Source organism: Glycine max, chromosome 6 (genome assembly GCF_000004515.6).
Source record: "Glycine max cultivar Williams 82 chromosome 6, Glycine_max_v4.0, whole genome shotgun sequence".
NCBI lineage: Eukaryota > Viridiplantae > Streptophyta > Magnoliopsida > Fabales > Fabaceae > Glycine > Glycine max.
This window is the reverse complement of record NC_038242.2, coordinates 16,455,836-16,527,924: the sequence shown is the minus strand read 5'-3', so window position 1 is coordinate 16,527,924 and position 72,089 is coordinate 16,455,836. Positions and strand designations below refer to the sequence as shown.

Here is a 72,089-nt window from a genome sequence, read left to right as displayed (position 1 = left end):
CTTCAATACTATTGCTGCAGCAAGTCCTCTTGGATCGTATATACTTTCTGTCAGAGTTGTTGGATATATTTACGACAAGCAAGCCGATAAAGAAGATAATTTGTGCTTTGGCATCGACTGTTTCATGCCCTCATTTTTTATCCTGGCAGGTGTAGCTCTTCTTGCATTTTTGGTTGGTTTGGCATTGTTCTTCCGGACCCGAAGGTTCTATAAGCAAGTTGTGCTTAGAAGATTAAAACATTATGCAAGATGATGAAGATTGTATTTGCCTGCATTTCAACTCTAGGTAAAGGCTGAGGAATAAATATAATTATATTAATGCAGTTTTCTAGAGGTTGTCTATGAAGATGATTTGAATTGTGTATTTTACATGTTATAAGAGAAATGTACACAGAATTAAAAAAAAAAAAGCTATGCAGTCCACTCAGTTATAATCACCATTATGTTTGATTATGAACATAGATTCCAACTTTTCAGAAGGCATTTCATTTTATTTTATTTTCCTTTCCAAATGATTGATGAAAGACCTTTGACTTATTTTATTTTATTTTCCTTATTTTATTTTATGGAAAGTGTTGGGCTGAGTTCTATTATATTTTCAATATTAATACCGGTACCTATCAAGTTGGTATCAAAGCTCCTGATCCCAGGGAGACTTTGGATGGCATTGACATGCCTCGAGGGAAGCTCGGAAGCTGTTGAATGGAGGATGGATAGAATTCCTGACCTGATCAAGGTGCAAAGATCAAAGCGATTGTGACATGTTAAACAGTACTTTGACATCAATCAGATATCATGGGTGGAGAAGGTGACTAAGAGTGCCTAAGACAGTGGTTTGTTTGGAAGGAAAGGGCATTGAATTGGTTCCGGTGGTTAGAACTGTGGACAAGGGTCATGATTTGGCCAGCGTTAAACCATGGGTTGTTGGGGATGTTTCAGATTTACTTTTCAGAAAATCCATGAGGTGTTAAACTGTTAATGGAGTTGTGATTGAAATTGGAATTCTGATACTCAGATTAGGATTGAAATTGGATGCTGGATTGATCATACAGGTAATTTGGTAGGTCCTTAAAGATCAAGATAGTGTATTAAGAGAAGAAAAAGAGATGAGAGAGAAGAGAATCAAAGAGAAAAATCTATTATTCTGCTCTGCCAAGGGAGAAAACCCTTCTACAATTGTGAAAACAGTTTATTTCAATCACAGAAAAGTGACCCCCTTATTCTAATGGTATTTACAAGTTACAAGTCCCTCTCCTCTGAACTCCAGAACTGTCAAACAGACCTTTCTAACTCTAACTAGTAAATACCCACTTTACTAACTAGACTTCTCAATAATCAATCACCCCATTACAATTCATTGGTTCCTTTGCCTCCTAGTATAGACCTTTAATATCAGAACCTATTGGTTCCTAACAGTATTCAATGTGGGCCCACATACAACAGGAACATTGAAAACGCGGAGAATGTCACTGCAAGACTGCAACTGTTAGTTGAATCTTCATTGCCAGCATTTGTTATGTATGATTGAAAAATGATGCTTTAGACCTAGCTAACTCAATAAACTCAGCAAAGTCCCCCGCAATATCCGCCATCGCTCGTAAATGTTTTTTTTTTATTGAGAGTGGTACGTTATTACAAAAATTGACTTTTCAGCACCAAAATAGATAAGGAATAGGCCCTGACGTAGTCCCATACTTGAATTGCTTTTGCCTTTAATTGGTCATTTTTCAGCCTTTGTCCTCCCTCCTTATCTTTGAAAGTTTATTTTGGGATAAAAATTCTTGTGTGTTTTGTCAAGAAGTACCATCCATTTGGAGAAAATGTGATTCAGCTTTCAATTTTTTCTTAACGGAATATTATGTTTTTTTTTATATAAACGATTATTAATGTTAGTGTACCAATCTGATTGCATATTTCATGAACAAATTGGACTAATCCTTTTTAGAAAATGTGATACAACTTTGTGAACTTTTCATAATGGAATGTTATTTTTTTTTTTATATTAATGGTAGTGTACCAATGTGAGTGCCTATTTCATGAAACAAATTAAACTAGCCTAAGGTTTTGCTGTAAAAAAAAGGTCTCGAAGATCATAAAAGGTAAAATAGAAAATTTCAACAAAAAAAAAGTTATCTTTAACAAAGTCAAAAATAAATTACAACATAACAAGCACATGAGTTAGTTTGTAAGTTGTAACTGAAAATGTTGTAGTGCTGTGTTAGTTATAGTGGTTAATTTGAAACTTTGAATCTAGAATAAGATATTAGCTTTATGCATACAATAACGGGCTAATAGGAAGAAAAATTAATATATAGAATTTATTTTTATTTTATACATTGTGTATTCATTGAGCTATATAGTACTTTTTATTTAATTAAAGTATTTACTGAATATATGCACTTTCACTAGCTCAGTTTCGTTGAAGCAAATGCTGCTGTGAATCGTACTGCATGTGAACTATCTATAATATATATATGATACCACACATTTAACAACATTTTTTTTATATTTATTAGCGAATACAATAAACAACATTGATTAATGTACATGTACACCAATTAATAAGAAAACCTGTATACAACAAGAATCTTGCAGAGTTTCATAATCTATAGACACCAATTAAAAAGAAGACCTATAAGTACACTTTCAATTCATTGAAGCAAACAGAATCTTATTAATTAACCATCTCAACATTGACATGTTGTTGGTTTGCGGGCGAGCTAGGGTTTAAGTTGTAGTACTAGTTTATCCCACGACCATTTCGGTTCCCCATTGTCTGTTTGGTGAGCTGTACCATGTTCTGCATGCGAAACAAACACAAGTGAAGATAATGAGAAAAGAAGATGGCACCGCAACAATATGACCTCCCGAATTTTCTACTGGAGTTTTCTTTTCTTTTTCTGCATTCTTCGAACCCCATGAAGATTCAAACACTTAAATCCAAAGAAAAAAATCAACAGAAAATAATTAATTTAGTGCCGAATATTGGAAATCAAGAAGTTGTATGCATACATGTGTTGATAGTATATCCAGTATGGCTGAACATGTTTTTGTTTTTCTAAAAACGAAATCTTATTGGCTACTTTATTGAATCAATTTTCTATATATCCAAAATCAGTTTCTATTTAATTTATCAAACCAATTTGTGATGGTGGATCTGACATCGATCCCGGTAGAATAAGCTCTTGGAGGGAGGAGAGAGACTTTAAATGTGATTAAACCCTTAATTTTAATTTATGATTTGTCTCATAATTGGTTCAAAGAACAGAACTTGTAGTGATATTTTGAGATATCATTGGAGAACTTAAAATCCTAATTACAATTGTATCAAACTAAAAAAAATCTAAACTGATTCTAATTAAAGCTTTTAAGTGCAGAAATAATTTTAAACTGGACTTGCGCCTTAGCTCTTTTGCTCCATTTCCCTGTCAGTTCACTTTATTTTTAGATATTTATCTAACGTCAAATAATAACGTATATGAACGGAATGTTTTGATTTGGTCTCAAGAGCCTAATCTTTTCTATACTACACCTTTCACTACATCAGAAAGTGGTGATTTGTGGTGACTAAAAATATCTATAATTCTTTGTCATGAAATAATGTGTCTTCAATGATTGTGACTTGTAACTCTTCATCAAAGGATATATTTTGAATGATCATATCCTTGATGAAGAGACATAAAGAATAATTGCATTCTTACATTAAAGGATTTTTGACTTTTTTTTTATGAATATGTCTTGAACATAAAATGACAAGACACTTTTATAAACATTATATTTAGAAGAAAAAAAAGAGTATATTCAGCGAAAGTGTAAATAAAATTTACATAATTATTTAATTATATAATATATTATATATGATAAATTTATTGATTTTTTAAAAAATTATTTTAAATTAATTCAAACAAAAATTTATAATTAGATGATAATATAAATTATTTTACATTATCAATGCATAGATATTAAAATCTTATATTTATCAATTAAAATTAATAAAAAAATGTGAAAAATGTGAAAAATCATTTCCAATAATTAAAGTTACTTCAGGAGTATTCAAAGACATTCAAAGTAGATTGCAAGAGGATCCCATAAGACATAAGAGAACTTGATGACAAATGGCTTCAAGAGGTAACTAAACATCAAGAACCTTGTCTCATTATTTTGGTGTTATAATTAATTAATAGTTTATGCAATATGATCCTATTTGATTATTCATGATGAGAGAACTAAATAATTTTGATCTACGAAAAGTCTTAACAGAGATGGCTAAATTTGCAAAACCATTATTAGTCGAATTCTAGGATTAGATCATTGTAAGATATTTGGTTCTAATTTTTTAATTTTTAATTAATTTAAAGAATAAATTGAATTAATTTGTTTTAGTGCACACCTTGATGTTTTCCAGAGGCCTATTGCACGTTGAAGGAGATTATATTGAAATGAAATAAAACACGCCGCTTTATCGTATGTCATGAAGAGATTAGATTCCAAATTAATAAGTACCTGGAGGATAATACAAAATACTTACGTATTAAGTTTTTATCTCTCACACATATATAAACAATTAAACATTACACTTGTGTATATGAAATAAGCAATTAGACATAATGTGAGGGAGTACGCTCAAATCAACTAGCGTGCAGTGTTGAAAGGCGATGAACGATGTTAGTATGAGATGTCACAAGAAACCTATACAGAATTAGGGTTAGGGTTTTACAGAATCAGTTAGACAACGGAATGGGTCTGTCCTATCACCAGTTCAATAGAAGAGTTAGACGTAGGAGAATCCATCACATGTGTATTTGTCTATGCCCAATTCACCTAATCAGTGTGCAATTAGAGAAGGTGGCCAAGATCCTTGGAGATTAGTCATGTTGTTGGAGGCTAAATCGGTTGGAATCAAAATGATGATCACCGCCTCCCACCCATGCAGGTTTAGGGCAAGAGTAAATATCTTAAATCAGACCAATCGAGAGGAAACCTAACCTATCATTAATTAACCCCCAACTTTTCTCCTCATGGAAAAATACTCATTTTACAACACCGATTCTACGACGATTCTGTGGAACTGTCTTAGAAGATGAGACGGTGACAATTTTATAATTAGTCAAACTTAAATTTTTTTTACTATGCACATCCTAAAACTGTTATGATTAAAAATCGCTTAGAATGTGTCCTGGTAGCAATCCTGTAATTATGGATAATGAAACTTAGAACGAGTTTTAGTAAGAAGCCGACTTTAATTCCCATATTAAAATAAGCCCTAAACCCCAATCCACTGTCCACTAGCTTGCTACAGCTCCCTCTAGCTCTGACTCAGCTACACCTTCCTCGCTACCCTCTATCCCTCGCACGCCCTAAAACTCCCTTACTATCCATACTCTCGACCCTCTCTTGCGCTTTAAACCTCTCTCAAAATTCCCCGGCCACCGTCAACCACAATGCCCTCCCTCATGTAGTGACTCACTCTACTCCGATGTGCGTCACTCATTGAGACCTTTCTCGAAGTTGTGTCGAAGCTCTCTCCATGTGCCCTCATCCACTGAGGTCCCCATCATTGTTCTTCGAATTTATATTATTATTTGTATGCATATATAGATAGATTGAATGTGTTATTCCATGTTTGTTTTTGTTGCATAAGACAGTAATCATTGATAATAACAATGTTTGTCACCAATTAAACTACAAAATTGTTGTTACTGGTTTGTACAAAGTTTGACCCCAACTTTTATACCTTAGGCATTTTTAATCATTAGATTGTGTCATTGTCTCCCATATTTCCTTGTTTATTTTCTAATTCGTTCGCCTTATAAATAAATAATTTGTTGTCGATAAAGGGTGCAGGGTGTAGGGTGTAGGGTCATAAGTGAACAATATATTCACTGACTTGATAACAATACATAACCATGTAACACGTTTAAAAGAGGAGGCACATCTGTTACGTGTTCACTGTGTTAATCTCCCTTGCTTGTATTTGTTCTGGTTTGCTTAAATACATTTTAGGTGTATATTGGTACACCTAAAACTTTGTGTTGTCATTTTTTAATTATATCAATGGAAATGAATTTTGTTGGTCATTCTTGTTGATTTGTTTTAATGGTATTAAAAGATAGGCAAATGGTAACCAGCAATGGTCAAGGGAGTAAAAGGGGGAAATGTTTTTACTGGGATGGGAAAGAATGCACTCGCCAGTAAGTACATGGTGTTCTCTACTATTGCCCAAGTATTTATTTTTTATTCTCTGTTTGATGGTTTGGAAAGAAAAATAATTTGTTGAAGGGTTAAATCAGCCTTGTTACTAAATATCTAAGTGTAAACAGAAGAGAGTGGATGCAAAACACATTTGCACATGACTTTCCATGGGTATAGTAAGTTGCAATGAATTTATAACTAGATAGTTCCTAAATTTCAATTGCTACTCTTGTTTACCCATATTATTTGATTATTTCAAACACAAAATATCCAAACATTAAACTTTTGTGTAAAGGATTACTAGAATAATTGATTGTAGTTAAGACATGCATGAGGTTATATATTTTTTGAATCATCCTTCAATTAGACAACATCTTCAAATAAAGCTAGAATAGAATAAATGATTCCTAAATATAGGAATGAGATGTTTTAGACTGGACAGTTCCTCTTAAATGATAATGATGGGTCATTTTCAGTTACTAACCAATATGTTCAATCCTCTGTTTTTATGTGTCTGTTTTTTCCTTTCCAACCTAACCAAAATTGCTGTTTTTATGTGTCTGTTTTTTTTTTTATTTTTTTTTATATATATATACCTACTACATATCATTCCTTTACCATGTTGAATCAATCATGTTGTCGTGCATATTTGTTAGTTCAAATATTCTGACTTGATGCAAACTGTGGATGTACTTAGAATTGTATGTAAGGGGATTGTTACAATCATGTAAAATAGCTTGCATTAGAAATATAAAATGAGCAAACTGTGAACGCTACTTGGAATTGTACGACAGGGGTTGTTAAGATTATGTAAAATAGATTATAAATATAAAATGAGTTTGAAGTAACAAACGTCTAAAATGAGTTTGAAGTAACAAACGTCCCAGTTATATAGTTTGAAAGTGGCAAATATGTCACTCACCCCATGAGCATTCCTATTTTGTTAACTACTTATTTTATGCTGCTGCTTGCTGCTGAGTTAAAAAAATCTTTGTTGCTAACACCCTATCAGAATCTAGCTGAGTCCCTCGATTCTTTGTCTTGAAAATAATATAATATATATAATGCTATTTTAGTTGAAACGTAAGGAGAGAAGAATAAAGAAAAATTATATATAGATATTAATGAATGTTTGTGATGTTAACATGTTTACACATTATTATACAAAAATATTGTATCCATCTATTTAATTTGTCTCATATAGTATTATTTGTATATTCTGTATAGTTGTATATTTTATTTATAAAAAATATGAGAAATACTTAATATACTATGATCTTTTTTCACATTTCATGTATGCAAATATTTTTTACTAAATTATTATTTTTGTTGACACCTTCCAATTAAATTTCTGGTTCTACCACTCAATGCATGCCCCCAAAGAACTTCAATATATAGGTGTTAATTTGGTGGTCTTGGTTGAAAGAATTAACTATTAAATGTAGTGGGAAAATCCATCACATGTGGATTTGTATATGAGCATATGATCTCCAAAATCACTATCAAATTAGAGAAAGTGGAAGATACTTGGAGATTAACTAGGTTGGTGGGATGATGGCCAGATAGGTTGGGATAAAAATGAAGAGATAACCCACTATGACAGATTTTGAGGTTTAGGGCATGGGTGAATATCTTACACCAGAAAAACAACATATATAGGTCTGACCTCTTATCCAGCAAAAAGAAACCTAACACTAGTTAAACCCAACTTGTTTCCTCATGGATAACAATATTTATTGTCTTAAAAAAATGCTGAGATTCTTTTTGTGATTTACATTCAATGACTAAAAAAAAGAAGAAGATCAGCAAAAAAAAAATCATCATTATATATGTTAAGAAAGTTCAATAAATAAGAAAGTTCAATAAAAAAAAGAAGAACATCAGCAGGAACAGAGCCACCTTCACATCCGGTCTCCCATCCGACCAACTTGATGAAGAGTAGTGTGGCCTGAGGAGCCGAGTCACCGGTGATACAAGATACATTTCCAATAACGTTGATGACAATGGATTTCATTGCATAGGAACCTGTACTAGCCAACACCACACACAATCTGTTAAATCTTTTCCATTCTTAGAAGAAAAAAGCGCATCATGTATCAATAATATACTGATGGGATGAATTAGAAAACTTTTCAAATTGATTCTAAACTTTCCTAACATACATTAACTTATCTTTAATTTCCCATTCTACCAAAAAAAAAACTTGGGAATTACTATTTATAAGAGAGGATAATTCTTTGGAACAAATTGATGATTAACTCAATGAGTAATAATTAATATTTAGTTCATAAAGAACTAAAAAAAAAGAAGAACATATATGTGTTAGTAACATTTTCTGAACTAGTTTCTCTTATTTTTGGATAATATTGTTAAGATAAATGGTATCTGTATTAATGCATAATATATTTTAAAGATAAATAAGAAGAGAAAACATAAATAAAGGGAGGGAAATAGATAAAAGATACTGTTTTTGTAAAAATTGATATAAAAAATGGCATATAATATAAATAACTCTATTTCTAATGTACAACATGATCCAAAGTTTAGGATGTCCTCTCCTGCCGTCTATGTAACACTGGCATAAGTATAAGTTCGGTATCCAATCTAATATTAGATGTTATAAGACATAACTTAATAATTATTGTTCTTCCATGGCGTATAATTATCATGCCAGTTTTTGAGTACGATTACCATACGTCATAGTATATATACCTTAGATTTTGTTGTGCTGATACTTGACATATCCTGACCTTTTAATTCTTCGTTTCTTGCTTTCTGTTCAAGATTTGTCCATTTTTTATAGGGATTTCTTGGTCTGAGCAATATTAATTCAAGTGTACCAAATAATATTCAATAACAAGCCTATCTCATATCTTATGGTTTTCATAATCCTAAAGAATATCCTTGGTCTGCAATCATTGGTGCACATCTCATCTTTATATTTGTTGAGATTATTTTGTTGTTAGCCTCACTTCTTTGCATTGCATTTAAAGCACATGAAAAGAGCTCTGGTAGAAGTTCATAAAGTTTTTCTAGACGAGGGGTCACAACTAATTGTGTGGAGATTGTATGTGGGACCATGAACGGAATGCCCAAAAGGAGGAATTATCCACCATCATATCTGAAGGATTACTTGTGAGCAATTAGCAAAAAGGATATGTTGGTTAATTTGAAAATCGAGATGATACTAGATAAATCTGAAGTCGTGTATAACACTTTCAGATTGAATCAAATTTTGGGGTTCAACCAAAATTGTTCAATCGGATAAAATCAGAAGATTATAATTCAAGAGTTTTGTTTTGGTCTTGTATGTTTTGTCACCCGTAATGCTTTATGAACCAGAATGATTGTTTATGATCAAAGAACAGGTGGTTTTTGGCGATTGATGAACAGGTGGTTTTTGGCGGTTGATGGAAGTTTTATCTTTTTTAAAAACTGCCTTTTCCTGAAAGTCACTTCCATGTAATTTTCAAAATTTGCCTAAACCGAACATCTCGTTATTACATTAAAACAAGCGTGCACTCTTATTTTAACATAATAAAGAGATCAATTACACTAAAATGTCCAACAAACCTCCCCCATTTTAGTGTAATTACCGATCAAATCACCAAAGTCATAACATACCACAAACTACTGCATAGATGAAATATCGTGACGATTGAATTTCATCTTAACAAATTACACGTTTCAAATATTCGAATATCAAGGTGTCACTAAGGATTGAACCCTTTCTATTCATAATGAATACATGAAGATAATCTGCACAATAGTTTATAACATTACTTTTGCTCGACACTAGTTTACTAGCCTGTGTCCCTATCCTTCATAAGCATATCAAAGCCAAGTCCCAGCTTCTTGAAGCGGCTAAACTTCATGCTTATATAGGTAGTCCTTTTCTTTCTTGCATCTGCAAATGCAATTTTTCAAAAGAACCATTGAGAAGTTATACTTCAACCTCCTTAACTTACAGAACCGAACACATACCTTTTGGGATACTTTCGATGATGTGTTCCAATCTCCACATGTTAAGCTTTCCACATTGAATTCAGCACCTAATGTCATATTAGATGGGAATTGGGTATCTTAACATAAGAGATTTCAGATGGACTTTAATCCTAATCCCATAGCCGACCTTTTCACGAGATCTCTACTTAACCCTTTGGTTAAATGATCGGCCAAATTATGCTGAGTTCTCACAAACTCCACTGATATCACACCATGCATGATTAACTCCTGAACCATGTTGTGTCTAACACCCAAAGTGTCTAGACTTCCCATTATACACTTGACTATATGCCTTAGCCAAAGTAGCCTGACTATCGCACCTGATAGACATGGGAGGTATAGGTTTGGGCCACAATGGAATCTCATAGATCAGATTTCTTAGCCACTCAACTTCTTTACCAGCTGCTACTAAAGCTACAAATTCATATTCCATTGTTGAATTTGTAATGCAGGTCTGTTTCTTGGATGCCCAAGAGATAGCACCTCCTCCAAGGAGGAATACCCAACCACTTGTGGATGAATAATCTTCCATATTGGTTATCCAACTTGCATCAGAGTAACCTTCAATAACCGAAGGAAATCCAGTATATGTCAAACCATAATCAATGGTTCCCTTTAAGTACTTGAATACTCTATTCATAGCTTGCCAATGATGAGAACTAGGATTACTTGTAAACCTACTAAGTTTAGCAACAGCATAAGCTATATCAGGCCTAGTACTAATCATTGCATACATGAGTGATCCTATCGCCCTTGAGTATTCAAGTTGAGACACTGCTACACCTTTATTAGGTAATAGCTTCAGGCTAGGATCAATGGGAGTACTTATCGGAGAACAATCTTTAAAATTAAATTTCACCAATATATTCTCAATATAATGTGATTGAGAGATGGAAATGCCATTGTTTCCTCGTTTGATCTTTATTCCTAAGATCACATCCGCCTCCCCCATATCTTTCATATCAAACTTAGAAGACAAAAATGCCTTAGTTTCATCAACTTGATCTTGGTCGGTACCAAAGATCAACATGTCATCTACATACAGACAAATGATAACTTCTTTGTCATGAGTATCAAACTTGCTGTATAGGCATTTATCTGCTTGGTTTAGAACAAAACCACTAGACAACACAACCTCATCAATTTTTTGATGCCATTGTTTAGGCGCTTGTTTCAAGCCATAAAGAGATTTCATCAGTTTACATACCTTATTTTCATTTCCTGGCATAACAAACCCTTCAGGTTGTTTCATGTATATCTCTTCATCCAATTCATCATTTAAGAATGCAGTTTTCACATCCATTTGGTGAATCACCAGATTGTGGATAGCAGCAAGTGCTAACAACATTCTAATAGTGGATATCCTAGCAACAGGAGCATATGTATCGAAAAAATCAATACCCTCCTTTTGCCTAAAGCCTTGGATAACCAATCTGGCTTTGTACTTGTCAACAGTACCATCCACTTTCATCTTTCTCCTAAAGATCATCTTACATCCTAATGGCTTACATCCAGGAGGTAAGTCAACCAATTTCCAGGTATTATTTTGCATGATGGAATCCATCTCACTTTGGATTGCTTCTTTCCAGAATACAACATCCCTTGAAGCCATTGCTTCACTAAAAGTCTTTGGGTCTTCCTCAACATTAAGGCAATATTGATATTGAAATTCAATATCATTCCTTGACCCTTCAACCAAATAGAGTTGAAAGTCATCACCAAATGACTTAGCTTTTCTTACTCTCGTACTCTTTTTAGTTTCAGTACTAGTTGAAGGTATATCCTCAATATTAACTGAGACTTTCGACATGGAATTCATGTCCTTTGGCCTAGGTATAGATGTAAACCTTTGTTCATCAAAGATAGCATCCCGTGACTCTATAACCGAGTTCACAGCAACAGAATCATTAGATCCTAGCACATAGAATCTATATGCTTTAGAATGTTCAGCATATCCAATAAATATGCAATCTATACCTCTTTCACCTATGATTTTCCTTTTAGGTTCTGTAAGCCTGACTACAGCTCTACATCCCCAAATTTTGAGATAACTCAAATTTGGTGTCTTTTTGTGCCAAAGTTCATATGGGGTAACCTTATTCCTTTTGTTAGGAATTTGGTTCAACAAGTAACAGGCTGTCAACATAGCCTCACCCCAAAATCCTTCACTTAAACCCGAATAGGATAACATGGAATTCACCATTTCTTTCAAGGTTCTATTCTTCCTTTCGACTATACCATTATGTTGTCGTGTATAGGGAGCTGTAATTTGATGTATTATTCCAGTAGATTGAAAATAAACCGGATCATAATACTCACCTCCCCTATCCGTACGAAGAGTTTTGATTAGCCCATTTTGAGAAGGCATTTCATTTTATTTTATTTTCCTTTCCAAATGATTGATGAAAGACCTTTGACTTATTTTATTTTATTTTCCTTATTTTATTTTATGGAAAGTGTTGGGCTGAGTTCTATTATATTTTCAATATTAATACTGGTACCTATCAAGTTGGTATCAAAGCTCCTGATCCCAGGGAGCCTTTGGATGGTATTGACATGCCTCGAGGGAAGCTCGGAAGCTGTTGAATGGAGGATGGATGGAATTCCTGACCTGATCAAGGTGCAAAGATCAAAGCGATTGTGACATGTTAAACAGTACTTTGACATCAATCAGGGTGGAGAAGGTGACTAAGAGTGCCTAAGACAGTGGTTTGTTTGGAAGGAAAGGGCATTGAATTGGTTCCAGTGGTTAGAACTGTGGACAAGGGTCATGATTTGGCCAGTGTTAAACCATGGGCTGTTGGGATGTTTCAGATTTACTTTTCAGAAAATCCATGAGGTGTTAAACTGTTAATGGAGTTGTGATTGAAATTGGAATTCTGATACTCAGATTAGGATTGAAATTGGATGCTGGATTGATCATACAGGTAATTTGGTAGGTCCTTAAAGATCAAGATAGTGTATTAAGAGAAGAAAAAGAGATGAGAGAGAAGAGAATCAAAGAGAAAAATCTATTATTCTGCTCTGCCAAGGGAGAAAACCCTTCTACAATTGTGAAAACAGTTTATTTCAATCACAGAAAAGTGACCCCCTTATTCTAATGGTATTTACAAGTTACAAGTCCCTCTCCTCTGAACTCCAGAACTGTCAAACAGACCTTTCTAACTCTAACTAGTAAATACCCACTTTACTAACTAGACTTCTCAATAATCAATCACCCCATTACAATTCATTGGTTCCTTTGCCTCCTAGTATAGACCTTTAATATCAGAACCTATTGGTTCCTAACAGTATTCAATGTGGGCCCACATACAACAGGAACATTGAAAACGCGGATAATGTCACTGCAAGACTGCAACTGTTAGTTGAATCTTCATTGCCAGCATTTGTTATGTATGATTGAAAAATGATGCTTTAGACCTAGCTAACTCAATAAACTCAGCAAAGTCCCCCGCAATATCCGCCATCGCTCGTAAATGTTTTTTTTTTATTGAGAGTGGTACGTTATTACAAAAATTGACTTTTCAGCACCAAAATAGATAAGGAATAGGCCCTGACGTAGTCCCATACTTGAATTGCTTTTGCCTTTAATTGGTCATTTTTCAGCCTTTGTCCTCCCTCCTTATCTTTGAAAGTTTATTTTGGGATAAAAATTCTTGTGTGTTTTGTCAAGAAGTACCGTCCATTTTGAGAAAATGTGATTCAGCTTTCAATTTTTTATAACGGAATATTATGTTTTTTTATATAAAAGATTATTAATGTTAGTGTACCAATCTGATTGCATATTTCATGAACAAATTGGACTACTTCTTTTCAGAAAATGTGATACAACTTGTAAACTTTTCATAATGGAACGTTATTTTTTTTATATATTAATGGCAGTGTACCAATGTGAGTGCCTATTTCATAAAACAAATTAAACTAGCCTAAGGTTTTGCTATAAAAAAAGGTCTCGAAGATCATAAAAGGTAAAATAGAAAATTTCAACAAAAAAAAAAGTTATCTTTAACATTGAGTTATAGTGGTTAATTTGAAACATTGAATTTATATTATTTATTTTTATTTTATACATTGTGTATTCATGGAGCTATATATAGTACTTCTTAAAAACTAACATGTATACATTCTGTTTGATCTAAAATATTTTTAATTAATTAGATCCAAATTTATTTGAATTTAAAATGAAATCAATTAAATGATAATATAAGAACATTGACATTCCTATGGAGATTAATTTCCTTTTACTTCAAAGGCCTGGATGGCATGTAATTAAAAAATGTTTACTAAATAAATATTTAATTAAAGTATTTACTGAATATATGCACTTTTACTCTCTCAGTTTCGTTGAAGTAAATGCTACTGTGAATCGTACTGCATGTGAACTATCTATAATATATATGATACCACACATTTAACAACATTTTTTGATATTTATTAGCGAATACAATAAACAACATTGATTAATGTACATGTACACCAATTAATAAGAAAACCTGTATACAACAAGAATCCTGCAGAGTTTCATAATCTATAGACACCAATTAAAAAGAAAACCTACAAGTACACTTTCAATTCATTGAAGAAAACAGAATCTTATTAATTAACCATTTCAACATTGACATGTTGTTGGTTTGCGGGCGAGCTAGGGTTTAAGTTGTAGTACTAGTTTGTCCCCCGACCATTTCGGTTCCCCATTTTCTGTTTGGTGAGCTGTACCATGTTCTGCATGCGAAACAAACACAAGTGAAGATAATGAGAAAAGATGATGGCACCGCAACAATAGGCATCACAATCTTTATGAATAGTTGGAGGACGTAGAGTGAGCCGTCCACATGACCTCCCGTATTTTCTACTGTAGATTTCTTTTCTTTTTCTGCATTTTTCGAACTGCATGAAGATTCGAACACTTAAATCCAAAAAAAGAAATCAACAGCAAATAATTAATTTAGTGTCGAATATTGGAAATCAAGAAGCTGTATTCATACATGTGTAGATAGTATATCCAGTATGGCTGAACATGTTTTTGTTTTTCTAAAAACGAAATCTTATTGGCTACTTTATTGAATCAATATTAAGTTCCAGAAAAAATTATATTATTAATTGAAAACTGAATTAATATATTATAGGATCGGGTATATACACACAGAGGTGTCTCCCCCTCACTCTGAACATCTAACAATTTTTCTAACAAATTGTAATAGAAAAATTAAAAGTTAAAATACAAGTGTGTGTTGATACTCTCCCTCAAGTTGAAAGATATATATCTAAAGTACCTAATTTGGATATGAGGAACTGAAACAGTGATTTGTGCAATATTATTGTCATAGGATCAACTAATGGTCTTGAGACTTAACTTGGACAAGGTTGATGAAGCCAGTCAGGACATGTTCCCTGATAAAATGAAAGTCTATATCAATGTGTTTCGAACATTCATTGCATGTGTGATTGCTTGCAAGTTGTATAGTAGATTTACTATCACAGAAAACAACACTTGACTATAAAGGAATATCAAAAGATTGCAGCAGTTGCTTAATCCATAAAAGCTCAGAAGTCAACATTCCTAAGGCTATGTATTCTATATACCTCTGCTGATGAACGAGCCACCATGGGCTGTTTCTTGGACTTCCATGCAATGAATGATGAATCGAGAAATACACAAAAACCGATGGTGACGATGGGTGACTTGGCAACTACCCTAGTCGGTGTCCACATATGTAGAAACCCGCATGGATGATGATGAGGGAAATATAATGCCTTGGCAAGGTGAGGACTTCAGGTACTGCAACAAATGATAAATTGCATGTAGATGAGGAGTTCTAGGCTTGGACATGAACTGGCTCAGGCGATTAGTGACAAACGAGATGTCTGGGTGCGAGATTGTGAGGTACATTAACCTCCCAATTAGCCTACGATATTGAGAGGCATCTTCCAATGGATCACCATCAATTTCATTTGGCTATGAATTAGGATCCATATGCATAGATTAAGGCTTTGATACTGCAAAGTCGGTGTCAATCTGGAGTTGCAAAGTATATTTACTTTGGCAAAGATGGATGCCACGAGGAGACTTGTCAATTTCCAAGCCTAGAAAATACTTGAGATCACCAATCACTTTGATTTTGAAGTGTTTGACAAGCATTTGTTGGGTTTCTGCAATCAACTTCTGATCTGGCCCAACAATGATAATGTCGTTAACGTACACCAACAATGTAACTAGAGTTGCTCCACTCCCTCTGGTGAACAAAGAGTGATATGCAGGGCATTGCTAAAATCCTTGATCAAGGATGGTGCTGGAGAACTTATGAAACCATTGTCTAGAAGCTTGACACAGACCATACGAAGATTTTGTGAGTTTACAAACCATGTTGTCATTCTTGACAAGATAACCAAGAGGCATGTCCATGTATACTCCCTCAATCAAATCACTATTGAGAAACACATTATTTAAATCAAGCTGAAACATGTTCCAATTTCTGTGAGGTGCAATGGAAAGAAACACTCTCATTGCCGTATGCTTGGCAACAAGTGAGAAAGTGTCCAAAAAATCGATCTCTGCTTGTTGTTTGTTGTGTGTACCCTTTTGCAACAAGACGAGCCTTGTATCTATCAAGGGAGCCATCTGCTCTATACTTGACCTTATAAATCCATCTGCAACTGATGGGTCTTTTATCGGGTGGTAGAGGTTGAACAACCCAAGTGTTGTTCATTTGAAGGGCCTGAATCTCCTCATTCATGGCTTGACGCCATTTAGGAAATCTAATTGCTTGATGATAGAACTGAGACTCATAAATTTCTGAGACTTTAAACACATAGTCTATGTAAGTTGGAGAAAGGTTGTCATACATGAGGTGATTCTAGATGGGGTAAGTAACATTAGAGACATAGTCGTGAAGATAAGTAGGTGGTCTAGTGACTTTGGTTGACCTTCTCACCTGTGCATTGGGTTAAACATTAGGTTGGGCAAAGTATGGTTCTATCTCAAGTTGTGGTTCAAGTTCAGGTGGTGGTTAAGAAGTGAGGTTTGGATCAGGTAGCATGTTAGGCAAAGGTCTGGGTACAACAAGGTTTGGAAACAGATCAGATGTTGTATATGTGCTTGTGGCAAAAGGAAAGCTATTTTCCTGGAAAGTCACATCCCTAGATATAAGGAATTTATTATTGTCTAAATCATAGAGCTTGCATCCTTTGTAACCAAACGGATACCCAAGGAACACACATTTAGTGGCCCGAGGAGTGAACTTATGTCTTTGAGCAGGGACAGAGGCTTCATAGCACAAGCACCCAAACACCTTCATCAAATCATAGACTGGTACTTTACCATATAGCAACTCATATGGTGACTAGTTCTGCAGATTTGAGCTTGGTGTTCTGTTGATGATGTAAGCTATCATGGATACACACTTTCCCCAAAAATAAATTGGCAACTGAGCTTAAAACGTTAAAGCACATGCTACATTCAATAGGTGTTGATGGCGCCTCTCTACTACCGAATTTTGTTGGGGATAGTGTGGGCAAGAAAACTGGTGAACTACTCCTGCATTATGCAAAAAATCAATCAAAGCTAATTCTTTAGCATTATGAGACCGCATAGCCTTAATGCTTTTGGAAAATTACGTCTACTTGAAGAAAGATTGTAATTTATGTGGTGCCTTAGAATTGTTTCTCATTAGATGAACCCAATTGTACTGTGACTTATCATCCATGATGGTTAAGAAATATTTCTTGCCATCATGAGTATCATGAGGAAATGGTCCCTAAATGTCACAATGGATCAAGTCAAAAGGCGACTTAGAAAAATTATTATAAGAATCAAAAGACAAACGTTTAAATTTTGACGAAGGACAAATTGAGCAACAATTAGATGAAAAATATTTTGGAATATGAAATGAAATTTTATTGCTCAGAATTTTTAGAACATTGTCTGATAAATGTCCCATTCGAGCATGCCAAACATTGACATCTATAACATTATTACATTGACTCAAAACAATAGTGTGCATGGAACTACATGCATATTCACTGTGGTTGGAAGTGGTAGAGACCTTGATGGAGGTTACCCTTGCCAATCACTTTGTTTAGTTGCTTGTCATGAAGCAAGAAACAATTACCAGAAAACATACACACAAGTTAGTGCTTGAGCATATAAAAGAACTGATGGAAATTATATTGACATGGAATTGAAGGATGTACAAAATATTGGACAGTTCTATCAAAGGAGTAAAAGTGAATGAACCAATTGCTTTCACATTTATTTTGTAATTATTTGGAAGTGTGACAATTCTATTTGACAACAAAGTATATTGATCAAACAGTTTAAGATCATGGCATATATGAGATGTACCTCCTGAATCTATAATCCAAGAACTAGATTTAATGTCATAAGACAGGCCAAGAGTTGAATAGATCATACCAAGATTTGACTGATCCGACTGTGATGTCTCTGAATTCATTGGCCGAGCCATCTGACTCTGTATGAAATTCAACAATTGTTGGCATTGGGCGATGTTGGAAAGAGTTTGAAGACTCTCCTTGATTGTTATTGACAAGATTAACCATGCTCTTGTGTTGCTTGTGACTTGGAGGATATCCAATAATCTTGAAGCACTTGTCCTTGGGTTGTCCAAGGGACTGCAACATGCACAGAGTGGACGACTGTTGGCCTTCTTGTTGCCAGATTTCGAATTTTGAGAGCCTTGAACAACACATGCAAATTGCGACTCTATGGGAGTTTTCACATTACCTACCTCTCGCTGCTTTTCTTCTTGAATCACCAAAAAGAAAGCACATTGAATGTAGGGAAATGGATCCATGGTGAGAATCTGACCATGAATCTGACTGTAACTTTCATTGAGGCCGAGCAGAATTGTCAACACATACTCAAAATGAAAGTGATCTAAGAGTGGTTGAACACCACCACAATGACAGTGATATATAGGCTTGCACTAATTGAGTTCTTCGTAGATCGATTTCATCTTTATGTAATATTTCAAAATAGAGAGGGAACCTTGCAAGCAATTTTACAAATCACGTTTCGGTTGAAGGATGTGAGCTCCATTGTTTTGATGGAAGCGATCCTTAAGATCCTTCCATATTGTTGTTGCAATTAAGGAATAGGTGACACTCGCAACAACTTCTTTTGAAATGGAATTCATGAGCCATGATGCAACAATGTTGTTGTTATGGAGCCACACATGATGCAAAGGATCTTTAGGGTCAGGTGGATGAATTGTTCCATCAACAAATCTGAGTTTGTTTCTTCCAACAAGAGCCATGAGCATTGCTCGTTTCCATGAGTTCCAATTCTCCAAGCTGAGATACGAGAATAAGACCAGAACTATAAGCATTATTGATGATGTAAGGATCATATGGATCATCCATGGCAGAAAGCTCGAATGGTTGAAGAACTTCAGAGATGAAAGATGAAGAGAGGAGAAGAGAGGAAGAAGGTTGCAGAATTGACACTTCTGATGCCATATTAAGTTCTGGAGAAAATTATATTATTCATTGAAAATTGAATTGATACATTATAGGATCGGGTATATATGCACAGAGGTGTCTCCCCTTCATTCTCAAAGATCTACGAATTTTTCTAACAAACTGTAACAAAAAAAATTGAAAGTTAAAATACATGTATGCGTTGATAATCAATTTTCTATATATCCAAAATCAGTTTCTATTTAATTTATCAAACCAATTTGTGATGGTGGATTTGACTTCGATCCTGGTAGAATAAGCTCTTGGAGGGAGGAGAGAGACTTTAAATGTGATTAAACCCTGAATTTGTGATTTGTCTCATAATTGGTTCAAAGGACCGAACCTTGTAGTGATACTTTGAGATATCATTGAAGAACTTAAAATCGTAATTACAATTGTATCAAACTAAAAAAAAATCTAAACTGATTCTAATTAAAGCTCTTTAAATGCATAAATAAGTTTAAACTGGACTTACGCCTTAGCTTTTTTGCTCCATTTCCCTGTCAGTTCACTTTATTTGTAGATATTTAGCTAACGTCAATTAATAACGTATATGAATAGAATGTTTTGATTTGGTCTCAAGAGCCTAATGTTTTCTATAATACACCTTTCACTACAAAGTAATTTGTGGTGACTAAAAATATCTATAATTCTTCATCATGAAATAACGTGTCTTCAATGGTTGTGACTTGTGACTCTTCATCAAAGGATATGTGTTGAATGATCATACTCTCACTCAAGAGACATAAAGAATAATTGCATTCCTACATCAAAGGATTTTGGACTTTTTCTATGAATATGTCTTGAACATACAAATGATACGACACTTCTGTAAACATTATATTTAGAGAAAAAAAAATACTATATACACCGAAAGTGTAAAAAAAGTTACATAATTATTTAATCATATAATGTATAAGTATGAAAGATTTATTGATTTTTTGAATAATTATCTTAAAGTAATTTAAATAAAAATTTATAATTGGATAATAATATAAATTATTTTACATTATTATCAGTGCATAGACATTAAACTCTTACATTTATCCATTAAAGTTAATAAAAAATGTGGAAAATCATTTCCAATAATTAAAGTTACTTCAGGAGTATTCAAAGACATTCAAAGTAGATTGGAAGAGGATCTCGTAAGACATAAGAGAACTTGATGACAAATGGCTTCAAGAGGTAAGTAAACATCGAGAACCTTGTCTCATTATTTTGGTGTTATAATTAATAGTTTATGCAATATCATCCTATTTGATTATTCATGATCATAGAACTAAATAATTTTGCTCTACGAAAAGTCTTAATAGAGATGGCTAAATTAGGAAAACCATAATTAGTCGAATTCTAGGATTAGATCATTGTAAGATATTTGGTTCTAATTTTTTTTAATTTTTAATTAATTTAATGAATCAATTGAATTAATTTGTTTAAGTGCGCACCTTGATGTTTTCTCGAGGCCTATTACACATTCAAGGATATTATATTGAATTGTATGTCATGAAGAGATTAGATTCCAAATTAATTAAGTAATTGGAGGATAATATGTACAAAATACTTACGTATTATGTTTTTATCTCTCACACACATATAAACAATTAAACATTACAAGATGCTAACATACACAAACACTTGTGTACATGAAATAAGCAATTAGACACAGAGAAGGTCTAATAATGTGAGGGAGTACGTTCAAATCAACTAGCGTGCAGTGTTGAAAGGCGATGAACGATGTGAAAGTGTGAGATGTCACAAGAAACCTCTACAGAATTAGGTTTTACAGAATCAGTTAGACAAAAGAATGGGTTTGCCCTATCACTTCAATAGAAGAGTTAGACGTAGAAGAATCCATCACATGTGGATTTGTCTATGGATAATTCACCTAATCAGTATGCAATTAGAGAAGGTGGCCAAGATCCTTGGAGATTAGTAATGTTGTTGGTGGCTAAATCTGTTGGAATCGAAATGATGATCACCGCCTTCTAGGAAGGTTTTGGTTGTTTAGGGCAAGAATGAATATCTTAAATAAGAAAAACGAGAAGTAGATATTAGTTGGTCATCAACTTGAAGAAACTTAACCTAACATTAATTAAACCCCTGACTTTTTTTCCTTAGAGAAAAATATTTGTTTTATGACACCGATTCTAAGACGGTTCTGCGGAATAGTCTTAGAAGATGAGACAGTGACAATTTTGTAATTAGTCAAACCTAAAATGTTTTTTACGATGCACATTCTAAGACAATTATTAAAAACCGCCTTAGAATGTGTCTTGGTGGCAATCCTGTAATTATGGATAATGAAAATTAGGACGGGTTTTAGTAAGAAATCGTCTTTAATTCCCAAATTAAGATAAGCCCTAAACCCTGACCCTCACTGTAGCTCCCTCTAGCTCAGACTCTGCTGCATCTCAAAGTACTACACCTCCCTCGTTATCCTCGATCCCTCTCACACCCTAAAACTCCCTCATTATCCGTACTCTCTAACCTCCCTAATGCTCTAAACCTTTTTCAAAGTTCCCATCATCAACCACACTGCCCTCCCTCGCGCAGTGACTCACTCTGCTCTGACGTCCGTCATTCATTGAGACCTTTCTCGAAGTTGTGTCGAAGTTCTCTCCAAGTGTCACTCCATGAAGCCCTCCATCACGCCTTCACCTACCAAGGTCCCCACCATTGTTCCTTTGAATTTATATTCTTATTTGTATGCATATATAGATAGATTGAGTATGCTATTCCATGTTTGTTTTTTTTAGACGAGCTAGTAATCATCAATAATAACAAAGCCATGATAGGGAAATAATGACAACGCCTATTGTTCGAGCCCTATGCACTTTGAACTTTATCGAAAAGTGTATCGAGTCATTAAAGTAATAATAAAATGGTAAGAAACCGAGTATCGAATTCAAGGAACTTGTTTCATTCAGCAAGTAAACATTGGTATAAAGCCATGTAAATAGAAATAAGCAAAGGATGTATATACTGTAAATCTAAATTAACTACAGATTACGCTATCAAAACTAGAGAGAAAACAGATGATTAAAACACCAAGTCCTTCTACTGAATGCTTGATGTAATTAATATTTTTCCTCTATTTAATGTTATTTCTGTGTTTTATGTCGAGGACTAAAATACCAAACATCGATGTCTCACGTGAATGGACTAATTCTAATTAAACCTCATTCTCGGATCCCTCGTCAAACTTAGCTTAACCGAACATCATTAAAATCATAGTATATTAAAAACTAAAACATTGCACTCTATGTCTAGCAATGCAATTATCTAGCCCTACTCTATCCGGTTCTAAGGATTAATACATTTTCCAATGCTGAAAATCCAAACTTTACACACAAATGGGTGATTAGACCAAAAGAATGTAATAATTTCTAGAAACCTAGAAATTACTCCTAAACCTAAGATCCTCTTGAAAACTGAGATTTTTAGCTTCCTTGCTCTGTTTTTCGCCTTTGTTCTGCTCTCTACGCCCTGAATTATCCTAATATCCAAAACTACTTGATTTTTCCAACTTCAACCTTAAAAAGGGTTTTCTGTCCTTGAAGATTCGCTCAACGCCATTTTCGCACTTAGCACGAGTTAGTGAAAATCCGCTAAGCGAGCTAGGCACGCTTAGTGCGAGAAGAGACAAACTACTCACTGGGCGAGCTGATGACGCGCTGATGCTTCTCAGATTCTCCCAACTCGCTAAGCGGGTTGAGTGTCTCGCTTAGCGCATGATTCTCGATAAGTGCACAAGCCTCGCTTAGCGAGACACCAACAACTAGCCTTCACAATTCTTCTTCCTTTTCACCTGAAACTGAAGTTGAAACACATTAAATTCACAATGTTGGGCATGTCTATTGAGCAAAGTTAAACTACACCTAAAAATATGTACAAACCTACAAAAAGAACCATAAATTGGGGGGAAACAATATATTTTATAAAAAATTTCTATACAAAAGTTAGTCGTAAATGACGACTAACAAACTTCCCCAAATTTACAGTTCTGCTTGTCCTTAGGCAAAGAAAGAACTATTCGTTTGTCCTCAAGTGAAAAAATCACAGTGGTTATTCAAAAGAGTGTTTGTTTCCAATCATTCAATCACATGACACAGTCGCATACAATGCTTCAACCAGCAACTTTTCATAAGATATATGCAGAATTTCAAAGATATGAACATGAAAATTAGGCACACAATTGAAATGAGCTAGCAAGCAAGACATATATCAAGGAAGGATCAACAAACCAAATCCTCACGATCACTGTTTCACTCAAGCACAAATGTTTAGGCTATTCCTCAATCAACAACCAACACAAGTCTCATTCTTTGCATTTTATCTCATGCCATACAGTCACAAACACACAAATTGAATCCGAAGGGCTTTCTAGGCTTGTAATGAGGTTGAACTGCAAACAATCCATGGTTTTTCGAGGATGCAAAAACTTAAGTTCTAGGAGAGCATTCATCCTTAGATCAACTCTTTTCCTTTTTATTCCAGCTTCAATTAGTTGCCTTATCTCATTTAAGGCACTTTAGCTTCAAATAACAATCCACACAGCCTTTATTCTTGAAATTTCTTCTTTTTTTTTAATTTTTTTAATTTTTATATATTTTTATTTTAGCAGCTTTTGTTTGCTGTTTTTTGATAATTTTCTATGTGGCTGTTATTTGTCTTACCAATCTTGTCTTCACCCAATAAACTCCCCCAAATTTGGGGCAAATTTGCTTTGAACCACAATGCTATCCTATAACCCAAGACAAGGTAGATGGAGATATAATTTCACAGGCTCAAGGTTCAGCTCAATCAATCAATACAAGCTCAACATAGGTGCAAGGGATTCATCATTCATGAACAAGTTAAGCTTTCTGGCTAAGTGGCTATTTTCAATCAAACATGGCCTTCATCATCTTCAAAATTCACGCATCCATTCAGTAATAAGATATTCATGCAAAAATAAGTACCCAATGCTATTCGTTCTCTCACAATTAAAGATCACACAACTCACTGAGTTGTGGCTAATGATTACCTTCACAATTTACCTGTCAAACCAACTAACATTTTCAACCATGCTTCTAGATCATGTTCTTTCTCTTCTATTTACTGCATATTCATTCAAAGCATATGTTCTACGCATCACAATTCACTCAATTCATGCAATCGATCAATTCAACTCTACACAAACACAAAATTTTTAATCCAAATCAAACCACTACAATAAATCAATCAAAGTTACAAACTGTTCGACAAGCTTAAAAAATTGCAAACTAAATAAACTGAAACATAAACTGTATCAAGAGCAGGAAAATAAAATAAAAATCCTGTCATGGCTCCTGAGCTGCTGCAGTAGGCTCATCCAGAGGTGAGGAGGGAGCATCTTAGGCTGGATGGGGTGTGTCCTGTACTGTTGTGGGCCAACGGTCCTAGGTACTTTGTGCCGCGGCCATATCTGATGCATAATCAGTATCTGCAGCGCCATCCTTCTCCTCAGAGACCTCTAAAATAGGCGTGGTGACTGGAGATGCTTGCAGAGTCGTCTCTGGCGTGGCCTCACGAGCTACCTCTAGCTATAACTGAGGCTTCTGGGTTGCAGAGGCCTCACCTCCCCCCCCAAAGGAGAAGGCTGGACTCTTGGCCAGGCCACCTGAGCAGTGAACTCCTCAATACTGATGATGGGCTGATGCTGAGTCAAGTTCTGAATACTCTGCATCACTAGGTATAAACCATGGTGGAGGCTTTGCAGCATCGGCACTACCAAGTCTGAGCTTTAAGTGGAGGTGCTGGTAGGTGCTGGAGTAGATGGTGAAGGAAGAACTGAAGTAGAGGGAGCTACAAAAGTAAAGGTAGGGTCAGCTGGAGTAGAAGAGGAAGGAGCAGCTGAATCATGTCCCCTGGCCTTAGACTTGCGGGTCCCTGGAAATGTGATCGAAGGATCATCCAGGTTCTAGCAATTCTTCTTAATATATGCCAAATTCATGGCAGGGCTAAGGGACTCGAATGTCAGCAAATCTGGAACAACTCCTTGGGCGATGCATAGGGCAGTGATAAGCGTCGGAAATCCAAGCTTGGAGGAGTTGGACTGGGCCATCTGCAAGATCTGTCCAGAGATGAATGAGCCCACGTACATGTCCATCTTCATAACGAGCCCATAAACTAACCTCGCCCTGTCCATATTAAAATCGGACGTATGAGAAGTAGGGGCGAGGTTAGAATAGGATAAAACACTCCAAGTTTGTGCTAGAGTGGTCAGATCCTTCCTCAGGAGCTTCCAGGGCGCTCCATCAGCGTTAAGGATAAAGTTGCCCCCTGAAATACAGAGCTTGGAGACAAGCTCCTAAGGATCTGGGCGTCTGCCGTAGAACCTGGTATAGGCTGTGTATCTTTCCCCTGACTCCAAAACCACGGGGGTCTCTAAGAAGATGTTTAGTGAATCTCCATCAAACTTAATTAGCTTTCCTCGAACTCGAACCTGCCTCGGAGATTTGTCCTCCGGATCATACAAATTTGCATAAAACTCCTTGAGCAGGGCTACATCTATGTGCCCATCCATCTGCCTGGTCAAGGCTTTATGCCAACATCGCATCTCTAACTCCCGCCTGAACTCATCATATTCTGTGATGTAGAGAGTAACGTTCCTCTCCGGAAGGATGTTCCGGGAGTAAACATTCTGTGAATACCTCTCCTAGGTAGCCTCAGAGATGAATATGGTGGTGTCATAAGGCTCCTGGGGTTGGGATGTTGTGGCTTTCCTCTTCCTTGAGGCCATCTGCATCAAAAAGAACCACAGGAAACAAATTAGACAAGTTTTTATTTCAACATAAAACAAAAAAATAAAACTGAAAAATAGACTAGGCACTTAGCGAGATTGACTTGCTTAATGCGCCTTATGAAAATTAACACTTATGCTTAGCGCACAGAGGCGCGCAACACAACAACACAAAAACGAGACTCTGGCTAAGCGAGACACCCTCACTTAGCTTAACACTACATAGTGGCTAAGCGAGCATGGCTCGCTAAGCCTTATTCTCTAACAAAGATGTAATTGCGCTTAGCACGACACTCTAAATAGGCTTAGCGCCAGTAGGCGCTCAGCCCAAACATACCACTAGAACATAATTGGCTTAGCGAGCAGACTCGCTAAGCCCAATTCCAAAATAAACAAAACAGAGAAGAAATTGCGCTTAGCAAGCAGGGTTGGCTTAGCGCATAAATAAAAACAGACAAACATAAAAATGCTTGGGCTTAGCGAGATGACTCACTTAGCCCAGGTTTATTCAACCTACAAAGGCTAGGTGGCTTAGCGAGATGACTCCCTTAGCCACCAACAGAAGACAAACAACCTCTTAACTAAGACTCAAGCAACATAACTTGCTAAGCACGACAGGCTAGCTAAGCAAGTTCATACGAATACTTAAAATAAAAACTAGAAATTTAAACTCTCGCTAAGCCCAAAGTACAGTGGCTTAGCGAGTTCATGCCAACATTCATATATTCAACAAAAATGATGAACACGCTTAGGGGGACAGGGCCAGCTTAGCGAGTCTATTTGGAAACCCGAAAATTCAACAAAAATTGATGAACTCGCTTAGCGCACAGGTACGCTTAGCGAACACATCGAATTTTCCAGAAAACTGGGTGTTTTTCAGCCCCCAACCATAGGCCCCTATTAGGCCTCAAAACCTAATCAAAACATAGCAAAATAACATACATTGTATGTGAAATAAAACCCTTAACATCATGCTTACTAACAACTAACATAACAACAACAAACTCAATCACAAAATCAAAGCTTTTAAAAACAGTGAAGAAGTCATCTACCCTAAGGTTCAGAAAATGAAAAAATAACAAGACTAAGTAGAGGATACTTACTTGGATTGCTGACTATAGTGAGGTAAAGGAAGCAAAGAAGCAGAGGCTTAGTGTGGGCACAGTGCAGATACAAAATGGTAGTGAGTGAGAAGAATGAGTAGTATGAAGGCACAAAACGTAACTGCCTAAGGCAGTTAGGCCTTATTTTTGGCAGTTTCGACTGTCACGCTTAGTGTATGTGACTCGCTAAGCGAGCACTCAATGATGTTTGAGTTTTCAGATTTCAAACTCACGCGTTTAGCGACCAGACTCGCTCAGCCCAATACAAAAATTAGAAAATCCAGAGAAGGATTTGGGCTTAGCGCGAAGGGTCGTGCTGAGCGAGTTCTGCAGCTCTGATTGATCTGTAACTCTCACTTAGCTAGCCATAGGCCGACTTAGCGAATAAAATGCTTCTTGGTGCAGTAGTGGCGCTTGCTTAGCGAGACTATTTCGCTTAGCACAATTCCAAACCCAAGAAGGATTTGGGCTTAGCGGAGTAACCCGCTGGGCCCAATTCTCATGAATGGTCCAACAGAGAGGAATTTGCGCTTAGCGCACAGAAGCGCTTAGCGAGATGACTCGCTTAGCCCAATTCAAAAAATGAAATTCCATAGAAGTTTTTGGGCTTAGCGCATAAGGCTCCCTTAGCAAGGCCCTTTCAACCAATGAACAGGGGTTGATGCGCTTAGCGCGAGTAATGGCTCACTCAGCGCATGAAGGATCATTCGCTTAGCGCACAGCGGGTTGAGCTAGTGGATGACAAAAAAAGAATTCTTCTAAGTATTTTTCATCCAAAGCTTCCAGAGAAGCTTAATCAACACCAATTTTCAATGCAAAACATGCTGATGAATGACTCATACAATCACAAATAAGTATTCCTAACCATATGCAATGCTGAATGAAAATTAAAAAGAGCTGGGTTGCCTCCCAGTAAGTGCTCATTTAACGTTATTAGCTTGACGCATCTTACTTCATGGATTTGGATCAAATTTGGTTCCGACCTTCAGAACCTCCTCCTTAAATTCCTTTACCTTTAAGCAGACATCCTGGTCTAGCAAATGCTTTTCTTCATCAAAAAGATCAAAACTAATCTTATGATCAACTATCCCCATTTCCAGCTTCTTCTTTCCCATGTCTACTACGCAGCTTGCAGTTAACATGAAGGGACGTCCCAAAATCAAATGGATTTCGGAGTCCTCTTCTATGTCCATCACAACAAAGTCAACTGGGAAAGTGAAATGCTTTACTCGAACCAAAACATCTTCAATAACTCCATAAGGTCTGGTAACAGAACGAACTGCTAATTGAAGTGTCATCTTCGTTGGTATTATCTCCAACTCCCCAATTCTCCAGCACATGGAGAGTGGCATCAGGTCTATACTAGCTCCCAAATACATGAAAGCCTTATCAACAGACACAACATCAATAGAGCATGGTATTGTGACACTTCCTGGATCTTTGTGCTTCGGTAGAAGGATCCTTTGAATCACTGCACTACAATTTCCCTCTACAAAAATGGTGTCACTATGAATATACTTGCTCTTTTTGGTTAAAAAATCTTTCAAGAACTTTGAGTAGAGTGGCATCTGCTGCAGGACCTCTCCAAAGGGTATTGTAATCTCTAATTTCTTGAAGATATCAAGGAAGCGAGATAGGTGTCGCTCCTTGTCTTTCTTTGAGGGTGCCAAAGGATATGACACCTCTTTCCCTGTAGATGAACTAACCTCTTTCTTCTTCTCACGAGCCAACTCACTCTTGGTCTTCTTTCCTTCTTCTTTTCTTTCATTTTTTACATTTTTTTCTTTTTCTTTTTCTTTTTCTTTTTCTTTTTCTTTTTATTTTTTTTTTCTTCCTTCTCTTCTATATTTATTTCCTTCTCATTCTCATTTATGGGTATCTCTTTCAACTGGTCTTCTTCTTCTTTCTCTTCTTCAACAACTAGTTCTTGGTTATCATCAACTGATCTCTCCTCATCCTCAACAATGATGGCCTTCCTACCTTTAGTCATGACAACTTTGCACTTTTCTTTTGGATTCTTTTCAGTATTTGCCCCAAAAGTGCTACAAGACTTGTCTGCCAACTGTTTGGCCAATTGTCCCACCTGGATTTCAAGGTTTTTGATGGTCGACTCTGTGCTCTTATGATTTGACATAGAAACCTGCATAAACTGAGCAAGGGTCTCCTCCAACTTGGTTGTCCTTTCATAAAGGCTAGACCCTTGTTACTGAGGCCTATTAGATGGTCCACCTTGGTCCTTGCTAAATTGATTTCCAAGATAGAACCTCCATTGTCCTTGTTGCAGGTTATAATTCTAACCATGTTGAAAACCTGAATATCCACCTGCATTGAAATTGGGTCTGGGATGATTCCCTATGTAGTTTACCTCTTGAGTTGTGTCATCTATGGAAATACAACGTCCAGACTTGTGAGCTCCACCGCAAATGTTGCAACCTCCAACCTGCAAAACAGCGGAATGTGAAGGTTGATTAACATGAAATTGATTTGGCAACTTAAGGTTTCTGTTAATGTCTCAAGCTACTTGGAAAGCAACTTGTTCTGTGCCAACAATGCATCCTAGGATGAAAGCTCCAACAAACTTCTCTTGGTGGGAATATGAGTCAGATTATGCAAAATTGCATGATCACTTGCAGCCATATTTTCAATCAATTCCATGGCTTCTTCTGGGGTCTTCAACTTGATTTTTCCCAAGCAGAAGCATCAAGAAACTGCTTTGACTGTGACCTTAACCCATCAATAAAGATATTAAGTTGAATCGGCTCTGGGAATCCATGAGTCAGAGTTTTTCGTAGCAAGCTACGGAATCTTTCTAGAACTTCACTCAAGGATTCATCTAGGAATTGGTGAAAAAAAGAGATGACAACTTTTCCTTTTGCTATTTTTGACTCGAGAAAATATTTCTTCAAGAATTTTTCAATAACTTCATCCCAAATCTTCAAACTATTGCCCTTAAATGAGAGTAGCCATCTCTTAGCTTCTCCAGACAGTGAAAATGAAAACAAACTCAACCTAATTGCATCCTCTGGCACACCGGAAATCTTGGTTGTATTACAATCTCAATGTAGGTTGCTAGGTGTGCATAAGGGTCTTCATTAGGTAGGCCATGAAATAAATTGCCCTGTATTAGCTGTATCAAAGAATGAGGATAAGTAATGTTATGTGCTTGAACCTCTAGTAGCGCTATGCTTGTAAAGAATTGCGGCACAGTAGAACTAGAGTAATCTTTAAGGGTGACTCTTCTAGGTTGATCTTCAGCCATTCTATCAACCTCTGATGCCCTAGTTTCAGATTCCCTTGCCTGGGGAAAGACGAAAGACGACTCAGAAGATTGAGGTTCTTCAAGAATTGGTAATACTATCCTGCCTTGCACAATTTTTCTTCTCTGCTTTGCGTTTTTTCTTCTACAAGTGGCTTCAATTTCAAAATTCAATGGAACTAAATCAGATGTAGAAGATTTACCTCGCATACAAAGCACTAGCAAGAGCAGCGGTTAACCAATTCAAGAGAAAAACAAATTATAAACTAACTAAATATTCACACAAACAATAAATCATAGAATAAAAAATCAATGCCTACAAACTGAACTAAACTTCCCAAATGGAAATAAGTTCCCCGGAAATGGTGCCAAAAACTTTGTTCGAAGCCTGTGCACTTCAAACTTTATTGGAAAGTGTACCAAGTCGTTAAAGTAATAATAAAACGGTAAGAAACCGAGTATCGAACTCAGGGAACTTGTTTCATTCAGTGAAGTTTCATTCAGCAAGTAAGCATTGGTATAAAGCCATGCAAATAGAAATAAGCAAAGGATGTATATATTGTAAATCTAAATTAACTACAGATTACACTATCAAAACTAGAGAGAAAATAGATGATTAAAATGTCAGGTCCTTCTACTAAACGCTTGATGTAATTAAAAGATTTTCTCTATTTATTGTTATTTATGTGTTTTATGTTGAAGACTAAAATACCAAACACTGATGTCTTGCGTGAATGGACTAATTCTAATTAAACCTCATTCTCGGATCCCTCGTCAAACTTAGCTTAACCAAACAACATTAAAATCATAGTATATTAAAAATCCGCTAAGCGAGTTGGGCGCACTTAGCGCGAGTTAGTGAAAATTCGCTAAGCGAGTTGGGCGCGCTTAGTGTGAGAAGAGACAAACTACTCGTTGAATGAGCTGATGACGCGTTGAGCACACAGATGCTTCTTAGATTCTCCTCCAGATTCTCCTAACTCGCTAAGCGGGCTGAGTGCCTCGCTTAACGCACAAGCCTCGCTTAGCGAGACACCAACAACTAGCCTTCACAATTCTTCTTCCTTTTTATCTAAAACTGAAGTTGAAACACATTAAGTTAACAATGTTGGACATTTCTACTAAACAAAGTTAAACTAAACCTAAAAATATGTACAAACCTACAAAAAGAATAATAAATTGGGGAAAAGCAATACATTTTATAAAAGTTTTCTATATAAAAGTTAGTCGTAAATGACAACTAATACCTATGACCAATTAAACTACAAATTTCTATTACTGGTTTGGTATGTATAGAGCTTCACTCCAACTTTTAGACCCCATGCATTTTTAATCATTAGATTGTGTCATTGTCTTTCGAATTTCCTTATTTTTTTTCCTTCGTTTGCCTTATAAATAATTTGTTGTCAATAAACAATAGGATGCAGACCGTTGTAGGGTCATAAGTGAATAATATATTCACCTGATGCTGAGTTGAGAGCAATATATAACCATGTAACACGTTTAAAGGCACATTGCCGATGAATGTCTTCGTGCAATGTGTTCACTATGTTAATCTCTTTTGCTTGTATCTATTCTGGTTTACCTAAATACATTTTAGGTGTATATTGGTACACCTAAAGCTTTGTGTTGTCCTTTTTAACTATATCAATGGAAATGAATTTTGTTGGTCATTCTTGTTGACATGTTTTAATGGTATTAAAATATAGGAAAATGGACTTGTGCCCTAGCTCTTGTGCTTCATTTCCCCCTCAGTTCACTTTATTTGTAGCTATTCATCTAACCTCAAATAGTAACATATATGTTTTGATTTGACTTGAGCCTAATGTTTTCTATACTACAACTTTCACTACAAGAGAAAGTGGTGACTAAAAATATCTATAAGTCTTCATGAAATAGTGTGTCTTCAATGGTTATGACTTGTGACTCTTCATCAAACATATGTTTTGAATGGCCAAACTCATAATGAAGAGACATAAAGAATAATTGCATTATTTTCTATGAATATGTCCTCAACATATAAAGGACACAACACTTTTATGAATATTATATTTAGAGAAAAAAAAGATTAGATATTGACCGTGTAAAAAAATTACATAATTATTTAATCATAATGTCATGTATAATAAATTTATTGACTTTTTAAATAATTATGTTAAAGTAATCCAAACAAAAGTTTATAATTGGATGGTGGTGTAAACCGTTTTATATTAATTATCACTGCATAAACATTAAACTCTTATATTTATCCATTAAAGTTAAAAAGAAATGTGGAAAATCATTTCGGATAATTAAAGCTACTTCAGGAGTATTCAAAGACATTCAAAAGTAGATTGCAAGAGGATTCCATAAGATCTAAGAGAACTTGAAGAAAAATGGCTTGAAGAGATAACCAAACATCAAGAACCTTGTCTCATTATTTTGGTGTTATAATTAATAATTTATGCAATATGATCCTATTTGATTATTCATGATGAGAGAACTAAGTAATTATGGTCTACGAAAAGTCTTAACAGAGATAGCTAAATTTGGAAAACCATTATTAGTCGAATTCTAGGATTAGATCATTGTGAGGAGCTATGGTACTTAATTGGAAAATACTTACGTATTAAGTTGTTATCTCTCACACACATATAAACAATTAAACATTACAAGATGCTCCCATACATAGACACTTGTGTACATGAAATAAGCAATTAGACACAGAGAGGGTCTAATAATGTGAGGGCGTACGTTCAAATCAACTAGCGTGCAGTGTTGAAAGGCGATGAACGATGTGAAAGTATGAGATGTCACAAGGAATCCCAAGAAAATAGCTAGAGTAATGAATAAACTTGGAGCTAAATCAGGCATAGCCATAGTTTATCAATGGAAAATGAAGAAGAAGAAAAAGTTAGAAAAGGTTGAGAAATGGATGCTAACAATTCACAGGATAGAATATGGAACAGGATGTAAGTTCGCTTCACTATACTAGGGTTCTTAATTTATAGACTTGTCCAGCCAATCAAATCATCGTATTCATCTTAAACAATATTATATTTAAATTTGTACTTTTATCAGCATTAAATATCAATCTAAAGGGTAATACACCACATGCTTACTTGTACAAGGTTGCGTGAACAATTAAAATCTGAAACGTGTAAATGATATTCTCTCTTGCCTTCTATTTATCATTTGTTATTGTTCACTTCTGAACATGTTATTCGCTTTTTGGCATTAGATATTCCTTGATAGGAGAAATTCTTCCATTTTACGTTGTTAAAAAATTCTGACAAAATTAAGTATTATTTACTTTGAAAGTTAAGAACCTGTACATTTAAAATCATTTGAATAAGTTTTCTTGTGGTTGCAGCATGCTACTACTCTTTATGTGGTAAATTTTTTTAGCAGTGGAGTATAACAAGGTGGCACAATTCCATGATAAGCATTTCTTACAATTTATGGTTGATAAACTTTGGAAGGTAGTCAGACAGAACAGGAAATCTCAAACTGCAAGCTTTATATATTGAGATGTATGTATCACAATGAAACCGGTATTGATTTGTGTCAGGTTTGTGTTTGTCTCCTTGAGCAAACCAATTTGGAAGTAGTAGTTATTTTTTCGTTATAAGGCGTGTGCCATGTTGAAATTGCTTTGTATTTCGTATATTCTTTTGCTGCAAACATAAGAGGAAAATATTGTGTTAAAAATTGCAGATTGTGACAGTAGTTCCGTTGAGGTATACATTTTCACTTGGTTGACACCAATTGTCCTCAGAGAATAAGAGGTCTGCCTTAAAATGCTGATAGTTACAAATGTATCCCCATTGTTCTGAAGTTAAGAAGCATTATTTAGCATATGCAGCATGCATCTAATTTTTATGGGATTTTGATTAAATGATTTGAAAAAATAAACTAAATTAATATGTTCTCACAGTGTTGGTTTGTCTTTTTTTCTTTTTCTTTCTGCACTACATTTTTAATATATCAATTTAGAACATCGGTAACATTGCCTGGTCATAAAACTTCTTCAAATAGCTTGGCTGACTCAGATTACCATTTTTTATTTTCTCTTATCCTTAGATTCTACATCCTACGGGAGATGTGGAGGTTTATTCGCAATTATCATTTTCTAAGGAAAGAAAAACAATACAATTTAGGTCTTGTTTGGATAAAACTTCTCTCTATATATATAAGAAACATAATAGGAAGGCAAAATGTATTAAGCTTGTTACATAAATTAAAATTAGTTTATGTAAAATTTAAAATGATTTTTTTGAAGAAGCTAAATGATATAGTTAATTTTAACTTGCAGAGGAAATTTATTTTATTTTATCTTCTTATTTTCTAGCATTTTGATAACTTTAAAGACTTTTTATCAATTGAAAAAAATGATAACTAAAATACTCATTCGATTTAGTGTGGTCATTTTTAAGTTTTTTTTTATCTATAAATGTTAATTATTAGTTTTTAATAACAAAAATATTGGAATTTATTATTATCTTTATTTTCTCTCGTATTCTTTTACTTCTACCAGTAAGTTATTCTTGTATCTTTTGTGATCAATATTAAGCAATAATTCTGATGAAGCTCTTAAAATCTTTCTTCCTCTCTTTTCTCTTTAATACTAAATCAATCTTACATATCTTCTGAATCATTCGTGAATAATCATCCTTAAGAAACTTAAAAGAAAAATTTTAAAAACTAAAGAATCAATATTAGAAAAATGTGTACATTCTAGTTAAATTTTGTTATTGATAATAATTCTTTTGTTTAAATAAAATATTTATTTGACTAAAAATAAGATATTCTAACTTTTTTCTACTGATTATAATATTAATACAAAATAATCATAGCTAGAAATGATAACTAATTTAGATTAGACACTCTAAATATACTCAAAATAAACATTTTTTTTCAACTTAATTTATTTCATATACAAAGAAAAAATTTATATAGTTAACCACTTAATTAAAAACCACAATGTGACTTATGTCGAGCAACCTCAACAACATAATCTAATTTAATTCCAAACAAATGGACAATTTTATTGGAAGAGCAACGCAAGAAGGTAGGTAAAGCTGTCTCTCCATGAACAGTGTCCAAGTCCAGGTGTCCCTAGCTACCGGAGAGAACCTATAACTCAGTTCTCAGTAAGAAGGAACCAAAGAAAGTCTACCTGAATGGAATTCACGAACTTAGCATAAGTATAAGTTCTGTATCCAATATATATGAGATGCTATAAGCATACAACTTAACAATTATTGTTCTTCTATGGCCTACAAGTATCATGCCAGTTTTTGGGTACGATTATCATAAGTCATCTTCTAGTATAAATACCTCAGATTTTGTTGTGCTGATACTTGACAGTATCCTGACCTTTGAATTCTTAGTTTCTTGCTTTCTGTTCAAGTTTGTCCATTTTTTTTTCCTCTTTTTGATAGGGATTTCTTGGTCTCAGTGGAGCAATATTAATTCAAGTGTACCAAACAATATATATTCAACAACAAGCCTATGTCATATCTTCTGATGCATGCCTTATGGTTGTCATAATCCTAGAGAACATCCTTAGTCTGCAATCATTGGTGCATATCTTTATATTTATTGTGCTTATTTTGTTGTTAGCTTCACTTCTTTGCATTGCCTTTAAAGCACGTGAAAAGAGCTCTGGTAGAAGTTCAAAATGTTTTTTATGAGGGGTCACGACTAATTGCGGAGCCAAGCCCACTCGATACTACTGAAAAAGAGGACATAATAAATTGACAGGTTTTAATTGTCTTAAACTAATTTTTATTTTTTAGTCATTTAAATTTGTATTTGAAAATTAACAATGCTAAAAAAGATGTCATAAAATGCTTAAAAATCATCATAAAGACTCAATTTATTGTCAAAGAATTTTTTTCAAAATTTTTTAAAAAAAGTACAAGGACTAAAAAAAGCACAACTCCACATTTAAGGACTAAAGAAGTAATCAAGTCAATTCTATTTATATGCCGCTTTTTTAATTAAAATTACGAATATTTTTATTTTTATTATTATTTAAATAGTTTGTTCTTTAATTTATCACTAGCAAAATTTTAACTTTTAAAAGTGTTTTATTTTTTACAATATAGCTAGTTTGGAATCTTGGATAGTCTATGAACAGTATTGGATTAAGAAATTTTTTCCGTAACAAGAAAAAATAGACTAATATTTTCTCAAATAAAAAATTATATAAGTTTTATTAAAAAATAATAATAATAATTAAAAATAATAAAATTTAAATAGATAAAGAAAATAAAATTAGTATCAATTTATCCTCTCTTTTATTTTTTACAATTATCTACATTTATCTTATTAAAATATTATCTTATGAAGCTGAATTATAAAAAATCAATTTGGTATTGCATATAAATGAACATGAAAAGAGACCAAAAGAAAAAAACACGATGAAGTATGGAATTACAGAATCAGGATCTGCACGGAACAGCTCAATGGATTGCACCACAAAATTTTCCCACTCAGTTTTATAAACCATTGCAATATTGTTAGATAACTTTGTTTTAGATTATTTTTCATTGAAATAGAGTTCAATTTTAATTTAGTAGTGAAAAAAATATAAGTTGTAATGTTTTTTCCCTAGTTTTCTAACACTATAAAGAACAACACATTTGGATAAGTGTACGTGGGCATTTATGTTATGTTGATAATTTTTAATAAACCTTATAAAATATTAAATGAGTACTAAAACATATTATATCAGACTATCAAGAGGTTTTAAAGAATACTTGAATTCATAGAATTTGATCAACATGCAGTGAAATCTTACAGCGATTACGAACAATTGATTTAATGACATTGCTCAATCAAATTACCTTGAGGATCTTCGTTTTCTCTTCAAATGGAGGAGAAAAAACTATTTTTTTATTTGGTGTCTCAGGGATCATAACCATGTCTTATGTTTTAAACTTATTAAGCTTTCTATTATCCCTTAATGGGAAAAACTACTTTCTGCTCATTAAGTTCATATCAATTTTCTGTTGACAGTCTAGTGGACTCATTGAATTAGATCATTTTATATTTATATTGAACTCATCTAAATGTAGATAATTAATATAAATATTACCATATAATATGTAGCCCATATTAATTAATAAGAAATTATAAAATTTCTAACAAATTAAGCTTGATTTAATTATGATTAATTAGGTGATAATGTAGTAAACCTGGATGAACGTAGGTGTACTTGGGCAAAAGCCATATCTCTGGTGGAAGTGGGTAGCAGCCTGACCACTCAAACTACAAGTTAATTACAAATGATATAGTATTTATTTACGAATACACTCAAAGGAATTTATTATTATATATTTGGTTTAGTTCAGCATATTAAAAGATGCATTTTATTTTTATATGGTGTTAGAAATATGGATTCGTCCTATCATTAGAATTGGAAGAAAAATATGAAGCCAAAGGTGAAGCATGGAGTTCATGTCTTCGGACACTATGCTCTAAATTTTATCGAAGCAATAGAGCTTGTTTTGCAAGCATTTACAGCTGTAGAAAATAATATAAATTAATCAGCAAAGCTGAAGATACAGAACTAAAAGTCTAAAACAATAATGGTAACAAAAACATCCCTATACATATTTAACAATTAGGATTGGCTAACCAAAGATAGTCTCTGTTTATCTAATCCAACATTAAGGCCAACTAGGGTGAGTACAATTAAGATGACTTTGGAATTATACGGCTTAACATTATAAAGAAGATTTTGTACACTGTATTTTTAAATTTGACACCAATGACATTATTGCCTCTGGCTCCAAGGACTGGCCGGGGTCGGCATCAATGTCGGGTTGTCAATGCCAGTGACGGGGATTGTGGGGGAGTAGACGGAGAGGATTTGAGCTAGCCGAGGATGTGATCGAAGGGAGCAACACAAGCAGGACGCCGAGAAGGTGAGAGGAAAATGGGAGACTTAGGGTTTCGAGAGAGAGGGTACCCAGAAGTGAGCTTACGAGGGTATTTTATAAAAATCATGGTTTAAAAAACAATGTTAAAATGATTTTTTAAACAGATGTTAACTATGATATTTTATTTATAAAAATATCATCGTATTTTTATTAATATCAATTTTTATAAAATTAATGTTAAAATCTTTTTTTATAGTAATTACACTAGTAAAAAGTTTGATCGAACATTTATCTCAAAATACCACAATCTAAAAAATGTAATTTTTTATAAGAACAAAAAGAGAAGAATTTTGAATGAAAATATTATTATTTGCAATGCCATATACATACATATATATATATATATGAAAAACTTAAGTAAAAGTGACACATCCTTATGAACATTAAAAGTCCACTTGCAAGAATAAAAACTTACCAAATTAAAGTTACAACTAACTACCAAGCCATAACATAAAAAAAAAAAAAACTTGTAATGTTACTAAAAAAATAAAATAACAAATTATCCTTAATTTTCAAAGCTAATAACACTCAACAAAAGTTGACCCAATAAAAAGAAAATTCCTAAAAGATAAAAATTTAATCTGTTATGATTTTAATTAGTAATTAATTCTAAAAATAAATATTTTATTTTATAAAAATAAAATTGATATAAGTAATATAATTTAATAAATTTTAAATTATAAAATAAATATTTATTAACATTGACCCGATGGATGCCAAACCTTGTGTTTTTTTATGAACTATTAATTTAGTTGATCAAGTGGTAATTAATCCCAAGTGGATTTCATTCTTTATTACAAGAATATGAAACGTGAATTTTTTTCTTACGCAAGAGATTAGGGGTGTTGCACACCCTATCGAAATGAAGAAAGATTTAGTTGATTGTTATTAATTTAAGAAAATTTTAAATATGATAAGAATTAAATATATATTTTTTTTGTTAAATAAATCATTCACATATATATAAATTGAACGAAATCTTACATAATCTTACATAATCTTACATCAGTACATTAATTTTTTGGGTTATATGAATATGATAGATACTTTTCTGCATCTTATTTGGACATGAGTAGAAGAAACAATGCAATAAATAATAATATTTGAACATATGCATGGTGAATGACGAATTAATAAACCAATTAGTTTTGCACAGCTTGGTTTGGGAGGTGCTTCTTTGATCCATAGTCTAAACCACTATCAATAATTAAGAGAGTCGTCGCGATGAAAAGTCAACTGCGAATTAAGAGAAGAAGAAAACATCTACAACTTGATGTCCCTGTCCTTTTCCATTCGTCAACATGTGGCTTGTGTAAATCGGCAATACATATTGAAAGAAAAAAAAACTTGTATTGTATTGGTGGTTGAGGGATCGTGTTTCTTTCTCTATTGAGAGACTTGAATGAAGAGCTGTCTTACAGAGATGGCTAAATAATTTATGCAATATGATCCTATTTGTATTCATAATGAGAGAACTAAATAATTATGGTCTACGAAAAGTCTTAACAGAGATGGCCAAATTTGGAAAACCATTATTAGTCGAATTCTAGAATTATATCATTGTGAGGAGCTATGGTACTTAATTGGAAAATACTTACGTATTAAGTTGTTATCTCTCACACATATATAAACAATTAAACATTACAAGATCGATGCTCGCATACACGACACTTGTGTACATGAAATAAGCAATTAGACACAGAGAGGGTCACAGTTGAATGAAGTGATGGTATTTCCAGATCAAACTCCTACTTTAAAAATGAAGTTAGACACAAAGCGCAGAAAGCTCAACACCCAAAGAGAGATGTTTAATTTCAATTATATCGTATTGTTGGCCTTCAACTGCTTTGGTGAGATGAAGTGTTTTCTTTCCATCAGCTTCTTCTTTTGTTGCTTGCTGCTGCTTTTGGATTCTTCAAGTTTTCGTGAGTTCCTCTCTCACTTTTATGTTTTAGCCTTGGTTCTATGTTTTATTCGCCCTTAGTTTTTTGTCTATAACTATATATTGAGCAAATTCATTCCCTACTCTTCTTGTTATTTAAAAGTTGTTAACTTATCTTATTTAAAAGCTGGTAATTAAAATTGCTCCCATTCTTCTTCTTGCTATTGTTAACTTATCTTAATTTAAAATTGTCAAGTATTGACAGTTTATCTTATCGAGCAAGTTGTTAACTTATTCCCTACTCTCTCACTTTGCTCCCCTTTCTCTACTTCTCATTCCCACTCCTTGTTGCCCAATCTCAGCCACCCTAAAACATAATTTGCTCGCCAAAATCTCTCAACTCTCAGCCACCCTATCGTAGCAACCTATCAAACAATGGATAATATTTTCAAGTTAAAGAAAACCATTCAAGTTATAGAAATTAAGTAATTATCAGGCCACTCCCTTAATTAATTTCTCGTCGGATCTTTTTATCCCTCGTGTCATCCACCTCCTTTGTCATGCCAGAGTTTGTGCGTCTCTGGTCACACCACGCCATTTAGGTTATGCATAAAAATAACAAAAGGAACATATAAATTCTTATAGAGGTACACTACTACAAAAGCAGCTTTCTACGTCAGCAATTCAACGACGATTTCGAAGAACCGTCGTAGAAGGTGAACCGGTGGCATATCTGTAATTAAGGGCTTCAGAACGACGACGTTTGCCGCTACCCGTCGTAGACATCCAGTTGTTGTGGCGATTCGTATTTAGGTGGGTAAGTTACAAAGACGGTTTTTTGGAAAGAACCGTCTTTGTATCGTAAATGGTAGCACGTGGCAAGCACCTGAGTGGGCTGACGAGTATACAAAGATGGTTCTCTGGTGAGACCGTCGTTGTTTTTAAAGTACTTTCATGTGGCAGCCACGTGATTTGAGGATTTAAAATCCAAAGACGATTTTATCCAAATACCTGTCTTTGGATTGTTGGTGGTTTCACGTGTAGGCCACGTGATTGGAGGCGTTAAAATACAAAGACGGTTTTTGGCTAACACCCGTCTTTGTATGGTTACAGTATAAACACGTCATCAACTTCGTCATTTAGATACAAAGACGGTCCTGCCGCAACACCCGTCTTCGTATTGTTTGTGGTACACGTGGATTGCACGTGATTTAATGTGTTAACATACAAAGAAAGATTTACCCGAAGAGCCGTCGTTGTATGTTTAGTATAGACACGTGGCGGCCCCCTGGTTGTTGTTGTTGTTGTTGTCATTCAAAGACGGTCTTTGGTAGGACCCGTCGTTGTATCCTAAATTCTATCACGTTTACGGCACGTGCTTCTTACTATCTCTTACGTTGGTGTGCCGTATCACTTTTCTCCATTTTTTCGACTACTTACTATTGCTTTGGCGCCCTAGCTACACAGAGCATCTTCTCCGACAAAGACCATCGTCTCCGACAACCACCATCTCGTGTCCGTTGCGTCTTGTTCCGTTTGAAGCCGCCGCCGACAAAGGTAAGGGTGCATTTAGCTCTTCTTTGTGTATCCCTTCATTTGCATGTGTTATATTCCTTCATTCATGTTATGATTCTGCTTCGTTGTCGTCTCAGGCCCTTGGTTGTCTTCATCGTGGTCTACATTGTACTATTTAAGGAAGATAAGGTGGTTCCATAAGGTAAGATACATTGTGTGTTTTGTGAGAGAAAGTACGATTTTTGTCTAGCTTCTTATGTAATCTGCAGCTATAGGTTGTAATTTTTTTTTTTTTTGCGTTTCAGTGGGGTTTATGTGGGGCTCGTTGATGAAGCTGACTTGCGGGCAGTGAGTGAACGACCTTCGGGAACAGCCTGCTGCCATCCTTCATCAGTGGTGTGTCATCCTGTGCCACATTATCAGTTTCGTTGAGCAGCGTTTGGTCTAAGTTAGTACACTGAACTTGATGAAACCCATGATGTTTAATTTGAGCTTCAGATTTACTGTCTTCATGTTTAGTTGTGTCTATAATTGAATAAACTGGAGAATAAATTATATATAAGTATGTTGTTTGTAAAAGTTTTATTTGATGAATTACATAAGTAAATTGATTTATTTTATAATTGCCGTTAAGATGAAAGATTTTGGTAGTTGCAGTAGCTTGTATGAAATGTTATAAGTACTGATGGAAAGAGTTGAATCTCCCTCTGAACCCCTTTTCAACTCAGTCCCTAACTAACTCTCTAATTATTCAACTAACTATGGGGGTTACATATTAATACTGTACCCTCTAAAGGTTCACCTGTAGAATTCTTGGATCTTTCAAAATTGCCATTGCTATGGCAATTCTTTGCTTTTGACCCCCAGAGAGCTGGGTAGCATGCTCGCCAACAATTGTGTCAACTCCCTAAAATCATAATTTTACTAAACTAATGAGGTAATAACAATATAAAGTAGTATTTGTATTGTGAATTTTGAAATTAATATTGTTGCAAAGGCAGAACAATGCAAATTTCAAAATATGAAAGTGCGAACTCACATGTGGAAATCTATCAATGAATTTAGCTGCATTAGCAAGTTCAGTGGCAGCTCTGATTTCTTCATTTGTTGCCCCATCCTTACCATAGGCAATGTTTTCTTTGATGCTGCAACTGAAGAGTATTGGTTCCTGGCTGACAAGGCCTATAAGCTTTGGTTAAGGATTGACCCCAGGCCTAAACCAGCAGCCACTCCATCTTGCACTGCAGTCCTGTAAGCTTTGGTTAAGGATTGATTTTATTGAGCTATAGCTTGACTCTCGGCTGTAAATGATGCAACCTGCATTGGAGGAATGTGTATGTTTTATATTCTACTGTCTACAAACATGTAAAAGAACAAGATTGACAAGTTCCATTATGAAGATTGGCATACTTGTCGAATTGAACCAATTGTGCGCTCTACTACAGTTGCTGCTTCAGAATAAGCTGCTTGTCCACGGGATGCCAACTTTTCAAAAGCAAAGCTCATCATGGAACCAGAGATGACAAGAGGTGGAATGCAAGATAGAAGGACAAGGGTTAGAAGCCAACCCTTGATGAATGCTATGACTAAACCTCCTAAAAAACATGCCACACACTGTATGAATTTTCCTACCTGGTATTATCACACAAAGGATAAAGAAAAAGTTAATTTTTATTTTTATTTTAATTTTATTATAGAGGAAATAGTGATGATTTGGTACTTGTAGCTTTTCATTAATACCTTCTCTCCCAGGGCTTCTTGAATAAGAAGTGTGTCACCTGACATCCTTCCAACAACCTCACCAGTATTGGTTTCCTTGTCAAAGAAGCTGATATCTTGCCTTAAAATTGCTCTGAGGTATAAGCCTCTTATTCTTGCTGCTTGTCTCTCCCCGGTGGACACCCAACAAGCAACCTCTGAGTAATCGTTTACCCAACATATCCAACCATGAACACTCCTTCATACTTGATTCACTTCTTGTTTGTTCTTTTGGTTACTTTCATCCGATAGTCTTCATGATGCAAACCATTTACCTTTCAAAATTTTACCTATACCTCAATTTTTTTCTTGTGTTTTTCGTGTAATTATATAATGAAAATAGAATTTATCTCTAACTTAGAGATTTTTCATTTGTTGTTTGTATAAATGTTGTTAATAAAAATACAGAATATATATCCCTAACTTTTGGCTTGTTGTTTACATAAATGCTCTTACTAATGGAACATGATTGAAATGAAGATAGTAAGACACAAAAATACTTTGTATAAATACTGAGGCTTGAAATACTCCTTGTGATTATTATTAAGAGAGTGCAAACTAAAGAAAATATTACTGAACTGAAATGGAACAAAACACTTTGCTAAAAAAACCTTAGACTTGATTTCAACTGCTAGCCCTTATAGGCAATCCATTATTCATTATAGTAAATGTTAGTTAGTATCTTATCACATCATGCTAAAAAATGATTAGGTAGCTCTAGATCAGTATCTGTCTATGATCTATGGTTCCGATTTATTTTATATGGAACTTATGAAATTATAAGACTGACTTGGTAGGGTTGAATTGTCGATCTAAATAAAAAGAATTTTGTTTCAACTTGAATACATATTTTGATGAATTTTGTTTAAACTTATATTAATTTATTATGATGAATTATCTTAGATTCATGTTTCATGCATTTTGATGATATTAATTATATATATAATGAATTTATATATCTATTTTAAAAAGAATCTAATTTAGGAACATCTCTAATCAATTATAAGGTTGTATAAATGAATTAAAATTTATATATTCTCTTTTATGATCTCTAATTAAACTATGAAAACTTAATAAAATAACAACTAAGAAGCTGTCTATACTAGTATATTCAATTTTTTTCTTCCTACCCTTAAAAGTAAGAATCTATCTTAATTTATTTTGCTTTTCTCAATACATCACAGGACCTATTTTTATTTATTATACCATGTGTTTTTTTATACATGTGTGTGACTTGCTTGGTCGGCTTTTCACTCAATGAACAATACTAGTGGCACTGTTTTTTTAACAGTATTTTTTATGATTGATTGAAAAGGTTTAAAATTTATTACGTGATGAGTACTACTTCTAAATATATATAGAAAAAGAGTTATTAAATGGCCTGTGTGATCCATCAAAATTCAAGATTTTTAATAATAATAAATTTGAACCAATCATATAGATAATGTTGAAGAAAAAGATCCAGATAAATACAGTGTTACTAAAATGGTCTTCATTCCTATTAATTATTTAAGAACTTGAGTTTAACTCTAAACCATCATTTTGTTGAAGTTAGCAAGAGAAACAGAAGGGTACAACAGAGGGTATAAATGGGGCCAAAACTTAGCAAGCACACTAGTCAATTTGATTGATTGAAACCTAACCAAGAATGCAATAAAAGAAGCATTTAAGAGCCTAACAAAGAATGCAGTAAAAGAAGCATTTAACAGCATATGTAGTGCTAGTTTTTTATATGAATTTCTTAATATTTTTTTTGATCTCTTATTGTCATATCAGTCATAAGAAAGTCTTACATAATTTTACTCCAATATAAGAAATGACAAGAAATCTAAACAAAATTGACTGAGTTAGTATTTCTTTTAAAATCCGAGGTTTAGCACTGTGAACTTCCTTGCTTGCTGATTATGGGGCTAATTACTTTAGTTGACAGGTTTTATGAGTGAAAAATTGTTTATGATTCCAATTCTAATACCACCCTCTCTTGGTGTAGTACTGATTGACCGGGAGATCAGCCCAATATACCTAGATTCAGAGTTTAAAAGAAAGTTATATATAGCTAGTATTTAAGATAAGAATTCACTTATGAGTTGGTCTGATGAGCCTTTGTCTACTGTCAATTCGTTGGTCATTTTTGTTTTATGCAAGTACGGTTAGTAATGGTAGGAATTGCTTCACCATGGTTAGGCTGGAGTTGTAATTCAATTTTTAGGTCCGAAGCTTTTGCTTTTCTGTATTATGCAGGTATCAGTTTGATTGTAGCTTTGTGAATTTTTTGTATTCTGTTTCAGTTTAGGCACATGCTGTGATTTTAATAACTTTTTTCTTTGCTATTAAAAAAAACATTCATTTGATTTTCAATTATGTGAATCTGATGTGATAAGTTTCATGTCTCAGATATCAGTAAAAAAAAGGTTTAAAATAATGTCCCAAAGTTAAAAACAAAATATTGTTTTAGAAAGATTATTTTAGCTCTCTTTACAAGTATAAAAAACATAAAAACCTGATGTATTTAAACCAACAAACAAACTTAGATGCGTGGAAAGGAAAAATAAACAAATACTACATGAAAGTAGTTCAGATTGTACCTTCACTCCGAATGAAGCCATCAAAATAATTAGACGACAAATCAAGACTAGTAAATTCTCACTATATAAATATAGATCCCCAACATCAAGACCCGTTGCCAGTCACAACAATTGCTCTTTGGCTCATTCACACGCAGCCATGAGTCATTGGCATAAGTAGCGTAGTAGTAATCCAGCAATGCACCCTTCTCTTGCTGGAAGCAACCACTACTAAGTACTACAAGCTACTGGTAATTGCCTTGTTGCTGATTTTTATTTCCTGAATCATATTTATAACAAGGAAAATTATAACATGTGCTGAAATTGAACTAATTCGCCAGCTGTCCGTAACAAACTCAAAATGGAAAATAACATAGTTGTCTCGTCAGCAAGACTTCATTGTGCCCTTCAGACATAATCCCGATATTGGGCTGATCTCCCGGTAACTCTCTTGGACCTGTTGCTATCCTGTGCTTCCAATTGGTACTACACCAAAATTGTTTATCATTCCAATTCCAATACCACCCTCTCTTGACCTGTTGCTATCTCGAGTGAAAAAACAGGATTAGAAGTGATTACATACGAAGAGAAATTGGTGTAGTACCGATTGAGGAAAGAAGACAGAAAATTGGTTAAGATGATTTTCAACACTTGCAAAGAAGGTCACTATAGGTACAGGTAAGGAGAGTGGATGGCATGGTTTTTAGTCCTGTCAAAAATAAGGGGGAGGGATACCAACAAGGAAATTGAGAGAAGTTTTTAGGAGAGATCTGATAGTAAATAATATCTCTAAACATTTGGTCTTTAATCAAGATTAAAGATGTTTTGTAGTTCATGTAGCTGACTTTACCTAGTGAGATAAGGCTTTTGTTGTTTTTGTTGTTGTTGTTATGATAATAAAAAAAATATTCTGATTCCAATCCATTATGAAATCTAAATATGGTAGATCCATTTCCTCTCTTTCTCCTTTTTGGCTTAAATTTCCCCCGTCCCTCTCTTCTTTTCATTTGATTTCAAGTTGATGCTATGGACCTCATTCCCGTATTATATGTTCATTCTTCCCTACCATGTTCTTTTCCTTTAAGTCCAAAATCTGCTTGCACATTCTTATTCTTAAACCTTTTCTCCATTTGTTAAATTTCCTTGTTTGTTTGTTCATTTGGCTTAGGAAAGCTGTGATTGCAAATAAGGAATTGCAGCTTCTTATCTCTTAATAACATGTTGTTGTTCTGCCTCCCATCATCGTGCTTTGTATTACACAACACTGACCATGGACCGAACTTGGATTACAGCACCTCGCATAAGCGAAGCGTATCAACACGGGGTTGAAGAGTTTTTGTCATTTGCCCAAATACATTCAGCAACCACAGATGCCAACTTTTTTTGCCCTTGTGTAAAATGTGTCAACGGCAGGCGTCATTCGTTGGATGACATTAGATCGCATCTGATATGTGATGGCTTTAGCCCCACGTACACAAAGTGGATATGGCATGGTGATTTGGTTGGTCATACAGCAACATGTCCACCTCATTCGATTAAGCTACAAACCGGAGATCTCATGGAAGACATGATACGTGATCTTGGGCAAGAGGGCTTTCGGGAATGTCATGCAGATATTTACGATGCTCTTCAAAAAGATGCGCAGACACCGTTGTATGTTGGATGCAAAAGCTTTAGTAGGTTATCAGCTGTGCTAGCTTTGGTTAACCTAAAGGCCAGATTCGGGTGGAGTGACAAAAGCTTCACTGAGTTGGTTTTGTTATTGAAAAATATGTTTCCTGAAGATAACACCTTACCGAAGAGTCACTACGAGGCGAAAAAGATATTATGTCCCGTAGGCTTGGAGTACCAAAGAATCCATGCATGTCCGAATGATTGCCTTCTCTACAGAAATGAGTTTGTGGATATGCGATTCTGCCCCACTTGCGGACTTTCACGGTACAAGGGCAACGATGGGGAAGGTACTAAAGGTTCAGCCACCGCTACTAGTCGTCCAGCAAAGGTTTGTTGGTATTTGCCAATAATACCTAGGTTGAAGCGGTTGTTTGCGAGTGTACAGGATTCTAAATACTTAAGGTGGCATGTAGATGAAAGAAGAATGGATGGTATGATTAGACACTCCGCTGATTGTACACAATGGAAGACATTTGACTCCTTGTATCCAACTTTTGCACAGGAGCCTAGAAACCTAAGGCTTGCGCTTGCCTCAGATGGAATGAATCCCTTTGGTAACTTGACCACCAATCATAGTTCGTGGCTGGTATTATTAATGATTTACAACCTTCCTCCATGGTTGTCCATGAAGTGCAAATATATGTTGCTCTCTATGATGATAGCTGGTCCAAAACAACCCGGAAATGATATTGACGTGTACTTGGCTCCTTTGATAGAAGACTTGACCAAATTGTGGGTTGATGGAGTTGAAGTGTATGATGCAAATGCAAAACTGTCATTCAACTTGCGTGCAATGCTCTTGTGTACGATTAACGATTTTCCCACTTATGGTAATTTGAGCAGATACAGTGTGAAAGGACACCACGCATGTCCTATTTATGAAAAAAAACACTTGTTACATCCAACTAACCCATGGGAAGAAAACAGTCTATACAAGGCACAGAAGATTTTTAATCCGAAATCACCCATATCGGCGTTTGAAGAAGGCGTTTAATGGAGATAATGAGGTTGAAATAGCGCCTGAACCATTATCTGGACTTGATGTTTACCAAAGGGTCAGAGACATAGAAACAACCTTTGGTAAGACACAAAAAAAGGACATGTCTTCGAAGAACATTTGGAAAAAAATGTCAATATTCTTCGATCTCCCATATTGGTGCAATCTGGATGTTCGGCATTGTTTGGACATTATGCATATAGAGAAAAATGTGTCTGATAGTTTGATTGGCACTCTCCTCAAAATTAAGGGGAAGACAAAGGATGGCGTAAAATCTTGTCAGGATTTGGTTGAGTTGGGTATACGGGAGCAACTACATCCAGTTTTACGAGGTGCTAGGACATATTTGCCCCCAGCATGTTACACAATGTCCACAGCTGAGAAAAAAAGTTTTTGTCATTGTCTAGTCAATGTCAAAGTTCCTCAAGGATACTCTTCAAATATGAAGAGGCTTGTGTCAATTAAGGAATTGAAATTGATTGGGCTGAAATCCCATGATTGCCACGTACTAATGCAACAACTTTTACCAGTGGCCATTCGTGGAATCTTGCCTGAAAAAGTTCGTAATGCCATCACTCGCTTGTGTTTTTTCTTTAATGCTATCTGCAGCAAGGTTATTGACCCATCGCAGTTGGATATTTTGGAGAATGAAGCTGCCATTATTGTTTGTCAATTGGAGATGTATTTTCCCCCCTCATTCTTTGACATAATGATCCATTTAATTGTTCATCTGGTTCGCGAGGTTAGGTTGTGTGGCCCGGTTTATTTACGATGGATGTATCCGGTTGAAAGGTTCATGAAGGTGCTGAAAGGATACACAAAGAACCAATATCGTCCATAAGCAAGCATAGTAGAAAGATATGTTGCTGAAGAAGCAATAGAGTTTTCATCAAATTATATAAGTAACGCACAACCAGTCGGGGTTCCTCAAAATCGGCATCAACCCACGACTCAAGGTAGGGGAACTCGAGGATTTGATGTTGTCACCATGAATTTGCAAAGGCTGTCCCAAGCTCATCTATATGTGTTAAACAACACAGCAGAGGTGATGCCGTACATACATTCTCACAAAAACCATTTGTCATCTAAAAATCCAAGAATGAACAAGATGAGGTTGTTGCAGGAACATAATAGAACTTTTGTCAACTGGTTCAGGCAGTGTATTTTTGTCGATGCCACAGCTTCTGAAACCCTCCGACTGTTAGCCCTTGGCCCAAATCTGAATGTTCCCACCTGGCAGGGATATGATATCAACGGCTATTCTTTCTACACAAAGTCACAAGATGCAAGAAGTACCATGCAGAACAGCGGGGTTAGTGTTTAGGGTGAGGCAGCTCACTTTAGTAGTGTTTCTGATAACAATCCCATAGACGCGTCAATGGCGTACTATGGAGTCATTGAAAATATATGGGAGCTGGATTACGGTCAATTTAGAGTTCCTGTGTTCAGTTATCAATGGGTTCATGCGAATACAAGAGTACGCAAAGACAAAATGGGCTTTACTTTAGTTGACCTCAAAAAAGGTGGTTACAATGATGACCCATTTATAATGGCAGTGCAGGCCAGACAAGTTTTTTATGTTGAAGATCCGTCTGACCCTACTTGGTTCGTGGTTATACAAGGCAAAAAATTTGATATGACCGACTATACTCATTATGCAGCATTTGATGTGACTGATATGCCACCTATCAATGACCAAATACCTGTGATGGAGGCCATCGACGAAGATGATGTTGAACATGCAACGAGACATGACCATCACGAAGGGCTATGGGAAAATAACGACACCTAATTGCCTATAATTTATGTGGTAATGTCAACATGCATAACTACCTAATTTACTGACAGTAGAATAGTGTGATCAGTTACCAATAATGGCAATCAAAATTTTTGTGTCAATAGCTGCTTTCCTTGTTTTTCTGTTCATAGTTGTCCTGCCAACATTATGTTTGTTTTTAAAATTTCGTTTTTAATGTCATGTGTTGTACTCTAAAATTTCCTAATTTATGGGTTTTTCTGGAACAGGAGCATTACAGCAAGTGAGGGATCATCACCAGGAAACAGCACTCATTGTAAGTATGCATGCTTAACATACCTTAGTTGTGTCTGCATCTCCTTAGGAATAGTATTTTCTTATCACTGATGACCATGCTTTTGTGTTTGCATTCTGTGAATTTAACAGTTATTTGGTCTGTTGATAATTTGTTTGAGTAGTTTAAGTAAAATATAAAAGCTATTTGCAAAATAACTTCATGTCACCAGCTTATAGACGTGTTTATCAAGTTTGGAGATTCTATCTACTTGCAACTCTGTTATTATCTTTCCACTCCCTTCTAAGTTTTTATATTTATTTTCATAAAAATACCTTTATATTTAAAATTAACCACTGGTGGTGTTACAAATTACCAAAGGCCAAAGGCCACTTAATAAATACAAAAATCCATTTTCTGTTTAGGCAAACTATATAGGGAAAAAAAAAATCCTAAATCGCATTTAAAGGCATATTACCAGTCATGATGAACAGTTACTACCGATGAGCATTTACAAGGCTTTCTTCCTAAAATTATGATACATAGTTTTACTGTAGTTTTTGTATGTATGAAAAGTCACTTTCAGAGTACTCTTACCTATAAGAGGGCATAAAAATTGTCATCTGAATGTACTGTTTTAGGTTCAACTTTTGGGATGTCCTTCCATTTTATGTTGCCATTGGGTTTCTTAAATTGCCATCTGTTGCACCATATGGCTGTATCTTTCCATTTTTCTTCCTTGATGGTTTCACCAGTTCACAGTAATCTAAAGCAGGACTAAATTCATCTCTTTCATTTTCTTCAGGCCATGTATCAGCTGCGCGAATAATAGTCGTTTCTTTAAGGTTAAAATTAGAAGATAAAACATCCTTCTTTGAATTGTTCCCTTTTCATAAGCTATTTACCCTGCATTTTCATTCATACTGCCTCTGAATGAGATGTGTCCTTGGTCATTATCTAAAGCTCTTATGCATTCCTTCAGTCAATTCATTATTCTCAGCACCCTCTATTCTGCATTCCATTTAAATTGGAACACCCGACCAAACAAAAATTAGCCAATTAATTAACTTTTGATGCAACAGTATAATTACTCATGACAAGAAATACACACACAAATTCAAATTTAAAGCACCGAGGCTAGAAATCTCATTTTCCTTACTTGCTAGTTCACAAGACCACTGAAAAATCGATTTAGTGTTTATGATGACAATTTTCTGTTCATAATTGGAATGAGTAGTACTGTAGAAATGTAAAACTATGTAACACTATTGTATAAATAAAATAAACTAATAATTCGGCTAATACAAATAATATCATTAATTTAAGATTTCCTTGTCTATACTTGTGTTGATTTTTCGTTTTTGGTTTCTGTTGTTAGTTTTTGACTGTGTTAATCTGCTACTAAATGGAGACAAAAAGAACTAAATGATAAAAATATTTCTGTTTAGATATTAAAATATAAATTTTTTAGATATAGATTTTTTTTTAAAAAACAAAGGCCAGCTGAAGCAAGAATAGCGCTGAACATCCCAACTATGTAACACTATTGTATACCAGTATAGGTTTTTATTAGATATGGAGATTAAAGCGAAAAGTTAACATGAGTATACCAATATAGGAATTAAATAATTAATTAAACCTTAGTTCATATTTGCATTGGTCAATCACTCAATTCTAGTTACAACCCTGTCTAACTGATGCAAGATAAACAATTGCTTGGATGACAATTAAGATGTGAAAGGAATCCAGCAATAGGTGAAACAAGGCAAGCTAGCAACCATGAAATGGCACCAAAACCTAGGAAGGTGCTGACATTTTTTATAGCTAACGACACTATCCTCTGCTTCATCACTAAACGGATATATATGCAAGTATGGATAGTATGATACTAAACGGATATATATGCAAGTATGGATAGTATGATATCTTCCCACTCATTTAACAATTGGGTAAAAAAATCCATTGAAATTACTCATGAGTACCTATTTAACTACCCGTTTGCAATCCATGATGGATTTTACCCGCATGTATCCGTAGATATGAATTTTTTTGCCATTTCTATTCAATCTCCTATCCTATAAAGATGTCCTTGGTCATTATCTAAAGCTCTTATGCATTCCTTCAGTCAAGTCATGAGAGTCATCCCAAAGGCCAAAGGCCAAAGTTCCTATCAGCTCCTAAAGAGAAAATGGTTTAGTTAAATAGTTTATATAAAAGAACCATTCAGGAGCCTTCACTTAGAACCAACAAAACCATTTCATATGAGACTGTTAAACCATAGTGAATTTTATTAGTCTAAATCCATTCAACAGCAAAGACATGTATGTGGCCTCTTTGTGCTGTGGCACCTCTGTGATCTGTCTAATTAGCAATATTTCATTTTTTAGATGACTGTTACTTCAAACTCAATATTAGTAATGCAGATACCTGGTATCCCTGTTGTGTGTTGGAACATTTTTTCTTGCCCAAATCGAACTTGTGTAATACTCTATCAAAAAGAATGTCAATTACACTGCTATTTTCCCCCAGCTCCACTGCAAGGGGGTAACCATATCTGGGGAATTTATTGTGTGGAAGTTTGTTAATTGGTAGTTCCTAACCTAAGGTTGAAAAGGTTGGGTCTTGAAAACAAATACTGATTGAATCTATAGGAATAGTGGGATGTGTTTCTCTATTTTAGTTTCATAGAAAGTGGGAAATGAGCCAGCTTGCAATAATGGAAAAACAGACTTACCCTTAAGAGTTCAATCTCTATTTTAGTTTTCAAAATATTATATATATATATATATATATATATATATATATATATATATATATAATTCAGATTGGGATTAGTATGTGGCCTCCTAGCTTTAGTCTGTGAATTCCATTAAATCATTTATACGTGGCAACCCTTTGTTTTTTGGTGCCTTCCATCAATCCATCTAATTAGGTCGAGCTGGAGAACAGATTAAGATCCACATTATTGTACTACTGTATTATCTCTGCAAGGTAACCTACATAAGCAAAGGTGGACAAGGACAAGAATATAAATGGAGGAGGAATTCATGATCATGCAAAGCAAATATACAAAACGAGTGTTTTTTTTTTAGAGCTGAAACAAGTGTACTTCTTGCTTCTGCATATAAATCATCAAACTTCTATTATTTATACTGTTGCCCTGCCTGTTTTTTTAATTGAGAAGGTTGTGTCATGTATTTTTAATTGTATTCGAACTTGAATATTATTTTTTTATCATTAAAAATTAATTAGTTATATAAAAAAACGTGTGAAAAGAATATTAACTTTTTTTGGTTAATTGCGTCCTTTTTTCTAATTTCATATTCATTATATTTTGTTAATGGTTGCTGATTTGTTGGATTAAATTGCCTGTACACTTATATTATGCACGCTGCCATTGTATCCTGATTGTTGTCATTTATTTCTTTTACTCTTTTTTTGCATTCCAGACATAGACATCATAGCTGCCAACTGACTATTGGACATTACTTCACAATCCCGAGGCGTATCTTTAATTTTGCTAGGAGCATATCCATAGTTTGCAAGGTAAGAGTTGTACTTCTCTATCAATTCAGGTCCAGGGTTAGGTGTCGTTGAGTATATCGGTCATATTGATCACAGGGGAATGAACACTATAAGCAAAAACAAATCATACACTTCCATGCTAGTTAATAGCTATTAATTATAAATCTTATGATGCAGCATTGTTTCTTTTATTTATCTTAACATTTGAATGAAGTTCAATAGCTGCAGAGTTAGAATGTTTGCTTACCACATGATCAAGATTCATTTCATAGTTTGTTAAATACCTCAATAAAGCCTTGCCCTTTGCTCCCTAAGGGCTCCTCCAAGCCGTCTGCTTGAAAGCCTTCTCTTTGAGCCTCCCATGCTAGGACTACCCATTTTCTTCTATCTTATATCTCTCGTTGGATCCACATTATCAGGGAAGTGAGTGATGGATGGGGGGTTGGGTAAGGGTTTGGTGAATCCCACATAAAGAGTTCATAACAACAACCATTAGAAAGGGCTTTAGATTAGATCAAATGGACTATCTTATTACTACCTTGACTTCATCTAAAAAAGGTGCACATAATTAGGGCCCCAGCAGTCATTTTCAATATAAAAGTTTACATTTCCACGGGTAAAAAAATCATGCTTATCATGTTTATCCAATGCCACAGAATTAGTTCCTAATTTTGATTAAAACTTTGATGCTGTCATGTCCACCTTTATATTCACTTAGGCTTGTTGACATTGACAATGAAAATGAGATTCAAATGATGATCTGCTCTGATCTGCTCTGGTGTTTGGCTGTTAGTGGCCTTTTCTTTCATGTTATTGTTATTTGTTAGTAATGTTAAATCTTTTCACACTCATCTGGCATAAATATATTGTCAATGTGCACCTAGCACAAAGTAATTTTTCTTCACTACTTCCATATAGCATATACAAGTTTTATAACATTTTTTTAAATTGTATTACAAGCAGAAAATTCAAGCCACCAACGGGAAGTCACTAACCAAATCCAGCTCCACTGCTAGCCAAATAAGGTAACCAAATGTTGTTAGTCATACTTCATATGATTAGAAACACATGTAGAGTTGAATCAATGCGAATACCAAATATGAAATCAAATATAGTACACAATTAGGCATTGTATCTTCAGGACCATATTTGCATTCTACCCTCTTTGAGAAACACGCTTTTCAATTTCAGAATAGGTTTCATTTTAGTCTCCGAATGAAACAATGTGTGTGCCTGTGTTTATGTGTATCATAAGTGCTGCATAACCACTGAATGCATAGACAAACAATGCTAATAAATTATTACAACATAAATATCAAATATGAAATAAAATATCTTAACCAAATCCAAGAACATGGATGTATTTTTTTATATGAACAAAATTAAGAACATTTATAACCAATACTAAGTTAGTTGAAGTAAAATTATTTTAAAATTCCCCTATTCAAATTTTGTAAATGAAAACGTGATTGAAAGCCAAAATCTCACTGAAAATAGTTAGATTTTTTTTTTAGATGGAAAAAAACTCTTGATTGCTGCAAATATATGTCATTTGTGTCTAGTTCTTTTTGAATGAGAAGGCTTATTTGCCATAACTTCCTTTGAAGAACTAGTAATATCCTTTTGAGGATCTTCATCACTTCTTTCAAAATCATTTTCTTCATCAAAACTCTCAGTTTTGTCTGTGTCTTCCTCTTCAGGATACTAAAAACTCTCACCATACCATGTCTATGTCTATAAGAACTTGGACTAACCATAAGCCTATCCAGCTTTTGTCAAGGACCCATTTGATGGATCTTTCGGAAAAGCCAATTTAAATTTTAAGCACAACAACTACTACTATTATTTTTCTACTACATATAAGAGGAAAAGGGTCCCCTTCAGGGAATGAGCCTTTTGAGTTGTGCTTGTCCCCGAGTTGTGCTTTTCAAATTCACTAATTTTTGGGTCACAACCATTACTAAACCATTTAAATGTGATTCTGCACTATCATCTTCTAGGGTCTTCTATTGTGTTTGGAAATCTCTTAGAATCAATTTTGACCTCAATTAAAATCATGGGAAAAATTTGAAAAACTCAGAAACAACTATTTGTTACTTTTACTTATAACTTATTTTAGAATTGATTTTGATAAAGTTAAAACCTAATTAAAACATTCAATTCGTCATGCTTTCATATGTGTGTATAATCAATTAATCATGATAAAATGTTAAGTTATTCTCTGTTATGATTTATCAAATATCCAAAAGTAGTTGCCTAGTGTGTTTTGTCAAACCAATATTTAAAATTCCCTTTGCTTCTCAAAATTCTGCCAAGCTTTCGTGTAAGGTGTAAATTAGCTGCGAATCTTAATTACAGTTCTAAATGCTACAAATGACTATGAAATCTCATTGCCGTTGAGGATTGAACATAGAAAAAGAAAGGGCTTAGTGCAGGCTTTAGCACTAAACGTTTTTAGTATCTTAGAAAAAGAAAGGGCCCTCAGCCTGTGAGTTAGGCATTGCCACAAAAAAATAAGAAAAGAGGGAAGAGAGACAGTGGGAGAAGAAATTAAAGGGAACACCCCACAGAAACACTGTGTAGTAAACATATACAATGATCAACATATGAGATCAGATTTGTACCATTTTTAATTTGTTACTCTAGAAGGGTTATTGGTGTAGAGTTGCATAAACGAAATTGAAAACACTATGATGTATAGAAAGTAGTGTAAACTTACAAAGGGAGTCTCCAATTGTGAGATTGTGATATTTGGATCATTTTGTGTAGACTTATGGATTTTCTGAGGAGGGTATCCCCCAAGCATCTAGATCTCCAACTTTGTATTGGTAGCAAAACACCTTGGCTTGGATTTGGATCCACGTAAGCAAGAGAGACACCAACATTCCGTAGTGACTTGAAAAATTGGCCATCTTGGTTTCCACTCAAAATTGCACTCACATTAATCTTCACTCTTTTCTTTAGATATAGTGGTCTCGCTTAGGAGAACTTCTTATTGGCTCGAGTCTGACTCTGGCCAATGGAGGGTTGATAATGAGATCAGAAAGAAGCCACCTAAAATGTAGATTTACTTGAGTGCCCTCCTCTATAATTTCACAAGCCAAAATTTTGATATTACATATGATTACTAGTATTATAATTCCCTCGTAATACATTTTATTATTAATTAATCTAGTTGTGTTGTCATTCATAGATTTTTTTTCCTAAAGAGACCTAGACCTAAAATGAAAACTGAATTGGTTGGGGAATACTTTTATTAAAAGCACACACACTAAAAAAACTTAGAAAACTGAAAAATTCTGAGCATGAACAATGAAAGATGGTTAAAGTTAAAATGAACTTGCAATGAGGCTGACAAGAAGAATATTAATGTGATGGCAAGGAACTTGTGCTGAGTTTAGAGGGTTAAGGGAGGGGAGCAGATCAACTAGACAACTAAATATACAACCCCTATGTGCACATGGCCAGTTGGCAGTTTATATTTGTTTATTAAGTTTGGAATTTTGGACTTGGGGTGGTCTCTTTTTGTTATCTTAAGAAATTAAACTTGGGCCAGAATAAATTAAAGGGAACACCCTACAGTCAATTGCTAATCCAATTATGTTACCTTTTAAGAATTTATAATTATTAAAAGTAGTAAAGAGAACAAGTTATTTGAAATATTTATAACAATTAGTTTTACGAGAAAACAGAAAATGCTCCCATGCAGACCCATATAAACCAGTCAATTTGAACATACAGTTAAGAATGACTAAAATAGAGACAAGATGTTAATTAGTTTAATCAATTAATAGCCTCAGAAGTCTGCCAGGACCATTGTGCCTTCTTGACACAGGGCTGAGCCATGCTATGCCAGAACCCAACAACCACAAACTAAAGCTTAACAAGTTACCTTTGCATAGATTTCAGATTCAAATTCTAGCCTCTCATTGGCAATTCTTTCAGTCTGGGTTAAGCACTTCTCAGCTTCCACTTTCATCTTCTCAAACAATTCATTTTCTGTGACAACTTTGTCATGTACATGCATATAAATGAACATGGCAAACTATGATGTTCACAACTAAAGAAAAGGGAGGAGAGTTCCATGTACCTACACTATTCAATGATGATTTGCATATATATACTGAGAATTTGAATGAGAGATTGTTGACCTAATCTTGTTCTTAATTAATAAAAGTTGATATTAGAACCTCCATATTGATTCAAGCAGAAATTGATTGTCATATGCATAAGACTTGTTGAAGCAAAAATTGAGTGCCTTTAATAATTTGTGTGCAGTAATGGTTACTTGCTGACTTGTTAAGACTGTATTTTGTTTCAGCAGGGTCATTCGAATGACGACACCCCCGCCATCTCCCACACAGCCTGAGATTCCTTCTGAGGGGACGTCTAGGAAAACTAGACAAGCCACTCGGCTAAGAAGGTTGACAGCAAGAACATTGGATCAAGCAAGGGCAACAGTCAGTGTGAATCCAGCGACTGGTAGAGGATCCGGACCTCACAAGGATCAGTTTCATAGTTACCTTGGAGTTGTGGCACGAGACAAGATTCCAATTGTTCACCCTAGATGGAATGATGTACCTGAAACACTGAAGAACATGATATGGGATGACATATTGGTAAGTCCCTCATGCTGGTCATTTAATATTTGTTACACACATTCATGTTTATGCTTTTTTATTTTGACACACATGTTTTGTAGGCAAAATTCGACATCCCCGAGGGTGATAATGCCAAAAAGAAGGTGATGTCAACGGTGGCAACGCGTTGGAGGCAATTTAAGTCGGCGTTGACAACAAAATATGTGTATGGTAACACTGACGGGCAACCAAAAGATGATCCTTTGGTTAAATACGGCATTGATGCAAAAGATTGGGCCGAGTTTGCAAAAATGAGGCAAACCCCTACCTGGCAGGTTTTTTCCAGTTTTAATGTTTTGAGTATCTTACAAACTGTTCATGAATTTCCTTCGAATACATGTTTTGCATCATCGTTGACAAATGCTTGTTTTTTAATTTCAAGGGGATACGGAAAAAGGCACAAGAGATTCAAAAGTACAATGACTCTCCGAACTTGTTGTCTAGGGGAGGCTATGAGCTGCTAGAAAAAAAATTAATGGCTGAAAAAAGGAAGATACGAGAAGAACAAGCAGCATTTATTGAGGACCCTTCATTGTACCTCCCACGCACAAAACAATATGGCCAGATGACATCTCAAGCCGCCAAAGAAATAGCTGACAAAATTGTAAGCAACTAAAATAATAATTGTTACTCACAAACAAATCAAATACTTCAATGACAACTTCCTTTATGCCTTGATCTTGTTTTGTGTTATATGAACAGGACTCTTTGGAAGAGCAAAGCAGGCAGGGCAGCATTGTGCCTTCGGGACGTGACAATATTTTGAACATGGCTATTGGAAGACCGGAGCATCCTGGTCGAGTACGTGGGGCTGGGACAGGGGTTACAATTACGCAGTATTTTGGTCCAGCATCGCGTCGGTCTACGACTTCATCAAACATCACTGTAGAACAGTTGGCTGATATAATTGGTAACCTAAAAGAAGAATGGCGAAGACATGCTGAAGAAGAAAACATTAAAAGAGACGAGGCGTGGATGAGGAGGGTAGAAGAGGAAAAACAGTGCACTATGGACACATTTAAAGGACAAATACAACAAGCTATCAAGTTGGAGTTGTCCCAAATTGTATCACAACATTCAGCCCCACTTCAGCCAAATGATATAGAAGTATTAGCAGCAAGGGTAAGCACGAAGGGAAGCTGTGCAGCAGCAGAGACAAATGCATTAGCTAAAAAACCCTCTGAGTTGAATGGTGACAGCGTCGGGTTGCATGTAACTGTCGAGAACTCCAACAAATTAGTGGCAGTGGGCAAACAGTGCGACAGTTTTGGCACCATCCACAACGTGCCCTATGCTGATGATGTTGTTCGCGTGAGTGTGGTGGAAGTTATTTTCGGTGATGCGGAGGTTCCAATCCCTACATCGGAAATAAAGTTTGTCAAAGAAGCTTTAGGGAGTTTTGTTCCATGGCCAAGACATTTGGTCAAACCCATGTTACCTTAGGTAATAACATGTTTAATGGATAGTAACATTAATTCCTATAATTTAAAATGGTTACTTACGTATGTCTTTTTTAAATGTTTTGTACTCCCTGTAGGAAGCAGAGAAGGATGTCATCTCACCATTGAAGACTGTTGAGGAGGAAAAGCCACCTGAGGTTATTGATCCATTGGGAGAGTTGGTGAAGAACTTGTTCGACATTTACCAAAGGCCTGTTGAGGTGTTATGGGATGGTGCTAAATTTGGGATCAATAATGTCAAAGATGGCTTCTTCATCACACACGCTGATGCGAGCGAGATAATATTAGGAGACAAGTGCTTAAACATCTTCATTCTACAGCTATGGCTTATGTAAGTGTATACCCATATTAGCTCAAACATTTGTACACTGTACAATTCACTTAGCTAGTTTAAATAACCTATTAAGAACTTTTATGAAAAAATGTTTTACATAGGTTTATTCATGATTGGAGTGCGAGCATTGGTTATGGAGCATTGTATGGGTTCCTTGAACCTCAGTGTATCCACAATGCAAACAATAGACGTCAAGAGTGTGAAAATTACATTGGAAGGTGGTTGAAGGAAGCAGGAAAACAAATTTACATAGCACCTTATTTAAATCAGTAAGTTGAGCAAATAATGTTGGTCAAGTACGGTAATGTTGAACATATTGACTTAATAAAGTTTCTTTATCTGTTCAGGGCCCATTGGCAGCTCCTTGTATTGTGCCCAGGTGACAATGTAGTGGTTTGGTTTTGTTCTTTGCGAAAGAGGCCGGATGCTGCCATCAAGGGTGCAGTAAACAGGTTAGTGTTGCCTCTACCGTGCCTCAATGACATTTTGCACTCCTACAGCAAACCACCAATGATCGTAATGCTTTGTTTCTATTTTAAAAATAGTGCAATGAAATCAGTCACCAAAACTGCAGAGGGAAAGCCACCTCAGCATGGGCCTCAGTGGATTGAAGCTAAGGTACATGTTTATTTAAATTCCAAATGCCATATGGATGTCATTTCTGTTTGCGTTGACTGAATTCACAATGTTATGTGTGTGCGTATGTCGTGTAGAGTCATGTTCAAACAGGAAATTACGAGTGTGGATACTATGTTATGCATTGGATATGGTGCATCGTAACTGGTGGATTGAAGGATGACTGGATTCACGTATGTTTCTGATTTTTGATTTACTTGTTAATGTAATTAGACGTCAGTAGTTTTGACCTCATGCTATGTGATTTACTAAATTCATATATACATGTGCAGTGGTTTTCTGATCGATCAGCGGTAACAGAAGAGACCATCACCACACTTCGGCATAAATGGGCGGCATATTTTATCCAAATGAAGAAATGAGAACCAAGAACAAATTAGATAACTTAGGAACAATTTTCGTTGAAGCCAGATTTTTTTTCTCTGCTTTGAACAGTTGAATTGTTTCAGTTAATACTTTAGTTGTATATTGAAATTAATTTTCTGTCTGCATGAACAATTTCCTATCCAGCCCTTCATTGTGGGCGTGTGCCTTGAACAGCACATTGTTTCAGTCCACAGCTGAGTTGTATATTCAAATTAATTTTGTCTTTGCTTTTTGTTTCACTTAATATTTGATAACTAACTTTTTTGCTTGCACTTAATTGTCTATGATAATGTTGTCGTGTCATTAACATTAAAAGTTAGAATTGCTGACTTTAAACCCAGCTAGGTAACTTCAAATTAGGGTGGTGGTGACAAGGACTACAAGGAGGTACCCCCGCCTCCTTTGTTTGAACCTGCAGGTGAGCTGAAATCATTAGGGTGGTGGTCATCTTTGTTGTTCCTGCTGCTACCATGTTAAGTCTGATGGGTTTGTTTGTTGTTGTTGCTACAGGGGGACACATGAACCAAGTTGTGACCTTCAACAGATCTTATTGCAAGGTAATCAGTTCAATGGATAAATGGCTGAGTCACTAGGGATCCTTAATTAAGTTGTGTGTCTTAATTTAATGACTTTAAAATAAAGAGACATTATCATCCTTGTATCCTTCTAAGAAGCATTTTCATCTGCTTAGCATTTCCAAAGTCCTTATATCATGTTTTTATTCCTTAATTATGTGCTCTTATGATTAAATTTGACAAATTTTCTTGTTATACTAATTTGTTAATAAACTCTAATATGGAACAGTGAAAACAAAGTTTACATTCTTTTGCTTTTCAGGTTTGGTCCATACTTTTGTCAGCCTGTAATTGCTGGATTAGGGGATGAAGACAAACCATTCATCTACACAATGGATTGTCTTGGGGCAAAGTAAGTTGAATTATTTTACAGTCCATATTTTCTTGTAGAGGGAGGTCGGTATGTTTAAAAAAGAAGTGATGAAGATGTACCGAATTTGTAAAACTAGAGGCTAAAAGTTTGTATACTCATTAATGTGTAATATATGTTGCTGCATTTTTGTTTGAACAGAAATTAAGTGTTGACTCATGCTTTGTGAAAAGAACATTGCCTTCTGTATTAGGTTTCACTAGCAGCTGTTAAAGTAGCAGTTTTGCTCCATTTTTTTTATTTTCTTTGTTATCTGTTTTGCTCCATTTTTTTATTTTCTTTGTTATCTGTTTTAGTAATTTTCTCAGCAAGATTCCTTATCCTCCATTAGTGTCTTTCTCATATGCCTACATCTTCTGTATCCTCTAATCTGAAAATGTTCTAGATTGTATGTTGCTTTGATGGTGCCTTTTATGCAAGATTATTCTTCCCTTATAGTAAATAACCTGTAAGTTGTATATTGTCATATGAGCTGGATGTATGTAATTCTTTATCTTACCTTTTTCTTGTATGCAGGGAGCTTGCAAAAGATTTTGTTGTTTCTGGGACTGCATCTGAGTCTCTGTATGGTGCTTGTGAGGCAATGTTTAAGCCTGACATGGTAGGTCCCAAAGACTAACTTTTTTTGTCTTATATATATTTGGTTTTGTGAATCAACATAGTCGTGTTTGTATCATACTTTTAATATGGATAGTTTCTTGCAATTGACCCAGAACACAATTCGTTTTTGGTACAATTATAGACATTAATATATTATATTGCACCGTACTTGTAGAGTAAGTAATTGTGAAAGTATAGACAAATAATCAAATCATCATAGGTTAAAGCCTAATAAGTTTAATTAAATGTATATTTGTCTCCATTATTAGGATCAGGTTCAAATTATAGGACAATTGTGCACGTACGATAACCTCAACAGCTAGTGGCTTGGATAAAAAATATATAGTCATTTTTACAGCAATTTGCTTTTTTTTAAAAAAATAACATTCCACGACGGTTCTACGGACAGGACCGTCGTAGAACTTGCAGATTTCTACGACGGTCATCATGACCAGACCGTAGTAGTATAAGACCCTCTCTTACGACGGTCGTCGACAACATAAGATCGTAGTAGTATTAGGATCATTCTACGACGGTCTTTGCTGGACAACCGTCGTAGAGCACTATAATGTCAACGACGGTCGTCGGTAAGAGAAGACCGTAGTAGTATTGGGACCAGTTTACGACGGTCCTTTAGAGACAATCGTCGTAGAACCCGATTATGTCTACGACGGTGCTGTCCCCAAGGTCGTCGTAGTCCTTCCTTAGTTCTACGACGGGGCTGTCGGGTAGCCGTCTTTGAATTGTTGACCATTCTACGACGGTCCGAAGCAGACAACCATCGTAGAACACGATTAGGTCTACGACGGTGCTGTCCCCATGACCGTCGTAGTCTGTCGTAAGTTCTAAGACAGGGCTGTCTGGCAGCCCGTCTTAGAATTCTACAAGTTCTACGACGATTTTCCTTACCCGTCGTTGAAATCCATTGAATTTATTACGTCGTCGCAGACGACGACGATCTTCAACCGACGTCGTATACCGCTTTTAACTGACGTTGAATTCTGCTTTTGTAGTAGTGGTATTTTAGGCCATGAAATAAGCTTTTAAGCCGTGAAACAAAACGAACTCTTAGGATAGTGAAGGTGGAGGATCTTCAAGGAGCAAGATATAATTTATGGTGTAAGGTGAAAAATATGGGGAGACAAATGAAAGCAAACCATGCATAGAGGTATTTTAGGAGGGGTCGTGTTAGATAGACTTAAGGAAAATGTGAGTATATGGAGAACAAAATAGTTAGTTAATGCCTTAAGGGGAATTTTTTATTATATTCTAAATTCATTTTTATTATTATATGTTATACTAATATTTATATATTACTTCTTAAAAGCTGTAATATTTAAATTTGATGTAATCTAAATCAATTCTTTTTAAGATCAATGTTAATTTTTAATTTGTTAATTTTTTTATATTGAAAAGGATTTAAATCAATGATATCTTTTTTTTCTTTTTTTTTTCTTCAACTACCATATCAATCTTATAACTTCAAGCTAAATTACTTTTAATTAGTTTAGATAAAATTTTATTTCAATTTAAAACGAAATCAATTGGATGATAACAGAAGAAAATTAATTTGACTAATTTTTCCTTAAAACCAATCGAATTCAATTTACAAATACCAAACTATAATTAAGCACATTGACATGCATTCTCACGGAGAAAGTCCTTTAATTTGCTGCAAAGGATTGGATGGCATGTAAAAAAGTTCATTTGAATTAATGGAATTAACTCATGACTTTTTTATAAACATTTTGATTTGTTTTAAAAAAAATCATGAAAACATTATTTAAAACTATTTTATATCTTATTGTACTATAGTTTATCGTCAAGTGTATTATTATAAATAAACTCTCATTTCATAAGAATTAATTCAATAAATAGTATTTAATAAAAATTTCTTTAAAATAAATGCTACTGTAGATCGTATTGCATGATAAAGATGTCCAAGGAACAACAGTATGAGTTGGTAGAGTATATATATTATAAATATGGTCTGTCTTAATTCTCAAAATACAGTTTATATATAACAATTTTATTTAATGTTAATCGATTTTATCCTAAAATCTAACATTACGCTGAAAACTAACATCAACCTCCAATCGACAAATCTCCCATTTCAACATGCTTATTTCCAATTCTGTGTTTGGTGTGCGGTGTCTTGTTTTGCATGGGCAAGGACGGAAATAACTGAGAATGAGAGAAACTATCCTTATGCCCGTGTTGAAGGGTTGTATATGACTAATATGCAAATGCCCGTGTTGAAGGACTGTATATGACTACTACTTTTTTGGATCAGATTTCTAAGAAAATCTATCAGTTTTTTATTTAAGTTACTGAACCAGTTTGATTTTTTAGGGAACTAACTCCAAACCAATTCTAAACTGGTATTCCAATACTATTTTAAGTACAGATATTAATAATGATATTCATATATAGTACATATTTAATTAATTAGAGATCCTTGGAGATTAATTAGGTTGGTGGAATGGTGGCTAAATAGGCTGGGATAAAGAATGAATAAGAAGATTTTGAGGTTTAGGGCACGGGCGAATATCTTATAACAGACAAAACAACCTACCTAGGGTCTTACTTCTTGATCCAACAAAAAGAAATCTAACATTAGTTAAACTCAACATATGTCCTTACCAAGAACAATATTTATTGTATTAAAAAAAATGCTGAGATTTTTTTGCGGATTTATATCCAGTGACAATAAAAGAAGATCAGCAAAAAAATTATCATTATATATAGTAACAAAATTCGACAAAGCTGTAAGAAAAATCAATGGATGATTGTGTAATTTTAAACGGACGCACAAGTAAAGGAGCCCCTTTCACAAGCTCCGCACCTCCGGTCTCCGGTTCCACAAGGGGTTCGACCCTCATGGCCAGTTTGAAGCCGTGCGTGAGACTCTCTCTGATGTAACCAAGCCTGTTAAAGCCGTTCAGAGTGAACTCTGCAATAGTAACCGGGGGTTAGGGTTTAGGATTGGCATTGTCGCCACCACAGTCTATGTCGGTGACAAGAGAAATTTCCAGTGATGTTGAAAGTGCAGAGGATTCGGGCGGATTTCATCGCATAAGATATTAGTTTTATGCATACAATAACGGCTAATAGGAAGAAAAATTAATATATAGAATTAATTTTTATTTTATACATTAAGTATTTATGGAACTATATAGTACTTCTTAAAAACTAACATGTATACATTCTATTTAATCTAAAATATTTTTAATTAGTTAGATCCAAATTTATTTGAATTTAAAATGAAATCAATTAAATGATAATATAAGAACATTGAAATTCCCATGGAGATTAATTTCCTTTTACTTCAAAGGCTTGGATGGCATGTAATTAAAAAAAGTTTACTAAATAAATATTTAATTAAAGTATTTACTGAATATATGCACTTACACTAGCTCAGTTTCGTTGAAGCAAATGCTACTGTGAGTCGTACTGCATGTGAACTGTGTATGATATATATGATACCACACATTTAACAACATTTTGTTTATATTTATTTGCGAAGGTACCTTAATATAAAAGGGAGTAGCCCGTCTACAATAAACAACATTGACTAATATACATCACCAATTAATAAACCTGTACTTTCAAATCTTGCAGAGTTTCATAATCTATAGACAACAATTAATTAAAAAGAAAACCTAAACTATAAGTAGACTTTCAAATCATTGAAGCAAACAGAATCTTATTAATTAACCATCTCAGCATAGACATGTTGTTGGTTGCGGGCGAGGGCTTCAGCTGTAGTACTAGTTTGTCCCATGACCATTTCCATTCCCCATTGTCTGTTTGGTGAGCTGTACCATGTTCTACATCGAAAACAAATACAGGCGAAGGTAATGAACAAAGAAACTGACACGGTGACAGCAACAATAGGCACCACATACTTTTTTAATAGCCGGAGGAGGACGTAGAGTGAGCCTTGCACTTGACCTCCCGAATTTTCTACTGGAGATTTCTTTTCTTTTTCTGCATTCTTCGAACTGCATGAAGATTCAAACTCTTAAATCCAAATAAAAAATTAAAAAAAATCAACAGCAAATAATTAATTTAGTGCCGAATATTGGAAATCCAGAAGCTGTATGCATACATGTGTTGATAGTATATCCAGTATGGCTGAACATGTTTTGGTTTTGTTTTTCTAAAAACTAAACCTTATTGGCTACTTTATTGAATCAATTTTCTATATATCCAAAATCAGTTTCTATTTAATTTATCGAACCAATTTGTGATGAAGGATCACTTATCCCGGTAGAATACGCTCTTGGAGGGGGGAGATAAACTTTAAATGTGACTAAACCTTGAATCTATGATTTGTCTCTTAATTGATTCAAAGGACCAAAGCTTGTGATGATATCTTGAGATATCAATGAAAAACCTAAAATCCTAATTATGATGGCTTTAAACTAAAAAAAATCAAAACTGATTCTAATTAAAGCTCTTTATATTAAGTGCAGAAATAATTTTAAAGTGGACTTGCGCCCTAGCTCTTTTGCTTCATTTCCCTGTCAGTTCACTTTATTTGTAGATATTTAGCTAACGTCGAATAATAACGAATATGTTTTGACACAGAGAGGGTCTAATAATGTGAAGGCGTACGTTCAAATCAACTAGCGTGCAGTGTTGAAAGGCGATGAACTATGTGAAAGTATGAGATGTCACAAGAAACCTATACAGAATTAGGTTTTACAGAATCAGTTGACAAAAGAATGGGTCTGCCCTATCACTTCGATAGAAGAGTGAGACGTAGGAGAATCCATCACCTAATCAGTATGCAATTAGAGAAGGTGGGCAAGATCCTTGGAGATTAGTAATGTTGTTGGTGGCTACAAGAGTGAATGTCTTAAAACAGAAAAACGACTCGGTCATCAACTCCAAGAAACCTAACCTAACATTAATGAAACCCCCAACTTTTTTCCTTAGGGAAGAATACTTCTTGCCTAAAAGGCTTAGGTTATTAATTTTGCCTATTATAATTCAATGGGCAAATACTCATCCATCATTATATTTATCAAGAAAGTTACCTTCTTGAGGAGGTAGGACAGAAAGTGACTGTATAATATTGAGCAGACGCACAGGTAAAGGAGCCATGTTGGTAAGCCTCGGGGCATTTGGTCTTTGAAAACTCGGAAAACAAGGTGGACTTACACGTCTCATGAGCTTGGCACAAACTTTGGCAGCCCACCACGTCCCCACCGTCTATTATCACCTTCAGCTTTGTGGGACACTTTTGGTTCAAGTCCCTCCCACAACCAGTCGATCTGCAGCTCCCCCCAGGTTCGATACTCATGGGGAGGTTGAAACCTTCCCTCAAACTCACTTTGTAGTAGTCGAGCCCATAGGAACCGTTCAGAGTGAACTCGGCCAGAGTAACAGGGGGTTTGGGGTTTGCGTTGCCACCGCGACAATCTATGTTTGAGGAGCTGCAATCCCCAGTGAAACAAGAGAAATTTCCAGCAATACTGTAAGAACAAAAGGTTCTGGCCCATACCTTTACTTCACCGGTGGGCATAGTAACCATGTAGGACTTCCCTGGTTGGAGGGAAAAGCCGGTGGTGGAAGTGGAGTTTGCGACAATTGCTGGCCAAACTGTGCTGATGCATTCGTTGCTGATTCTGAATTTCGCTGCATATGAACCTGTACAATAACAAAGACGGCACGACACACACGACCTCTTAAACCTTCTCCATTTTTAGAACGAAAATTAATACGCATAACATGTATCTGAGTATCAAGAATACCTGAAAGGAATCCCAAGAAAATAGCTAGAGTAATGAATAAACTTCGAGGCATAGCCATAGTTTATAAATGAAAAATGAATGAAGGAAAAAAAAAAGTTTGAAAAGGTTGGCAAATGGAGGGCGATATATCCAATGTATGCTTGGGTTCTCAATTTATAGACTTTTCCAGCCAATCAAATCTCAGATTTCCTAAACGGTAAACCAGTTTCGCACGTATAAATATGTCCGCATAGAAGCTTCGGCCACTTCAAAAACAATATCTTTAAATTTGAACTTTTATCACCATTAGATGTTAATCTAATGGCTAATATCTGAGATGCATAGTCAGACCAACGAAGAGAATTCAACTTGCATGCACTTATGCTTACGTGTATCATCATTGCGTGAATAACTAAAAACTGAAACAACATTCACTAATTCACCCTAATTTATCATTCGCAAACCCTTTTTTTTTTTTAGATAAACGAAGATTTATTCATCCGAAGTACAAGTTGTACTCAGGAGAAAACGGGGGGCCTCATTAAAACCTCCAAAAGCCAAAACCCTATGGGAAAAAGACTCAAGGAGAAAAAAGAGAACCCCAAAATACATGTTTATGTGTTCAGTTGGTACATAAAAACACCTCCTACAAAAGAGCAATATAATTTATTTCTAACCCATCCAACAATAAAACACACTCCTACTAATTCTTCCATGCTCCCACGTCTGTCTGTCAGTGTTGATTATGCAGCACATCTCCAACACACTCCAGCATCATTCTTCTAATGAAATACACTCCAAATTATTAATTATTTATGCAGTATTATCATTCTAGTTAAAACACATTCCAATTTACTTATGCATCAATATCCTTCCAATTTGTTAATTATGCAGAAGCTCTCCACACCAACAGTAAACCAAGTTTTCTCCTATGTGCTTGACCATTACCCCAATACTAAAACCTCCTCTTTACTTATCATTCGCAAACCCTTAATTGTGACCAAGGCACAAATAACATTAAAATGAAGGGGGAAAAAATCATGTATCAACCCCTCATAATGATATTATCATCATCAGGGACAGATCTACATTTAATATTATGGGGGCAAGTTTCCAATAACTTTTTAGTTTTTATTTATGTAATAGGTATATATAATTATTAATTATCTTTGTAATTTAAAGTACAATAAAATAAGTTTATTCATAATAAAAATATTTTCCAATTTATTTATAGTCACACTTTTTTATTCTCTCAATTAAGTATTTTTATATTATTATTTCTTTTTATTTTTAGATGTATATATATTTGCAATCAATAAAAACATTTCTCTCATTCATTTTAAACTACTTTTTTTTATCTTTACACACATCATTTTTAAATATTTTAATTTTCTATTATTTTTATCTACATTCTTTCATCTTCATCTTTAATTAAATTTCAATATTTTTTTAAATAAATTATCAATAGTTAAAAATAATCTAAAATCATAATTTAAGTTATTCATTGTAAATTGAATTCTTCACTCCAATCATATTTTTTTTATCCACAAGAATAAAAAGACCGAATCTAATATCATTCAAACTAATTTATTACTTAATTATATTTATTTATTATGAATTATAATTATAATTTAATTTATATATTAAAAATTATTTATTTATTATTTAAATTTTTATTACATAAAAATAAACATTTATCATCTATGCTCCCTAAACTAAAATACTAATTTATATACATCAATATTATCCCCTCAACTCAAAATTCCTGAATTCATCACTGATCATGAAACACATCCGTTAGATTATTAAAAGTGTATATGATGGTCAAGGAAAATGTATGATACGTGTCTTATCCTCAATCGACTTGACCAAAACGACAGTACTGAAAGTAATTGAAAATATGAGCTGATGGTTAATTAATTTGTGCATGTTTTCATGATGATGACCATGCATTTCTCCTTTGTGTTGAAAATTTGTGTTTAGACAATTTTCTGATCTGATATGCATGCTTGGAGGAGGAATTTTTTGGTAAAGTTGAAGTCATTTTATAAAAGCCAGCAAAATAATCTAAAAATTTTAAGCCAAGGAATATTCTCCGAGGAAAAAAGTGTGGTTTTTCTGTTAGCTAGGTTTTGTTTTGGTTTTTCAACTAGATGATAAATATAATAAAAAATAATTTAAAATATCAAATATTTTATTTATATGTCATTATATAACTAGTTTAGTTTTTTAAATATATACTATGTCAAAAATAAATTCACACAGTTTTATAGTTATTTTATGCATCTTAACTATAAATAGTCAATAAAAATATATCTTTAATTCAATATATTTGTGTGAGATGTATGTTTGGTGTAGAGATCGTATTTATTAGGGGTGTTCATAAATTAATTTATATTATATTGTTGTTTAGAAGATTATATGATATTGTTGTTTAGAAGATTATGTTCTTGTTGAGATGATGATGTGTGAGATGTAATTTTGGTGTTGGAATCGTAATTATTTGGGGTTTTCATAAATTAATTAAATTTAATGAGAATAAAAAAAAATTATCAAAATAATTGAATATCGAATAAATCAAAAACTAACAGATTAAAAATTTGAAAAAAAAATGAATTTTTTTATTGGATTGGATTTTTAAAACCCATATATATATATATATATATATATATATATATATATATATATATATATATCA

General features: G+C 34.6%; 4 protein-coding genes and 1 long non-coding RNA gene across 10 annotated transcripts in view; 3 read left to right on the top strand and 2 right to left on the bottom strand.

The window, feature by feature from the left end:
• LOC100799596 (protein NUCLEAR FUSION DEFECTIVE 4) overlaps window positions 1–572 on the top strand; it is a 3,206-nt gene extending 2,634 nt beyond the window's left edge. The window contains exon 2 of the mRNA XM_003528128.5: window positions 1–572. This exon is cut by the window's left edge and continues 932 nt beyond it. Coding sequence (XP_003528176.1) covers window positions 1–253 — 253 coding nt within the window. The 3' untranslated portion in view covers window positions 254–572.
• A 39,511-nt stretch (window positions 573–40,083) lies between these two features.
• LOC102665447 (uncharacterized) lies at window positions 40,084–61,346 on the top strand. Of its 6 annotated transcripts, none has more exons than XM_026128933.2 (13): window positions 40,084–40,649; window positions 42,066–42,163; window positions 42,259–42,323; window positions 42,427–42,569; window positions 51,140–51,186; window positions 54,594–54,690; window positions 55,633–55,694; window positions 58,994–59,288; window positions 59,372–59,584; window positions 59,692–59,913; window positions 60,012–60,752; window positions 60,847–61,100; window positions 61,205–61,346. In XM_026128933.2, exons 8-11 carry the CDS (start codon window positions 59,004–59,006, stop codon window positions 60,750–60,752), a joined length of 1,461 nt encoding a protein of 486 aa, XP_025984718.1. In that variant the 5' UTR covers window positions 40,084–40,649; window positions 42,066–42,163; window positions 42,259–42,323; window positions 42,427–42,569; window positions 51,140–51,186; window positions 54,594–54,690; window positions 55,633–55,694; window positions 58,994–59,003; the 3' UTR covers window positions 60,847–61,100; window positions 61,205–61,346. The 6 variants fall into 6 exon arrangements, with proteins under 6 accessions (XP_025984718.1, XP_040872527.1, XP_025984719.1 ...); XM_041016593.1 differs by having other exon boundaries at window positions 40,098–40,649; window positions 42,074–42,163; XM_026128934.2 differs by having other exon boundaries at window positions 40,098–40,649; window positions 42,074–42,163; window positions 58,991–59,288.
• On the top strand, window positions 47,714–49,111 carry LOC121174988 (uncharacterized). Its single transcript, XM_041016133.1, has 2 exons — window positions 47,714–48,119; window positions 48,228–49,111. Exons 1-2 carry the CDS (start codon window positions 47,714–47,716, stop codon window positions 49,109–49,111), a joined length of 1,290 nt encoding a protein of 429 aa, XP_040872067.1.
• Window positions 55,523–58,968, bottom strand: LOC113001944 (uncharacterized). The gene is made up of 2 exons (XR_003267382.2): window positions 57,389–58,968; window positions 55,523–55,678 (listed from the first exon to the last, which is right to left on the bottom strand). It is a non-coding gene; the product is annotated as an uncharacterized lncRNA (long non-coding RNA).
• A 5,659-nt stretch (window positions 61,347–67,005) lies between the features above and the next one.
• On the bottom strand, window positions 67,006–69,539 carry LOC100779960 (thaumatin-like protein 1a). Its single transcript, XM_014776557.3, has 3 exons — window positions 69,413–69,539; window positions 68,696–69,308; window positions 67,006–67,654 (listed from the first exon to the last, which is right to left on the bottom strand). The coding sequence occupies exons 1-3, from the start codon at window positions 69,468–69,470 to the stop codon at window positions 67,360–67,362; spliced, it is 966 nt and encodes a 321-aa protein (XP_014632043.1). The 5' UTR covers window positions 69,471–69,539; the 3' UTR covers window positions 67,006–67,359.
• Between the last annotated feature and the right edge of the window lie 2,550 nt (window positions 69,540–72,089).

What these genes read in the sequence shown, in the direction of transcription:
- LOC102665447 (XM_026128933.2), top strand. Translation starts at nt 59,004, where the DNA reads ATGACGACACCCCCGCCATCTCCCACACAGCCTGAGATTCCTTCTGAG. An exon ending in TGATATGGGATGACATATTG is followed by an intron (nt 59,289 to 59,371) that starts GTAAGTCCCTCA and finishes CATGTTTTGTAG; the next exon opens with GCAAAATTCGACATCCCCGA. An exon ending in AAGAAATAGCTGACAAAATT is followed by an intron (nt 59,914 to 60,011) that starts GTAAGCAACTAA and finishes TTATATGAACAG; the next exon opens with GACTCTTTGGAAGAGCAAAG.
- LOC121174988 (XM_041016133.1), top strand. Translation starts at nt 47,714, where the DNA reads ATGGACCGAACTTGGATTACAGCACCTCGCATAAGCGAAGCGTATCAA. An exon ending in TGTTGGATGCAAAAGCTTTA is followed by an intron (nt 48,120 to 48,227) that starts GTAGGTTATCAG and finishes TGTTTCCTGAAG; the next exon opens with ATAACACCTTACCGAAGAGT.
- LOC100779960 (XM_014776557.3), bottom strand. Translation starts at nt 69,470, where the DNA reads ATGGCTATGCCTCGAAGTTTATTCATTACTCTAGCTATTTTCTTGGGA. An exon ending in TTTCTTGGGATTCCTTTCAG is followed by an intron (nt 69,309 to 69,412) that starts GTATTCTTGATA and finishes GTTATTGTACAG; the next exon opens with GTTCATATGCAGCGAAATTC. An exon ending in TGTCCTACCTCCTCAAGAAG is followed by an intron (nt 67,655 to 68,695) that starts GTAACTTTCTTG and finishes ATCTTCATGCAG; the next exon opens with TTCGAAGAATGCAGAAAAAG.